This window comes from Astatotilapia calliptera, chromosome 17, assembly GCF_964374335.1.
Source record: "Astatotilapia calliptera chromosome 17, fAstCal68.1, whole genome shotgun sequence".
NCBI lineage: Eukaryota > Metazoa > Chordata > Actinopteri > Cichliformes > Cichlidae > Astatotilapia > Astatotilapia calliptera.
Genome location: NC_137438.1, coordinates 18,410,757 through 18,482,845, shown reverse-complemented (window position 1 = coordinate 18,482,845; position 72,089 = coordinate 18,410,757). Strand labels below are relative to the sequence as shown.

General features: G+C 41.2%; 3 long non-coding RNA genes across 3 annotated transcripts; 2 read left to right on the top strand and 1 right to left on the bottom strand.

The window, feature by feature from the left end:
• The first annotated feature begins 27,260 nt into the window (after positions 1–27,260).
• On the top strand, positions 27,261–28,439 carry LOC145421480 (uncharacterized). Its single transcript, XR_013902849.1, has 2 exons — positions 27,261–27,398; positions 27,959–28,439. It is a non-coding gene; the product is annotated as an uncharacterized LOC145421480 (long non-coding RNA).
• Positions 28,440–36,370: 7,931 nt separating this feature from the next.
• Positions 36,371–39,069, top strand: LOC113008840 (uncharacterized). Its single transcript, XR_003270068.2, has 4 exons — positions 36,371–37,306; positions 37,796–37,932; positions 38,349–38,421; positions 38,715–39,069. It is a non-coding gene; the product is annotated as an uncharacterized LOC113008840 (long non-coding RNA).
• Positions 39,070–46,559: 7,490 nt separating this feature from the next.
• Positions 46,560–47,267, bottom strand: LOC145421566 (uncharacterized). The gene is made up of 2 exons (XR_013902952.1): positions 47,137–47,267; positions 46,560–46,921 (listed from the first exon to the last, which is right to left on the bottom strand). It is a non-coding gene; the product is annotated as an uncharacterized LOC145421566 (long non-coding RNA).
• Between the last annotated feature and the right edge of the window lie 24,822 nt (positions 47,268–72,089).

Here is a 72,089-nt window from a genome sequence, read left to right as displayed (position 1 = left end):
ATGCCCGCCCGAATAGTCTGAGGCTGTGTGCAAATAGCAAGATCTAAGTCAACATCAGCCATGGGAACCACAGGAGCCACGGCAACAGGTTCAGAGCCTTGACGGAGAGCAGCATCACTGATCACGGGAGCAGGCAAGGGGAATTCACTAATGGAGTTTTCAAACACTTCAGCATTAACTTCAGGGGGTGGGTCCTCCGCTGCGATAGAGCCACTGCTGGGGTCCACAACGCAGAGAGAATGGTGTCCCACGTCGAGGGAACCTTCAACTTCCACCGGCTCATTAGCGAGACCCTGTATCTCTGGCGTTTTCAGCAGCCAGTCCAGTGTCCTGTCATGATGATCCATCTGTGTTGACCTCACAGACCCTTGGTCATCTCCACTGTTCGGGTTCCCTCCGTCCAAGTCAGCACGGGAGGCCAGACTCCCTTCCACACCTAAGCCCAGGAAGTTAACAGGGAGAAGGAGGTTCCTGTGTACAACTCTTTCCTTGCCTGTGTGGCTCTCTCTTATCCTGTACACATTGATCCCAGACCTAACTGACACAACATCATAAGGCGTGGGATCCCACTTGTCGGCTAACTTTCTTTTTCCCCTTTCACCACGATTGGCCAACAACACTCTATCACCTACAGCCAGAGGTGAGCCTTTGACTTTGCGGTTGTAGAGTCTGGCATGGCGCGCTTGCTCGTGAAAAGCGTGGTTCTGGGCAATCTGTGAGGCATCAAACAGGTCTTTCCGCAACCGTGAGACAAACTCATGGTGGCTGATCACATCATCATTTTGCAGCACATGTTGGAACATCATGTCAACAGGGAGGCGTGGGACTCGCCCAAACATGACATAAAAGGGGGCCAAACCAGTCGTCTCATGCACTGTGCAATTGTAGCAGAACGTGAGAGTGCGTAACATCTGAGGCCACCTAGCCTTGGCTGTAGAAGGGAGAGTCCTCAGCATATTCCCAAGTGTCCTGTTGAACCGTTCAGTGACCCCATTGCCCATAGGATGATATGGCGTAGTATGCGATTTCTGCACACCTGCCATCTCTAAGAGGTCCTTCAACAGTCTGCTCTCAAAGTTTGATCCCTGATCCGAATGAATCCTCTTGGGAAAGCCATAAACACAAAAGAAATCATCCCACAACCTGCGTGCGACATGTTTTGCAGACTGGTTTCGGCAGGGGAAGGCATGTGCCATCTTGGAGAAATGATCGGTTACGACCAGGACATCCACTTTCTTATTATCGCTGAGCTCAGCAGTCCAAAAGTCTATGCACACTAGCTCCATCGGCTCTGACGTCTGGATGTTCTCTAGTGGTGCACAGGCATGAGGTTCAGGTGTTTTTCCAACCACACATCTCTCACACTGTCGAACATGGTTGGTTATGTCTCTCTCCATCCCGACCCAGAAAAACCTCTCACGGGCGAGGGAAAGTGTTCGTGCCTGGCCCTGATGGCCTGCATTATCATGAAGGCTGAGGAGGACTTGAACCTTCAGGCTATCAGGAACAACAAACTGAAAAATCTTTCTACTCAAGCGGTGATGCCTTATCACCCTGTACAGGATGCCATTCTGTACTCTAAGCTTCTTCCACTGCCTGAGAAGTCCACCAACACCACCTGGTTCTGAAGCTGCTTCTCGCCTCGTAGCCTTCCTTTTTCTTCGCACATAGAAAAGGACTCTGTTTATTGCCTGATCTTGTTGCTGAAGGCTCGAGAGCTGGCTTTGGGGAAGAGGAACGACCGGGTCCACCTCAGGGAGCTGTGATAAAGGTGGGTTGACATTGGTCAAACCATGGTCACACTGCGCACTCAGCACAGCTGACACCTCATCAGCATCGATCGAACCCCTCTCGCTCTGAAGGTCGCATTCAGAAACCGAGTCTGGTGAGTCTGGCTCTGTGTCTTGAACAATGTGGCAGTTGTTAGTCAGCCGAAAAGCATCCTGCACAGTACCTCTCACAACCCCGTTGACCTCATCTAGCAGGGCAACATAAGGTTCTTTCAGCAAACGATGACCAATACATGACTCGACAAATGGTTCACGGCTCAAAGCATCAGCAACTGTATTTCTAACCCCTGGCACATACTTTAGATCAAAATCATATGCCGCGAGCTTCGCCACCCATCTCTGCTCACAAGCATCTAAACGTGGCTTTGTCAAGATGTAGGACAAGGGGTTATTGTCTGTCCAAGCAGTGAAGTGCCTTCCTTTCAGCCAGTGGCTGAACTTGTCACACACGGCCCATTTAAGCGCCAAGAACTCTAGTCTGTGCGCTGGGTAGTTCATCTGAGACCGTGACAATGTCTTGCTGGCAAAGGCAACAGGTCGAGCCACTGTCTCGCCAGGAGAAACCTGTGAGAGTACTGCCCCGATGCCATCAAAGGAGGCATCAACCGCCAGGATGAAAGGCTCACTAAAGTTGGGATGAGCCAGGGTGACAACATTAACTAGTTCCATCTTGAGCGTTTGAAATGATGTGCGACATGCTGATGTCCAGTCACTTGGTGTCAGAGATGGTTTGGCAGAGGGTTGCTTCCTGAGCTTCTTTCCTTTCCTCCCATGGGGAATTGCCTGTCGTCCCGAAAGTAACCTAAACAAGGGCTTGGCCTTCGCAGAACAATCAGGGATGAAATGTTGGTAATAGAGGATCATTCCTAAGAAGGACCGGATCTTCTTCTGGGAGGGAGTCACACCATCGCTCTCCATAAGCTGTTCTTCCCTGATGTTGGTAATGGTGTTAACCTTGTCCGGATCAGTTCTCACACCATCCGCACAAATGACATGTCCAAGAAATCTAACTGACCTCTTAAGAAGATGGCATTTCTTAGGGGCCAGCTTAAGGTTGTGACTCCTCAACCGAGAGAAGACCATCTCAAGACGCTGAAGGGCAGTTGCCTCGTCAGGCGCAAACACCATCAAGTCGTCCAAGTAACAAAGCAAGCTGCTGAAATTCTCGTCACCAAAGATCGACATCATCATTCTCATGAATGTCGCCGGACTGTTCGACAGGCCCTGAGGCATCCGGTTGTACTCATGGAGACCAAAGGGCGAGGAGAATGCTGTGTATTTCTTGTGAGGCTCGTAGAGAGGCACATTGTAAAATCCAGAGGTCAAATCCATTGTTGAAAAGAGAACATTTCCACTGAGAGCAGCCAGGGCGTCGGCTTGGTGTGGCAGCGGGTGCGCGTCTTTAACAGTCTTTGCATTGAGCCATCTGAAATCAGTGCAAATGCGCAGGCTGCCATCCTTCTTCCACACCAAGACCAGCGGCGATGCATACTCACTGTTCGACTTCCGGATTATGTCCCTTTCTTCCATCTCATTCAGAGCAGTTCTTAGCTTCTCATACTGACTCGGCGGTACTCTGCGATAAGGCAAACGAAAAGGCTTCTCATCCACAAGGTGTATTTTGTGGACAAAATCGGTAGCTTCTCCACAGTCCATTTTATCCTTAGAAAAGATAGACTCATACTTTTCCACAAGCTGCAGAAGCTGATCTTTCCATCTGTCAGACACCTCACAACTGTCTAAGTCCAAGTCTTGTAGTCCTAGTCTGTGCAAGAGTTCCTTCCTTTGTTCAACAGACCTTATGGGAACAGAACCCTGTTCAAAAGAGTGGCTGTTAGACATGATCTTTTCAGGGGGAGACAGCTCTTCAACTGCGACACAGGGGTAGACATCAGCGATTTTACAGTTCTTCCTCAGAATCACACGCTTGTTGCTGGGGTTAATCACCTTGAGAGGAACCCATTTGTCACCCCACAATGATGAGACGGAGCGGCCACCAGGATGTCTCTGGGTCTACACCGTGACTGTGTAGGCTCAACAATAACAGTGCAGCCTGCTGATAGAGGTGAAGAGGGAGGTAATTTACCCCACACAAGGTGTTCCTGAAGGGGTTCCAGCGTAACACGCTGTCTCATCTTCACTGTGCCAATCTTATCAGGCACCGCCCCTCCTCGCCAACGCTCAACATTGGAAAGCATGGATAAAAACTGTCTACAGTCATCATTGGTGACATCACCTGAAATAGATACAAGCCTCCAATACTCATCCGTATTCTTCATTACATGAATCAACGACTTAATAGCGTTACTGCCAATAATCATGTCGTCACTTTGGCCTGGAATAACCAGCGTGGGGATGAGCAGCTTGAAACCATAAAGAGTCACTTCCAAATCACAAACTGCTTTAGGTTGGAACTGGTGGCCCCCAGCACCAACAACAACAATGTCATTAGCTGGTTCGAGCTTCAGATCAGGGCAGGACTGTAAAAGCCGCGTAGCAGTAGCCTCACTAATAGAGCACGACATAGAGCCACTGTCGATCATGGCTCTCAGTGAAACTCCGCCCACAGTCCCCACAGTCGTATAAAACAAACTGTCAGATTTCTTAATTCTTTGCGTCATTTGGAAGACAACTGTCGTACCAGGTGGCGAAGTGGAGCACAGAGATTCATACATGGATCCCAGGTCATCGCTGTCGCAAGTGGGAGAGTCACTCAGATGATCCACACTTTCCTCCCTCAAATGTGGATCAACTAGTTTTCCGACCGTCGAGGGGCAGAAGACGACGAGGATCCAGGACAGGCACGCCTGGTGTGGTCAGGTGAGTGGCACAGAAAACAGAGTTTGTGATCTCGGCAGTGCATGAAAGCTGTGTGCGACATATCATGACAGACGGAGCAGGGCTTATCATGTAGGCCCTCAATCCTGGAACGTCTGGAGTTAGGCCGTGTGGTCAAACCAGGCTGAAAGGATCTTTGCAGAAGAACCTTCTCAAGCATGCCTATGAGCCGCTCCAAAGCAGCTGAATCTGTCGACTGTGGCTGAATGTGCTTCTCTGTTGGCTGGACAGGCAACGTTGTTGATATCTGCTGCGTATTCACTGCAACTCTCTCGGCCGTCGTGCTGCTTGAGTTCAACGTTCCTCCAGAGTGGGACTCACACAGGATTTCCTGGACCTCATTGGCTGTCCATTTATCAATTGTCTTTGATCTAAAGATCATGGCAAGCTCAGGGGAGGGACAGTTTTTGATGAACATTCGGGTGACCTCAGTGCTGGGGCTACCCAATGCCTGTCCTCGTTCCTTCAGGCGCTCAACAGCAAGATCAACAGCACGGTGCAGCCTAAGCCAGTAATCGAATGCACTTTCGCCTTTCTCTGGGAGAGTGGTGTAGAAGTCTGCCAGTGGAAGAGGTGAGCACTGAGCAGAGTCAAAGTGTCTCCTCAGGATTCCAAAAATAGCCTCAGGATCACGTGTGACATCTACGACACTGTTTCTAATGCCAACCTGGACCACATCCTTAGCCTTGCCTCTCAAATGAACAAGAATCTCCTCAGCCTGTTCTTCGGGTCTCAGACTCCCCAGCTTTATGAAGGCTCTCATCAGATCCTCCCACTCTCTCACAGAAATGAGATCAGAACCATCCCCTCTGAAGCATGGTGGGTCCTTAAGCTTCCTGTGGGACACAAATTGCACCGGCGCAGCATCAACAGCAGATGTAGATGACACAGCATGGAAAGGTGTGGCCGTAGGTGCAGGTAAGGGGGTACTAGCAGACGGGCTGAGCTGGGTTAAGATACTCTGCGCTACTCTCTGACCAACCAGTTGGATCACATCCCCCATCTGACTCACAATCTCCGTGGCAATAGTATCTGGGTTAGGAGAAGGTGAACTGTTGTTCTGAGACGTGTGTGACACATGGCTAGGGGGAGGGACAACAACCCCTTCACTGGACTGGGGCCCTGGGATCCCCTGACTATCCCCCCTAACAAAACCACGCCCACTAACAGGAGTGTCATAACGCAAACGCAAAGGGGAACATAACAACCCCCTACCCCTACCAACAACATTAGGAGTACTCGATCCCTCCTCTGTGATGTCCATCACAACAACTAGAATAAAACAAAAATGCTATATATGCTTCTTTTTAAAAAAAAATTGTGTCAGAAAGAACAACAATGAATCACAAACGTGCAGCGCTGAAACTGGCCCACGTTGCTGAGAGGAGTCCACCGTCCAAACACTCGATTGACGGCTCACGGCACCAATGTAACCCCTGGTCAGCTTCTCTTTCCAGCGCTGTGTGAATAAAACTCTCTGGACTCGAAGTGGGTAGAGCTCAGGCGCGATTTATTCCCCTGCAATAACATGGGACATGAATAACCATGGGTTTCAGCAACAGGATTCCGCCCAAACACAGCGAAAGCTTCATTGCTACTAACTATAGGCTTAGGGGGTAGCCCGTTTACCAGTAGCAGACTTCCGCTGCGGATTTTCAAAATAAAAGTTCCAAAATAAACCCATGGTTGCGATCCCAAGTTTAACAGGAATTTAACAACAACAAAACCATATCCATTCTTTTACATCGTTACACTTGGAAGGTTAGTGGTTCGAGCCCTGTATGTCAAGAGTATGAATGTAGTTAGGAAGCACTCAGTTTAGAGAAAGTGTGCGATTGGGTGAATGTGGCGTGTTGAATAGAGCACTTTGAGTAACCCAGGAGAGTAGAAAAAGGCTATGTAAGAATCAGTCCATTCACTGTCTGAACAGAGTTTTGTCATGTTACTTTTGCACTATTATGTTCTGCCACATGTTGTTATTACATGGTTTGATTAAGGTACACATTAGGCTGACATCTGGGGCCAGAGCTAAAACTGTTTTGGGCCAGCACAGGGCCACCAGTGTGTCTGCAACTGGCCTTGTGCTGACCTATGTGTGGGCCACCAAGGGGCCGTTATTCTTTGCGCTATGTGGGCCATGTGTAAGCACATTGTGTGGGCCAGATCCGGGCCATACCAATTTTGCTATGTGGGGTCTTGTCGCTCTTAAATTGATTTTCACCTGTTTACAAGTAAACACGTTACAAGTAACGTCACTGTTCTTCTCTGGTCATGAGATACGAAAAGTTCTGAGTGCAGAAGCTCCAGAGTCAGAACCAACCAGTCCTGAGTCGAAATATAAAAAACATTCATGCCACCCGCTCTGTCATGTTACTGCTTTTCTGTGAACGCTGCCATTAACTCCATCCTAATGTTCACATGCATGTCTGGGCATGACCGTGTGCTCTGGCGAGCCCCTGTTTAAGCAGCATTAGTGTTTTGCGGTGATGTTTCTGTCTGTCAGCTCGCAGTTTGAAAGCTCTGCTGACTCTCCTCTCCTCTTCATTAAAAACTGGGCCACTCTGCAGAGCACATTTAGAAACTCCACCGCAGACCAGGCGACTGTGTGACTGTGGTTAGGCACCTTAGAGAAGAGGATGATAAATTGCTTTTTAATTGCTTATAAATGTGTAACGGGGCTTGGCCACCTGCCCCGGGTCCTGATTGCTCTGCAGAGCTGAAGCTGAGACAGGACATCAGGTTATGAAGTGAGAGGACTCGTGTGCAGCTTTGCTCTGAGGAGAGGCCTGCATGGATACCGCTCGGACCGCCTGTTTGTGGCGGTATTATGGCAACTTAATGTGTTGCATTTCCACAACTCCCCTCCTCCTAATTACATTTTTCTGTGCCAAACATTTTACATTATTTCATAACGCGACATGACTGCACATGAAAATCATGTTTTCTGAAACATAAACTCCACCCGAAACATAGAAATGCCCCCAAAAATGCCAAAAGCAATAATATTCAGCACAGTTGGACTTTCAGTGGGACCTTTAGTCATCTGGAGAGTTAGCAAAGCATCCGATTGGCTCACTTTAAAGCCCTGTATTCAGTTCAGTGCAAAGTTATTGATCCCAGGAGCCCTCATGTATAACATTAAATATAATAATGGTAGGGTTAGTAGAAGGAAACCTGCAGGCCTACACCACAGGAAGCAGTCACTTTCCATATCTTTGTGGAAACATTTTCTTTGTTATTGTTCTGTCTTGAAATGAAAGTAACAAATGGTTGTACTGAATTTGAGTTTGATGCCACCAACCTGTTTCATTAAAGCTCAGACAAGGGCAACAATGAAAGGCAGGCAACGGCTCCAGCCTGTTCACAAAGATAGGTTGGATAAGCAGTTAAGAAGATGGATGGATAGACGGACAGACGGACGGGAGCAACAGAAGACTGGAATTTCTGTGCAATGCAAAAATTCTAAAAATCTGATGATTGGGTATAGAATGAGCACCTTAAAGAGGCTGCTTGTTTCACAAGTAAAGATGTTGAGGGGTCGCCCCTCTGAAAGAGTGAGTGAGCAAAAAGTTTGAGCACAAAAAAGAAAATGGAAAAAATTATGACCAAAAAAATGACCTTTCATTACATGGAAAAACTTACCTACCATGAAAAGAACAGAGAGGAACAAGAGCCAGAAACTCCGCTGCCTGACACAACACCCTAATGACCCATGTCTTCATACACACTATGGCTCGTATGACCCCACTGACTCACATGATGGGGGGGGGGGGGGGTAAAGTAGGACCCCCTCCAAGGTAAAGGGGTTTAAACCTGGGACTCCCCTTCTGCTTTTAGGCCTGAAGTTAAACGCCTTCATGAATCCAAATGAAGTCTTAGAGTTGTCTTTACTTAAAAGCTTAAGACTCTGTAGTCCGTTAGTGTCTCTGTCTAGTCGTTTTTGTAGCTGTTTGTGTCGTGCTTTTAGTGTCCCGTTGCTTTTTAGTCATTGTCTGTCATTTACTGTGTTGCTTTCTCGTCCATCCTGTACTTTGTAGTCATTTTATATCTCTTTGTTTTTTTATGTCTGTAGTTAATTTGTTTCTCATGTTTCTTTGACCTGTTTGCAGTTATTTTGTATCTCGCTGGACTCATTTTATATTTTACATCTCTGGTTTTATGTCTTTTGTTGTTGTTTGTCTTGACGTTTTGTAGTAACTTAGTTGCGCTTCAGTGTGTTGCTCTGTGGTCATTTCATTTGTCTTTGTTGTCCTACGTGTCTTTTTGCATTTCTTTGTGCCTCAGTGGCTCTTTGGGTGTTTCAACATATATTTGCAGTGTGATGTAACACAGCCCAACATATGAAACATATCTGGTGGTTCTGTGCATATACTCATGCATAACGTGTATAAAGAAATAATGAAAAAGCTCCTCCAGGCTTGGGCCTGAGGGCCCCCCCCCCTCCCCTCTGGTACTGGACCTCTCTGGTATGTAAACAGTGCGTTAGTCAGTGGCGCAGTGATCCAAAGTTTCCAGAGCTCACTAGGGACAGCCTTGCCACCAGGGGCGTCTGAGCAGATGACTAATAAAGGTGTCATTAAGCCTGTTGATTTTCACAGGCAGCACCTACACGGGCCCAGGTAGACCTTGGCAGGTTGTTGTTTATAGTCTGGTGTGAGGGGGGTCACATCCTCGATGTCTCAAGAGGGCAGGCAGTGTCCGACCCTGAATCAAGGTTTCATTTAGTGTGTTGATTTTCAATGCAGCCGGTAGGTAGAGCCTGGCATGTGTCGGCCTCTCAACCTTTCAATAATTATGTTAGCTTTTGGGGGGAAAAAGTGACCGGCTGTTCCTGGACATGGAGCGCAACATCTCCCTGAAGGGTGGACCCACTGAGGCTCGCATCCCCTGTTGGCTGCTGGCCACCAAGATGAGATGATTCAGCTCCAGGCTCCTCTCACTTGCCCTGCTGATTAACTGACTTTTTTTTTTACAATTACTGGGGTAACTAGTGAGTGCTGGGTGCGGACGGCCTGTTAGGACTGGTGATGTTTAGATGACATGACTGATCAGCTGGGCGAGAGCCTTGATTGGGGGAGTTAAGCAAAGCAGGGCCAGCAGACGAGCTGACCGCAGCTGTCAGCAGCAGCTTATTTTGAGGTCCTGAATAAATTAAAACAAAACAAGCAGTAAAGTCAGTCATTGTTACAAGAGGAATTTGGTCATTTAATGGACTCTCCACAAATAAGTCATTTGTTATGTTTGGTAACTGTTATTGGGCTGGATGGTTTTTAGATTTAAGAGGCCTGAAAGTGTAAAAGCCCCAACAGCAATTCCTAAAGGCATGGACAAGTTACTGAGTGGGTTTAAAAGGCTCTGAGCCAGGGGCCCAATAAGCAGAACATAAGTGAAACATCTAAAAATAGATCACAAAACAGGTTTCATCCTTTGAGGAGCATGAAAGCAATAAAGTCCAACTGATCTAGCATCTTTTGTGGAAGTCTCTTTCTCTGTTTCTTCTGTTTCCCTGAGTATACCTTTATGAAACAGGATCAGCAGTTTTGCACCCGCTGAACAAATATCAGAAAGACAAAGCAAAAAAGAAAAAAGATGCAAAGAAATCTGCTTATAAATGACAGAAAAAAGAGAAATCAGAACTAAGGTTTCTTCTAGTATCAAGGTGTCCCCGTGATAGATACAGATACATCCATAACACACTGCAAACCTAAGCTACTTTTAATCCCACAAATACAACATCAACCCCATCTGGATTATTCTAACATGAACAGATTAAAAATTTTACACATTTTGTTCAGACAGTCTGGACTCAGAGATCTGAATACATCAAAGCATCAGAGCAGTCAAAGTAATAAACCACTCTGAGCTCTATGAAGCAGACTTTAGTGACTTAAGTGAGTCCCTGACGTTCAGGAAGGTGGTGCAGAGCTCTGAGAGCAGGCCTGGAGAGGACTGGTTCCTTGCTGTTGTTTCTCTGGGAGTCTGTTTGAAGTCTCCTAAAGATTACACTGATTTCACCACCTTAGGGCTGCTGAGATCCCCCGCACACAAACCCAATGGTTACAACCTGTGACACTTTTACACTCGGAGATGCCAAAAAGCAGCAAGGGGAGAGCTCGAGAGGCAAAGTGAAAGTCCAGCACATTTTTCTTGTGTGGACCCGGCTCGTGTGTGGACGTTTATTTGACGTGTCACGTCATCGCAGTCCATGCCAAGCAGCCCGGCCACCCTGCAGCAGCAGCAGCAGACTCCAGGGCCATGTTTGAACTCCGTGCCACAGCTACACTGCTCTCATTCATTTGTGCAATAATTGCTCTGACCTTTGAGAGTTTTCCTTGCAGTGCTTCAAAATATAGGCAGAAAATTTGGACGATCACAGGTACTAATTAAGTCGGGTATCATGGCTCTTTCCCTTCACCGCACTTCATATTTTAGCTAATTTGTCTGCACTTCTGTTCAGGCCCATTTGTGAGTTTGTGTTGAGAACGTGTGATGTAATGGCTGAATAAAGTAGGACTGATTCACCTGGATTTGTGAGTTTAAGCCATTCGTGTTTTCTTAGCTGCAGGTTCCAGTAGTCGTAAATAGTGTTTGGAGAATGACTAACATTCAGCATTGGAGCGGTCAGTCGGCTCATTGATGAAATGCCGAGCGGCTCCAGATACTGAATCAGGATAAATGATGGAAAGTATGCAAGTCAACATTTGCGCTGCAGGTGGAAGCCAGACGGACGTTCAACCCAGCTCAGATGGCTGGTGGTGGTCAGATGATCTAACTGTGCTGTACTCATCATCGCAGCCAACAAACTTTTACTTCCTATGGAATTTATGCAGGTTATTCTAATGGTCTTTAACATGCAGGACTTATTGAGGATGTTTAATGCTGCATAGAACGGATTTTTATGTTTGGTTGAATTAATATGACTGAAGACAATACAGAAATAATTAATGATTTATTCACATTTCCATTAACTTTTTCTCATAACTTCCCAGCTGTAAGTCACATTAATCCATAGCAATAAAGTTAATCTGCTTGTCTCTTTGGAAAGTCTTAAAAGACAACGTGATGCAAATCGACTATAAAGAGACAAAACAAGAACATGGATGGAAAATAACAACAAACAGACATTAAACAACAAGGAAGATGAAAAAACAACTGCGATTATACAAAATGGCAACAAAGACACTTTAAACTGTTTTTAAAAGACAGGGAACAGTACAAAGAGACACAAAATAACCACAAATACAGGGAGTGCAGAATTATTAGGCAAGTTGTATTTTTGAGGAATAATTTTATTATTGAACAACAACCATGTTCTCAATGAACCCAAAAAACTCATTAATATCAAAGCTGAATGTTTTTGGAAGTAGTCTTTAGTTTGTTTTTAGTTTTAGCTATTTTAGGGGGATATCTGTGTGTGCAGGTGACTATTACTGTGCATAATTATTAGGCAACTTAACAAAAATATATATATACCCATTTCAATTATTTATTTTTACCAGTGACACCAATATAGCATCTCCACATTCACAAATATACATTTCTGACATTCAAAAATCATTCAAAAGCTCATCTTTGATGATACCAGCCCAAACCAGTACTCCACCTCCACCTTGCTGGCGTCTGAGTCGGACTGGAGCTCTCTGCCCTTTACCAATCCAGCCTCGGGCCCATCCATCTGGCCCATCAAGACTCATTTCTCATTTCATCAGTCCATAAAACCTTAGAAAAATCAGTCTTGAGATATCTCTTGGCCCAGTCTTGACGTTTCAGCTTGTTGTGTGTGTCTTGTTCAGTGGTGGTCGTCTTTCAGCCTTTCTTACCTTGGCCATGTGTCTGAGTATTGCACACCTTGTGCTTTTGGGCACTCCAGTGATGTTGCAGCTCTGAAATATGGCCAAACTGGTGGCAAGTGGCATCTTGGCAGCTGCACGCTTGACTTTTCTCAGTTCATGAGCAGTTATTTTACGCCTTGGTTTTTCCACACGCTTCTTGCGACCCTGTTGACTTTTTACCAGTGAAACCAATATAACATCTCCAGATTCACAAATATACATTTCTGACATTCAAAAACAAAACAAAAACCAATCAGCGACCAATATAGCCACCTTTCTTTGCAAGGACACTCAAAAGCCTGCCATCCATGGATTCTGTCAGTGTTTTGATCTGTTCACCATCAACATTGCATGCAGCAGCAACCACAGCCTCCCAGACACTGTTCAGAGAGGTGTACTGTTTTCCCTCCTTGTAAATCTCACATTTGATGATGGACCACAGGTTCTCAATGGGGTTCAGATCAGGTGAACAAGGAGGCCATGTCATTAGTTTTTCTTCTTTTATACCCTTTCTTGCCAGCCACGCTGTGGAGTACTTGGACGCGTGTGATGGAGCATTGTCCTGCATGAAAATCATGTTTTTCTTGAAGGATGCAGACTTCTTCCTGTACCACTGCTTGAAGAAGGTGTCTTCCAGAAACTGGCAGTAGGACTGGGAGTTGAGCTTGACTCCATCCTCAACCCGAAAAGGCCCCACAAGCTCATCTTTGATGATACCAGCCCAAACCAGTACTCCACCTCCACCTTGCTGGCGTCTGAGTCGGACTGGAGCTCTCTGCCCTTTACCAATCCAGCCACGGGCCCATCCATCTGGCCCATCAAGACTCACTCTCATTTCATCAGTCCAAAAAACCTTAGAAAAACCAGTCTTGAGATATTTCTTGGCCCAGTCTTGACGTTTCAGCTTGTTGTGTGTGTCTTGTTCAGTGGTGGTCGTCTTTCCGCCTTTCTTACCTTGGCCATGTGTCTGAGTATTGCACACCTTGTGCTTTTGGGCACTCCAGTGATGTTGCAGCTCTGAAATATGGCCAAACTGGTGGCAAGTGGCATCTTGGCAGCTGCACGCTTGACTTTTCTCAGTTCATGGGCAGTTATTTTGCGCCTTGGTTTTTCCACACGCTTCTTGCGACCCTGTTGACTATTTTGAATGAAACGCTTGATTGTTCGATGATCACGCTTCAGAAGCTTTGCAATTTTGAGACTGCTGCATCCCTCTGCAGGATATCTCACTATTTTTGACTTTTCTGAGCCTGTCAAGTCCTTCTTTTGACCCATTTTGCCAAAGGAAAGGACGTTGCCTAATAATTATGCACACCTGATATAGGGTGTTGATGTCATTAGACCACACCCCTTCTCATTACAGAGATGCACATCACCTAATATGCTTAATTGGTAGTAGGCTTTCGAGCCTATACAGCTTGGAGTAAGACAACATGCATGAAGAGGATGATGTGGACAAAATACTCATTTGCCTAATAATTCTGCACTCCCTGTAGACCTCAAATAACTACAAAAGATTCAAAAGCCCCATTTCTGCTGATTGTCCAACTTCTGGAAGCCTACTGATGGGCAGAATCCATTGCTCGTGTGTATTAGATGACAATGTATAATTTAAATACATTTGAAAAACCAGCGATGAAATGCAGCCCTGCCTTAAATCCTCACCTGCTCCCTGCTTCTATTTTATCTCTCTATTTTTAACTTTTTATTCAGACCAGCTGAGCAGAAGACTTGTTTGTTCATAGATTTCTACATATTCAGACCCCCTGCTGGACATTTAAACATCAAGTTTTTGGACCCTTCCAAACTTGTTTCTCACAGGCACTTAAAGGACTTCTGAACTCCAAAGACATAAAATCAGAAACTGAAAAACAATAGTTGAAAAAACATGCTTTTTTAAAAAGAATTCCAGGTTGTCTTTAACCCTTTACAGCCGATTGGAGCGGGCACGCTCTGTTTTGCGTAACTATTTTTAAATCCCAGTAGCACTGCAACCACGTAAGCTAGCGCAAAAATTTTTTTTGCATATGAAACCGGAGGAGTTGTACTTACATCTTATGCCATCAGCTTGTCCTAGGTCACGGTTTCCTTCCACATAAAGCTTTGCAAAAACTGCATAAAAAGCACTTGCAGGAACAAAAACATAATATTCCAGAAACACGCTTTACCGATCCGATCAGCTGTTCATAACACTTCCTACGTTGGAATAGACGTCAGCGCGAACTTTTGCATTTCCGCCATTACCTGCCCGAAACCGGAAGTGACGTCATTTTCGCGGAAATGTAGTCTTTTTTTACTATCAGGGCCTCAGGGCCTATACTCGTCTTTTTAAAAGTTATCTTTGACTTTATGACTTTCTGTGTCGTTTCTGGGATGCTTAGGACTCATATTGCACTGCTGGAAAGAGTTTATTTTGATGCATATGCTGCTTTTTGCAAATTTGCACTATAATATTTATTTTCGTTTTTCCTGCAGTGTATAAAAATTGGTGCATTTCAAAAATAAAACTATGAAGACACTCAAAATAAATTTCCTGTGGTGGGAAACTATTTTGTGGAACTTTTTTGTATTTACAGTTTTGAGGGATAAGCCTCTTAAATTTCTCTAACTAGAAATATATGTTAAAAAAACAAAAACGATTTTCAATTTTTTTGTAGTTTATTGCACTTTTTTTGCAATTTATGTAATTACTATGCACTTAATGAATACATATTATTAAAATCTGGGCTATAGTGGTTGTATTGATGTATAGCAACTTGAAATGCTCCCAAAAATGGCTCCACAGCATGTAAAAATATAATATAAGCTCTGGCGGACTTGGTTCTATGGTAGGTCTTAAAGGGTTAAAGTTCAGGCTCAAAACATTCATTCTTTTACTTTTTCATTTAGATGATCTTGAGGATATCTTGAAATGGGCATCATCACTAAATGGGTGTGCTGAACCTGTAGAAGAAAAGAAATCTGGGGCTAAATATGATTCAGAAAGAGCATGTTTTGTTGATTTTATTTCAGAATAATCAAATCACCCTCCATCTTGAATTTTCCAAAGGCTAATGGGCTTTATCAACAACATAAACGTTCTAGTTTTGGTGCATATATTATTCCGTTTTGAATGATTTACTGGTCGATAAACAGAAAAAAAAATGAAATAATGAGAATGCCTGGGCCTTTTTTAAAACACTGACGTAACTTCGGCTATGACAGGTGAAGCCAACATTCAGTTTCCTTAAACCTGCATTATTTCCAATGGCGAGTGGTCAGTGATTAATGACCCATCAGTTACACGATGTCAGCCAATGGCTGTGAAGTTTCAAAACATCAAAGTGGCAACACAGAAAACTTGAGGGTTATAACAGGGCTTCATTAATCAGTGGGTGACATCACAGTGTATTATCTGTATTATTGTAGGGTTTTTGCCTTACAATATAAAGTGCCTTGAGGGGACTGTTGTTGTGATTTGGAACTATGTAAAAAAAAAATTAACTGAGTGTTTATGGCTTGACAAACTCATCTGACACTGTAAGATAAGATGGTTTTAAAATGCTGCTCAACTCCTGGATAAATGGACCAGTCCTCATGGAACTATAACAACGTCAAGGATTTCAAAGAAGACAAACTCCTTCCTTTCTTCAGTGCGTCTGACCGCCTCAGAGATCTTTCCAGTGCCAGTCCTCTCATCACAGTTTGGCTACTGAGGTGTCCAAGCAGCCAATCTCTCAAATGGAGACCTTCACACATTCCAAAATCATGATTATGGAAAATACACTCAAACCATTCTTTTAACCTTGTCCCTTTAGAAACACTTCAATTTTTCTCTCCTTTATTCCAAACATGGCAGCAGGCCTGCATGCTCTCGCCGCTCGCTGTTTGTTGGGCCTTGGAGCTCAGCGGTATCCTGCGGTTGCCTCAGTTGTGAGCTCACTTTTTATTTACCTACTCCACCCCCACCACCCTCCAACCCTCAATCCTTTCTAACGGGGCGTCTGGATGCGAAGGCCAGGTGAGGAGGTGAGCTGAAAACCTGAGGTGGTGCGTCAGAGGCACTATGAGTCGCAGACAGACCCGAGCAGGCTTTGGGGAAGGCAACTGAAAGTGCGAGAGATTAACACTCCTACTGCAGCATGTTAATGGTCTGCAGTCGGGGATCATAGAGTTGCCACCAGCCATTACTGTAGTTATGGAGAATTCAGTTGGGATCTAATGAGAGGCATTTGTTTGAGTCTAAAAGGAACAGTCTATTAAAAACAGAGCTCGTAAATACTCCCATGTCCACACCTCCTGAAAAACATGGGCCGAGTTTGACAGAAGATAATAAGCAGTAGTGGAGTCGGTTTTAATAACGTGACCTCCCTCGCCTCCATTTTTTTCCACTCACAGCCACAGAAACCTGCTGCTGCTGCTGCAGATCCAGGCTAACGGCTTCAGGTTGTAAAAGTCAGACAGCTCTTAAAAATGTGGAGGAGGAATGTTTGATGGTTCCAGAAGCGATTAAAGAAGAAGCCCTCATCGTCTCGACTGACCTCATATCGCCATAGGAAAATGTGTAAATGTGGAGCATTAGACAGAATGTAAAAAAGTACATTTACCTTGCTGCTGTACTTCACATTTTACTGTATTTCAGTTGTTTTGTGTAGTGTCCCACTACAAGGACACTTAAGAAGATCCTTCAGATAAACTTCAATCATATTTTGAAGGAAATTTTGCCCATTCTTCCAATTTTATCCAAATATTAGAATTTCCATATGGGCATAAAAGATGTTCTCCAATCTCTATTATGGACATTTAGAGAACACTCGATAAACTTAGTCAATATTTTGCAGTATTTTTCACATATATCACATGAACTTTATCTTATAACATTTACATACATTTGTCACAGAAGCTGTCATTCTAATGACTTCCATTAGAATGAGAAGTTTCAGTCCAACTTTTTGCTTATACTTATTCTTTATTCTTATAGCACTGCAGATGAGATGTTTGTTCAATTCGTGTGGAATGTGTAAATTTCCATTTCCCCTCTTGTTCATTTATTTATGGAGCTTTATTTAAAACTTTGAGACAACGGCATCTCACATTCTATTTAAGGAGCTATTCCTGGGCTCTCAGTTACATCACAGGAACATTGTCACTGACTACATATCCACTTATTTCTTTGTTTTTAGGATTTTGCATAAGTGCTGCAGATAAACTGTTAGTCTCTTCTCTAGTGTATAAAACTGTGTCATCTGCATATAGTGACACTGTTCCTCTTATTATTTCTATATTTTGCTTCCACTTGTCTTTGTTCTGTAACAAGAGTCTAATAGAGTTGTTATAAAGGGTCAAATTATCTGCCAAAACATTTTGTGTATGAGCTGTCAACATGTTAATTTCTGCTGTAAAGTTTTAACATAGGAGTCTATGGAGACTCACTGCTGGAGCCTCTGCTGGACGTTAGAGGAACTGCAGGTTCATTTTTGGTTATTTGAAGTTAATTAGAATTTCACGGCACCATTACTGTTAAGAACAGCAGAGCATTGGATCAGTGGAGGGATCATTATGCTAATCTCATTTAAAAGACTTCTCATCTGTATTTTTACTGTAGTTTATTCCTGGAACTGGAAAGTTAAAGTCAAATATACAATTTCTTCAGCTTTTCCTGGAAACTTTTCATCCAGGAAAAATTTGACATAACCCTTTAAAGATTAGGTTCAAGACTTTCATGTTAAATTGTTTTCTTTCATTCATTTTTTGTATCATTTTTAAACTTTAATTTAGCTTTGATGAATGAAAACTATAAAAACAAGAAGTTGAGTAATTTATCCTAATGTAATTCTGCTGAAATAATAAATAATGAAACTGTCTGTCTCTCGTGTCTTGATGCATGCTCACTGCATCAAGACATGAGAATGAGCAATGGGCTGTGAGGTCAGTTCCTTGATCATTAATATGCAAACTGTTGCAACAACCGCTGATCAAAGCCCACTGATCAAAGCCCATTGTTCGTTCAGTGGGCTTCAGTTTCAGTCATTGTGCAAATGTACTGTTTATAATGTTGGGGAAACCTGCAGTCAGCTGAGACTGAAGAAGTCATTTGGACAAGTGACGAAACGTTTCTCCCACTGAAAACGCTACATCCAGATGAACAGAATCAACTTTTTTGGTTCTGTCTCTCATCTTTCTTTTCCTTTTTCTTCATCAGGTCTGAAAGTACGAGATTAAAAAAAAAAAATCTAACATCAGCCTCTCAAACTGCTCTTTTTCTCCACCCAAATTATTTTTGGTTACTTGAGGTCATTTTTTCTGATGAATCTACTTCACCTTTGATCATTGATCAACATTTTTCATGTACCTGAGTGTTTGACCTGTGCTTTAATGCTGCTGATGAGAAGCCTGGAGCACTTTTACATGTCTGAGTGTGAAAAGCTGACTGCCTGCTGAGCTGAAAACTCTGGTGTCTTCATGTTCAGTAGCTGCTTTCTTGTTTATGGCTGCTTTTTTACTGGCTTGTAAGCCTGTGAGTTTATAATAAAATTCAAATTATGGTAAGGAAAATGTTTACAGAACATAGCTGGGACTTCACAGCTCCTGACAGAGTCTATATTTATCCAGACTTCACCAGACATCTGGATCTGGTGCTGCAGCACTGAGGCTGTAAGCTTACAGTAGGTGCTACTGTACAGCCTCCACTTATTACCTCTTGTCTTGTCCCTGAGGTTTGGATCGAATGACTCGACCGCACAGTAAAAAGAAAAGGAGCAGTCGTGTTGAGCGTCTGAAAATCCCCTGGCAGACGGCGGTCTGGTGGAGGACAGATTCGTCTGAGAAACAACAAAAACATGCCAAAAACGAGCCACAATCAGACACACTCAGTAATAAGGATAGAAACCCAACCTCAACCCACAAGACAGAAGGGCTGTGAAATAGTTTGTGCACCGTGGAAGACCTTAGTCACTTCAGACGTGATGCACACGAATTTCCTCAGGTTGAATCACTTTCACCAAGATAACACCAACCTCCTGGGTCAGAAACATCAGCTTCAAACAACCAAACAGACACAAAACAACTGTAGATGTGCGCAAACCAACAAAAAAAGCCAAAAAAACTAACAAAGGTGCAAAATAAGTGCAAAAACACAACAGATAGAAAACAGGCAGAAACAGATGTAACATCATTACAACAAGATGCAAAATGACCACAAGAGAATCATTACAAAAAGATGCAAACATCTGTCAAACGGACTCAAAATCATGTAAAAGGTGTGCAAGCATGAAATTAAAATCGAGAATTACAAAAATTTAAATGCAAAATTACAAAATTGAGTGTGGTGGAATTACAGGGACACAAGGAGACTAAGAAGATTCCCAAAGTGACCATAAAACAGTTGGAAAATCTTTTCAAACACACATTAAAAACAACACAAGAGGATCAGAAAGCTGCAGGATCCCTGCTGAAGGAGCTGTTTCAGTCACGTCTATCTGAGCGAAGGTCCAGGACATGCCGGGGAGATTACATCTCTCGGCTCTCCTGCACCTCCTCCTCCGAGAAACCAAGGAGGCGGTTGCTGGGGCGAAGGACCAGAGGTGTGGACTCGAGTCACATGACTTGGACTCGAGTCAGACTCGAGTCATTAATTTTATGACTTTAGACTTGACTTGAAAAAATGTTCTAAGACTTGTGACTTGACTTGGACTTTTACACCAATGACTTGGGACTTGAATTGGACTTGAACCGGTTTACTTGAAAAGACTTGATATTTTACCCCAAATATAAAATTTAACATGCATATTATATAGAGATTGAAAATGTGACGTCATTCACGGGTAGAACCGCAAAGGATTCTGGGAACTCGTGGCAAGCGGTACTAGCGCACGCAGGCTTTCAATTAAAATCAGTCACACAGCGATAAAAAGAAACACAAAAATGTCAAGAAGCTGTTGTATTATTAACTGCAATAGCCGGTCGCATGACAGCCACGGGAAGCCGACGGGTAAAGAGATCGGTTGTTATCGGATTATGTCGTTGAAGAGAAATTGTTCGAGCCATGTTTCCGAAGTAACAAAGAGGCGACTGGATTGCAGCCATTCAAAGATCAAATATAACGTCCCAGAACACTCCAGCTCACAGGTTAGTCTGCTCCAAGCATTTACACAAAGGTCAGTCTGCTGTTGTAGTTAATACGTCATTTTCATAACATAATTGGTGATATAGGTTACAAGCAAGTCTGGCGCTGAACAGAAATTGTCGCGCTATGCTCCTTTATTTATTGTGCATAAATAGTAAATTATCCTGACACAATATTGCGTTTCGCTTCTGTTATTATGGTACATTGACAAAAACACATACTTTTATTCACAGGATAAAACAGGTTTTTTGTATCACTAATTGCCCAGTACGATTACAGCATACAATATTATTGTCACTGCTACATTTCTGTGATGGGTACCAGAAATTATTTCCACTACTAATTAATTACCGTTGAGCTCAAAGGTTATATTAATAAACGGTTAACGAATGTGTATTTATGACAACAATTTGTGAGACTGGTAAACTTATGATACGTACGATGGTCTTTCGTTCTACACGGTGCATTTCAAGGTCCTGTACCCATCCGTCGGTAAACTGTACCTGGGCTTGTTGCAGTGACCTGAAGTTACTAAACTTCATGAGTGTGTGCACTCACTCCAAGAACCGTATAATTATAAATATACATATAAATATGCTAAGATGAGATAGCTGACTTCATCTAACTAGCAAATGTTTTCCAGGCTACGTTGGTGATACAGTTTTTTTTAATGTGTATGATATTTTTGTCATGCGATTTTAAAGCTGGTCCTACAACCGCACCCAAGAATAACATGCAGCTTATCTCAGAACTGTCGGTGAAAATTATTCTTGGAGCTAGGTTTAATTGAGCTGCATTTTAAAGAGGTGCAATTTCACAATTTGTGTATATTTTCTAAGTTCACTATTTTGTATGTGTTGAGAAAAACACAGATTTTAAAATTACATGGTCTAATATTTACATTTAGCATAACTGCAACATTCTTTTTTCGTTTGTTTTTTTTAAAGACTCGAAAGGACTTGAAATTCAAAGTTTCAGACTTGTGACTTGACTCGGACTTTTACACCAGTGACTTGAGACTCGACTCTGACTTGCCTGACATTACTTGAGACTTGACTTGAGACTTGAGGATAAAGACTTGAGACTTACTTGAGACTTGCAAAACAATGACTTGGTCCCACCTCTGCGAAGGACGTTTTGGCCTCTCTGCTCTGAGACTGCTGCCCCCACGACCTGAACTCAATAGTGTGAGTAAATGTTGAAAAGTAAAAAAAACCTGGATTGTTGCATTTCTCAGATTTGAGGGTTTTCTGGTTTTCTTGCAGCAGATCAATCATCATTTGGTGGTTTGGGACTGCTGGTGAAATTACAGCTGTGGGTATTCTTCATTGTTTTACTGTTTAATCAATAATGAAACTAAGTCCATCCAACCTGATGTACAAACAAACGGTGGCACAGAAAAGACCTTCTGAGAAGAAAAACAAGCTATTCTATGGAATTCAGAGTTGATTCTTTCAAATGTGATAATTACTTTGAATAATTGAGTAAACTCTGCGATAACCTGCCAAGCACAAACAGACTTCCTTGGAAGAGTTCATTAGAAAAACTTCAACATGGAGAAGCTGAGTCGTTCGGGAAGAAATGTTGTAAATCTGAGCTCATTTATTCAGAGTTTCTGAAGTGGCTGACTCGATTGCTTCTGGCTTCTATTTAAACGCAACCATCTATAAACTTTCTAACGTGACTATGAAAAGTGGGAAATGAGAAGTCTGTGTGGCCTCAATCTGTCGCTTCGACTTTACAGTCTTTGAATGTCTCTGCAGCAGAAGCTTCAGCTCCGGGCTGAGGGGGGGAAAAGAGGCAGGATGAAAGCGGGTGGAGAGCACAGAGGGTCTGGGTTTATTTGGGAGGTGGGGGTTAAGGTTCAAGGGGGTGCGATGTAATTAAAGCCGATGCTTTCTAACAGCATCTAACAGCAACACATTCAGAGACAGAACTCTTAAAACAAACCAGGGCTGGTTCACTGGTGAGTTTCTTATAGAGTGCTGCTACTCTCACACTTCATTAGGCACTTTCTTCCGAGTGGACCTGCCCACTGTGGTGCTCCCCCAATTTCAGATCCTTAAGATCTGAAGTTCTGAAGGGGGAGCAGCATGAACTCCAGCCCCTGACCCTCATATGTTCCTCCAGGTTTCTTTACCAAGAGTCTTATACTGAAAATGATTCTTTACCTTGACAGTTAAAATAAAGGGAAATGAAAGTTGCACCACCGTTCACCCCGTTGCCCAAATATGGCAACTTCTGGCTCCAAAACGCGATGTAATTAAAACCAATGCTTTCTAACAGAACGTTGAGAGACAGAACTCTAAAAACAAACCTGGGCTGGTTCACTGGTGCGTTTCTTATAGAGTACAACATAAGATATCACATTCACCTTTAGGTGCACACCAAAAGAACCGCACCAACAGCCTCTTTAAAATGTCACGTTTTTGTATGTAAATAGATAAAAATGTCACTCATGTCACTGTTATGTGAATTTATGAGACCTCCTCGCTCAGGGTTTGATTCTCGATGTGATTAAAATGATGGCACTAAAATCTGTGCAGGAGCGATTTATATTTCCACTTGTTGATTTTTATTATTATTATTTTTATTTTTTTAGGGCACTTTTCCTCAGAGAAGGCCTGACTCTGTCAGCCAGCGTCAAATCCCCGCTGGGCTCCATCTCTAACTCCCCGTGGCATGTTTAAAGTATCAGCTCCTCTAAGCTAACTCCCTTGTTCATACCAATTGACTGGAGAAAAGAAGAAAATGCAATTTGGCCTCGAACTTTTTCTTATTTCTGGTATTTGGGCGTCTCTATGGAAACTGGGATTTGTTGACGGGACGCGTTGACAGGCGGCCTCGGCAGCCAAACACACAGAAATCCCCTCAACTCCTCATGAGGGCAATGCATGCAGGGAAAATCCTGTAAAAAGGCTCTCAGAGGGGGAGAGGAAGAGTACAAGCTTCGTCCTCTTCTGAGACCTGCAGCCGTTCGGCTTCACGCTCAGCTTCCTTCTTAAAAGACTCCAGGACAGACTCACTGTTTCTGGTTTCTCTGAAATAATACCTCTGCAAGAGAATGAATGATCACTGTTTAAATTTGGGTCAAAACAGCTCTGAAACAACGCTTTCAGCTCTTTATATGTTGATTTAAATTAGGTGCACTGGACAGAAACTTTTCCTCTATTTAAAGATTAATAACTTGTCACGTAAACATTGCAGCACCTCCATTTAAAGGCTTAAACTTTACCAAGAGCGCTTCGTCTTACGAATAAATTAATCAGCTACAGATTCTTTACACTCTGCCTAAAATCTGAATTATTAAAAGCTTTAAATCATGTCCACATGTGCACCAGATTATAGTTTAAATGCAGCGGGCCTACACATAAAGAAAACGTAACATTTTAGAGTTAACTGAACTGAAAAACATCATTCCTGTTAGCGAATTACTGGATCATGCTGGGTTAAATTTGTCACAACGAAGATGCCTTCATCACTACCATAGTACAAAACCCCCCAAAAAGCAGGAATGGTGTCTGTTTCTGCTTTAGAATAAAAGATAATTAAGATACTTTATTATTTATTTAGCAGCTTTAAAAAAGACACAAAAGTGCTAACAATGAAAAGAACTAGAAAAACAACATGAATACATACAGACATTGTCCTGTTGTTTTGGTGCAGACATCCGTTTGTGTACCCTTTTTTGAAGCTCCTGCTTAGCGACTGGTTGGCGAAAGGCTGCAGACCAGTTTTGGTCTTCCTTGCAAACTACAGGCAGTCACAGAAATCTGCTAGTTAGCCAATCAACCACAAGGAGGATTTTGGTGCAGCACGCTCTTTATGACCAATTTTCTCCCATCTGACAAACTTAGAAGGAAACATTGCTACTGCACGACTTGGTTTGAAAAAAAGCATCTTGTTTAGCATGTGGCTAAAATGCAACTTAATGTTAACCTAACCTTTACACAAAAGTTTAACATTTAGACTTTTTAATACACAACAGAGTGTAAAATATAAACTTAATATTAGTTAAGAGTCTGTCACAAATATGAAGCATAAATTCAGGGGCTCCGGGGATCCATGGGCAGGTAGGGGGAAAAAGGTGCTCCACACTTGCTCGCCAAACCATGCTCCGTTCGCTCCACTCTAAGCGCACTTGCGCACTTCACTCTGTGATCGGATTCACTTCGCAATAACACACCACGCCACACTGCCAGACACTCAGATATCCAGGAAGGAGGGTTACAGGACAGGTCCAGGACATCTATATACAAACAGACATGGAAATATCAAAACCAGGAAAACACAAGAGAAGACGGCAACAAGAAACTCTGAACTACTGTCTTAAGTAGTGGCCAGGGAAAACAGGATGTTAAGCCACAGGTGTATGATTACTTGCAGGTGCATGGGCTAAAGGCAGGAGGCCACTGTGAGCCCTAACCAAGCAGAGCGAAGACAAGAGAGAGAGAGAGAGAGAGAAAAGGAGGGCAAAACACAAACAAAACCATATGTAGCCTCGCTAGGCCGACTAGGCAGACACATGGACCATGACAGGACCAGGTGAACTCAATAAAGGAAGGCAGTGAAAACAGAAACACCCATCTTCAATCTTCAAAATACAACAGGAAGTAAAGTGACACTGGGACCGAACTGAAGATATTTTAATGCATTTTAAATATTTCAAATGTGAGGTCCATGTGACAGCCTCAGCTGCAAAGATGCGTCCTCCACCAAAGTTAAAGAACATGCAGCAACATTTAACAGATCCTCTCTTTGCGGTTTAAACTCGTTTCATAATGAAGTTCAGTTTGATGTTATCTGTGCAGCCTCGGTTTTCACCTTCACCGAGAAATGACAGCAGGCGTGAGCATTAATAAACTCTTGGTTTCATGTATTTCTGGGTCATTAGTTGCTCATCAGCTTCCTTCCTCTGTTGTTTTAGTTTCGCTCATTTCAAATATTTTTCTTTCGTTTCTTCCTGGCATTGCGTCCTTCTCTTCTTCCTCTTCTTGCCTCCTTGTTACCTCTCCTTTCTTCACTCGTTTTTGTTGATGACCTCTCGCCGACACGCCTCGTTGCTGTCTCTGAATCAGACCTGTAATTCGCTGCAGACCTGGCTTTGGGATGCAGGATGTTCTGGTTTCCTGCGGTGCTCAGAGAGGAGATGAGTGGGCAGAAATGGACACCAGCACCCGCTCCCACCACCACGCACACACACATACACACACACACACACACACACACACACATGCACAGGGGGTCTACCTGCAATGGGTGGATGGCAGGCGGTGTGGGTCAGCTCAGGTGGGTGTTTTCCCTGAGCTTTGAGCCCCGTGGAGAAAAGTTTGAATCCCACTCAGGAAATAATTGGTCTCACTTCCTTCTTCGCTGGCAGCTCCATCTGCCAGCATCGTAATGGAAGCTCTGTGTCAGATTTTCTCCAGAAGTGGATGCCTCGAAGAAAGGAGCTTAGTGAGGATTTACTGATGCACCGTCCTCCTTTTTCCCTCCTCACTCCGTCAGCCAGGAGATCGGCCGGATAACAAACCCGATTATTGACGATCGCTGGCCTGCAGCCTCCACGAGGCAGATCGGAGACTCGCTCATAGCTGGAAGCTGAGTGTGTCAGTGCTGGGAAACATCAGTAGCCTCCTTAAAGGATATTTAATGTTTAACTGGAAAATTCAATCACAAATACATTAAAACGTAAACTCTTCGCCCACTCCAACGATCATCAGTAAACCACTAAAATCTTTATTTTCTGGAATCTGCTTAACTCGCATTAAGATAATTTTTTATATAAATATATATTTTAGGGGGGCTTTTTAGCCTTTACTGGGAAAGGACAGTAAAGAGAAGTGAGGAGAGCTGGGAGAAGGAGCAGCATACGCAATAAAAAGCCAGAGAGGATTCAAACCCAGGCTTCTGCATTAAAATCACTCTTAGACATTTAGTTCTTCTGTGTTTGCACCACTGTCCTTTTATATTCTACGCTGTCATTCTAAAGCAGGGGTGGGCAACTCCAGGCCTCAAGGCCTGGTGTCCTGCAGGTTTTAGATGTGTCCTTGAACCAACAGCTCATTTGAATGGCTAAATGACCTCCTCAACATGTCTTAAAGTTCTCCAGAGGCCTGGTAATGAACTAATCATGTGATTCAGGTGTGTTGACCCATATCTAAATATAATATGATATGATATCTAAAACCTGCGGGTCACCAGCCCTCGAGGCCTGGAGTTGCCCATCTCTGTTTTAAAGTAAAGACATTAGACAACATTATCGATCTTATGTTGGAAAGTTCTGAATGTGGAAGTGACAAACTTTTTGATGAAAACCAACTGAAAAACAATTACACGGAGCTCATGGTGAAGTATGGGCAGAAATCTGTGCCATCAGAAACTGAATTTGAATAAGTTCAATTTGAATTTGAATTGCTCAGATTGAATCTGAATTGTAACTTGAATAAATGCTTTTGAAAACTGAATTTGAATTAGTCTAATTTGAAATTGAATTTATGGTTTGAAAATGATCATCACTAAATTGAAATTGAATTTTATATTTTGAAAATGAATTGATTTGCTTTGAAACTGCATTTTATCCTTTAAAAATTCAGCTCTTGAATAATTTCAGTTTCACTTCTCACCATTCAGTTTCAGTTCTACAATTCAATTTCAGTTCCAAAATTCAGTTTTTTGGAACTTACATCCGGTTCCGGTTCAAGCGCAGATTAATAGAACTACGTTTTACTAGCGGACCGAAAGTGTTACTGACGGGAATCTACAGCGTCTTGAGCTGAATTAAGACTTCAGAAGTCATTCGTCATGTCGAATGACCAGCGGATAAACTCTCAGGTTGGTAATAAATGTATTACATGTATAAGAACAAGCGTCATGTTAACAAATGACAGCCGTAAGGTAACTTTTATGCTTATTGCAGCTGCTAGCTAAAAACGCTAATTTAGCGTAGTTTGCCCTGAATTCAGCTTTGACAACAAAAATGATCGACTGTTTCTAGTAGAATTCCAAAGTTGTCATGTTGGACCCTCTCAGAGTACCCCCTCTGTATGCTTGCAGAGACCCCTACAGTAGGGAAACATGCAAAACGGTGCCCAAACCTTTGTATTTTAGCTTTATGTCTTACACAGCATCCCAACTCTTTAGCTAACTTAATAACTTTAGCTAAAGTGAATAGTTAGTCTAATTCATTAGTGCAGCATTACTGGATCACCTCTGTTTGAAGTGATATAATGTGATATACAACTATCACTGTGTTTAACTACCATAATAATTCTTCTACTGAGTGCATGCTTAATTAGATTTTTTTTTTTTTTTTTTTAAAGCATACTGCTCCATTACTATGTTTGACAGGCTGAAGTTGTCGGGTCACCTCCTAAATCGACCATCTGTTACAGGTGTTTTGTGCCAGAAATGGAGTGTCCACTGAAGACTGAAGATACTGAATCTCTACGCCTTGCCATTGATCCCTCTTGTGCCTTCATCTAGACAAGAGACATTAACTTAACCACTCTCATATGCTCTGAACCTACATCACCTTCCCTGACAGTCGTAGCTTGGCTCATCTGAGGGTGAAATTATAAGAATGTGTTATTTTGCAAAGTGCTCTCTAGGGTTCCTAAATAAAATATGGCATTGAGGTCATTTCTTTTGAATTAATCCCTTCTTCTGAAATATAAGAACCTCTCCTGGTTTTAATGGCACTTTGGATTTCTTTACTTTCTGTTCCACTTCCAAACCCAAATAGATGCTGACAAGCTGACACAGTAACATGGAAGAGGGAAAGACGTTGGAAAGGACTACTACAAATAAACCTAATGCCTAACAATGAAAAGTGTAAAATAAGAACAATAATAATAAAGATAAAAGATGAAGTAACACGTTTTTAGTATTTTATTTATTCCAAATGATCATCCAGATGTCTGTGACATGTGATGACAAACACCATAATGGAAGGCCTTAGTCATCACATGCTTAAACTCATCATATATTTTTGCATATGCTGAACAGGCAGTCAGACATGCTGTAACTGTGGGGTAGAAAACAGCATGAACACCATACGGCAGGGGTCTCAAACTCCAGTCCTCGAAGGCATGGAAAAGTTGCATGACACTTTGACCGTTGAGGACTGGAGTTTGAGACCCCTGTCATACGGAATATGACAGGTGTGGTTGAACTGCATGAAGACTCTGAAGCTTCTCTTCTCTTCTGGCAGGACAAGAATGTGGCCTTGTCCTGTGAGCCACAGTAAGGATGTACTTAGAGTAGAACTGGACTGTCACCGGCCTCAGGCTCTTCACCCTTTTTAAAGACAAAGTAGTCATTTAGATAAAATATTAGATATTGTTTACCTGTAAATCCACAAAGTAAATTTAGAAATGTAATTATTGTCAAGAGTGAACAAGCACTGATAGTGTAATCTACAGCTGTGGCCAAACGTTTAGAGAATGAGAAGTGTTGTTTGCTTATTTACAAAGTTTGCTGTTTCAGTGATAGCTGTATATCATATTATATCACTTCAAACAGAGATGATCCAGTAATGCTGCACTAATGAATTAGACTAACTATTCACTTTAGCTAAAGTTATTAAGTTAGCTACAGAGTTGGGATGCTGTGTAAGACATAAAGCTAAAATACAAAGGTTTGGACACCGTTTTGCATGTTTCCCTACTGTAGGGGTCTCTGTAAGCATACAGAGGGGGTACTCTGAGAGGGTACAAGATGACAACTTTGGAATTCTACTAGAAACAGTCGATCATATTTGTTGTCAAAGCTGAATTCAGGGCAAACTACGCTAAATTAGCGTTTTTAGCTAGCAGCTACAATAAGCATAAAAGTTACCTTACGGCTATCATTTGTTAACATGACGCTTGTTCTTATACATGTAGTACATTTATTACCAACCTGAGAGTTTATCCGCTGGTCATTCGACATGACGAATGACTTCTGAAGTCTTAATTCAGCTCAAGACGCTGTAGATTCCCGTCGGTAACACTTTCGGTCCGCTAGTAAAACGTAGTTCTATTAATCTGCGCTTGAACCGGAACCGGATGTAAGTTCCAAAAAACTGAATTTTGGAACTGAAATTGAATTGTAGAACTGAAACTGAATGGTGAGAAGTGAAACTGAAATTATTCGAGAGCTGAATTTTTAAAGGATAAAATGCAGTTTCAAAGCAAATCAATTCATTTTCAAAATATAAAATTCAATTTCAATTTAGTGATGATCATTTTCAAACCATAAATTCAATTTCAAATTAGACTAATTCAAATTCAGTTTTCAAAAGCATTTATTCAAGTTACAATTCAGATTCAATCTGAGCAATTCAAATTCAAATTGAACTTATTCAAATTCAGTTTCTGATGGCACAGATTTCTGCCCATAGTGAAGACTTTCCAGAAACATCCATGAAAAATGGACATTTGAACATTTACAGCAGCGGTCCCCAACCTTTTTTGCACCATGGTCCGGTTTAATGTCAGACAACATTTTGTCCGTCACGGATAAATACAACAAAATAAAATGACACGACCAAGACAAAAACTGTGGTATTTTGTAAATATAATAATAAACGTGAACTTACTGTGTAATTGTGTAATCTTTTTTGCGGCGTCCTCCTGAAATGCACCAACAACATTGAGAATAACATTCTCCTCTCTGCCCCTTAATGCTCTTTGGTTGCTATGGTAATGTGCAAATATTTCTTTCAAAATCAGACAGACAACTACAATATGGGAAAAGACCCAGTTAACCCTTTAAGACCTACCATAGAACCAAGTCCGCCAGAGCTTATATTATATTTTTACATACTGTGGAGCCATTTTTGGGAGCATTTCAAGTTGCTATACATCAATACAACCATTATAGCCCAGATTTTAATAATATGTATTCATTAAGTGCATAGTAATTACATAAATTGCAAAAAAGTGCAATAAACTACAAAAAAATTGAAAATCGTTTTTGCTTTTTTAACATATATTTGTAGTTAGAGAAATTTAAGAGGCTTATCCCTCAAAACTGTAAATACAAAAAAGTTCCACAAAATAGTTTCCCACCACAGGAAATTTATTTTGAGTGCCTTCATAGTTTTATTTTTGAAATACACCAATTTTTATACACTGCAGGAAAAACGAAAATAAATATTATACTGCAAATTTGCAAAAAAGCAGCATATGCATCAAAATAAACTATTTCCAGCAGTGCAATATGAGTCCTAAGCATCCCAGAAACGACACAGAAAGTCATAAAGTCAAAGATAAGTTTTAAAAAGACGAGTATAGGCCCTGAGGCCCTGATAGTAAAAAAGACTACATTTCCGCGAAAATGACGTCACTTCCGGTTTCGGGCAGGTAATGGCGGAAATGCAAAAGTTCGCGCTGACGTCTATTCCAACGTAGGAAGTGTTATGACCAGCTGATTGGATCGGTAAAGCGTGTTTCTGGAATATTATGTTTTTGTTCCTGCAAGCGCTTTTTATGCAGTTTTTGCAAAGCTTTATGTGGAAGGAAACCGTGACCTAGGACAAGCTGATGGCATAAGATGTAAGTACAACTCCTCCGGTTTCATATGCAAAAAAAATTTTTGCGCTAGCTTACGTGGTTGCAGTGCTACCGGGATTTAAAAATAGTTACGCAAAACAGAGCGTGCCCGCTCCGATCGGCTGTAAAGGGTTAATGATAAAAACCCTGAAAACCATGAATTCCAAACCCGAGCCTAAACTGGTACCGGTACCAAACGACTACCGGTCCATGGCCCAGGGGTTTGGGACGGCTGATTTACAACCCTTTCTGCTTAGTGCAGTTTGTCTAGCGTCCAGCAGAGGCTCTAGCAGCGAGTCAGTGCCTTCACAGCAAGAGAGTGGATCTCTTAAGATTTAAACTTTGCATTAATAGGGAGCATGGCCTGTTTGACTGTAGCTGGAAGCTGTCTTAGAGTCCCTGAGCTGGACCTCTGGACTGTGTTTGTGCTGTTGTCATTTTTAATGACATCATCTGGCCAAAAATATGGCTGCTGTGAGATTACTGTACTAACAGACCCTCCAAGAAGGCTGAGCTCCAGTTTTGGTGAAATTTAAGGATTTCATTTGGATGTTAAGTAGCAGGTATCTGTGTCCTTGTGAGGTACCCGTATAGCTTGCTAACTATGCTAGCTAGCATTAAAAGATAATTTAGCAGTCCCCTCTTGTCCAAATATCGTCATTTCTCCAAAAAAACAACATTCCATTTTCCAAAAAGCTGATGCTGATGCTTTAACCCTTTAAGACCTACCATAGAACCAAGTCCGCCAGAGCTTATATTATATGTTTACATGCTGTAGTGCCATTTTTAGGAGCATTTCAAGTTGATATACATCAATACAACCAACCAGCCGTGCCCACTCCATTTTGCATAACTATTTTTAAATCCTGCAACCACATAAGCTAGCGCAATAATTTTTTTTTGCATATGAAACCGGAGGAGTTGTACTTACATCTTATGCCATCAGCTTATCCTAGGTCACAGTTTCCTTCCATATAGCTTTGCAAAAAATGCATAAAAAGCAATTGCAGCAACAAAAACATAATATTCCAGAAACACGCTTTGCCGATCCAATCAGCTGTTTGTAACACTTCCTACGTCCATCAGCGCGAACTATCGCATGTCCGCCATGTCCTGCCCGAAACCGGAAGTGACGTCATTTTGCAGAAATGTAGGGGTGTTTGTTTGTTTTTTACCATCAGGGCCTTATGAGCTTATACTGGTGTTTTTAAAAGTTATGTTTGACTTTATGACTTTCTGAATAGTTTCTGGGATGCTTAGGACTCATATTGCACTGCTGGAAAGAGTTTATTTTGATGCATATGCTGTTATTTTTGCAAATTTGCATTATAATATTTATTTTCGTTTTTCCTGCACTATATATAAATTGGTGCATTTCAAAAATAAAAATATGAAGCCACTCAAAATAAATTTCCTGTGGTGGGAAACTATTTTGTGGAACTTTTTTGTATTTACAGTTTTGAGGGATAAGCCTCTTAAATTTCTCTAACTAGAAATATATGTTAAAAAAACAAAAACGATTTTCAATTTTTTTGTAGTTTATTGCACTTTTTTGCAATTTATGTAATTACTGTGCACTTAATGCATACATATTATTAAAATTTGGGCTATAATGGTTGTATTGATGTATATCAACTTGAAATGCTCCCAAAAATGGCACTACAACATGTAAAAATATAATATAAGCTCTGGCGGACTTGGTTCTATGGTAGGTCTTAAAGGATTAAAGGGTTAAAAGATATCCATCTTGTATATATTTAGCACATGTGTATATATTTAGCACATCTGTATATTTGTTCACAGTAGATCTGTATATCTGCCCATCTGTATAGCAATATAGAACATCTGTATGCTAAACAGATCATCTGTATATCTGTACGTATGTATACAACAGTACATCTGTACATTCGTCTGTTGTTCATCTGTAAATTACCATCAGATGTTTTGTTGTCTTGTAAAAATATCTCGTGCACTTCTTTGAGATGTGCTGTTGACTTAAAACATGCAGGCTTCTAACTCTGTGAATGTGCTGCACTTTTGATTAGTCTGAGTATTTAGCTCTACTGATCATGTGTGTAGAACATCTGACTATTGTTGAATAATAGAGTACTGCCCATGCACAGGACTCAGTTCCCATCCCAGGGGTCAAGCTGCTTGCTTGTAATGTCTCCTCAAGTAACATACAGTAAAAGCTTACAAGGAAACACAAATCCAGCGTCTTTACTTAACTCAAAAGCAAAGCAATTGAAATGTGCCAAATATTCAAGCAAACTGATCAACAAACAAAAGCTCTAGCAGCTCCAAAACAAACAACAGCAAAGATGGATCATTTGCATCACAAAATGAAGAAAAGACAACTAAAGAAATTCAAGACAAAGTCAGGCAATGGACAGTGTGCAACACAATCAGAACAGAGTCCTGCACATGCAATAACTAATTGCAACAACAGTGGCGGCAGCCATGAGGCAAAAAGAGATAAATGCCCAGCATATGTTAAGCAATGGCATAAATGCTAAAAATGAAATCACTTCCAGAAATGCGGTGAGTCATCACAAACAAGGGGATTTAAAAAGAGATTCTTAAACCCACTGAGATGCAAGCGCCCAGCAGCGATGAGGAAGTGTTCTTTGTGATTGTGGTTAGTCTGGACACTGTAAATCCCTGTTTTCTGCATAGGAATTACATATTCACTACTGTGCATGTCAATGGAAAACCAATTGTGCTCAAAGTGGATACCGGCACTAAATGTAATGTCACGCCAGCTGACCTTTTTGCACAACTGAAACAAGATGGAAAACTCCTGCTATCACAGAAAACCAAACTGGTGACATATGGAGGTGAGAAAAGTCAAACAGCTGGCACAGCTACAGTACATTCTTGGGCCAGTCTGCAGGCAAGAAATACCTCCTACAATTCTTTGTAGTGAAACGAGACATACAACCTCTACTCAGCCTACCAGACTGTCTCCGCTTAGACTTAATCCTATTGAACAAAGAAATCCACCATGTAGCCATAGATGAGGAAAATAACTTTTTAGAACAGATCTTCTCAAGTATTCTGATCTCTTCGAAGATAAACTTGGTACACAGCAAATTCAAAAGTGTTAAATGTTTTGGTGTTAATAGTCTTCTTGCAAAAGTAGAGTTAATTTTACTCTAAGCAGAGTCACATTCTTTTAATGTAACTCTGAGGTGTAAAATGATAGTAGTTAAAATCGAGTGTTAAAAATGAGTGTTTCTCTGTCAAATCTGGAGGTGTTACAATGGAAACATTAACTCTTGACCTCTTAACTCTGAACTCCTACAGGGGCTATGACACCAATAGAGTAAATTCACAGACTCCGCCCCCAGCACGGCTCCAATCGAAGCTGAAGTGAAGCCGTTTCAGAACATTTTGCTCTACATATTTGAGTTTTTGCCATGCTTGGTAAGTCATTTTTTCAAAGATTGTTTCAATTATTATTATGAGCTTTTACTTCTGTGGCTCTTTGGAGTTGAGACAAAGCTGTGTGAAAGGCATTAGCCATGTTGCTCACTGATAGCATAATATTCTGTTTTAGCTAGCTGAAAGGTATTATTTGCAGGCAAATACCACAGCCTTGAAAAAAAGCTTGCATGTGAATTTTCAGTCAAACTTTTGGTCAAATACACCTAAAACAATGTCTAGAATGTGAAATGTTGGTATAATGGTGCTACTTGAAGCCTGAAAACGATCGCCCATAAAAAAAACGAGCAAACAGCAGTAGCAGACGTCCTGACTGGATTCTACGTTAGCATAGATCCCTCCAGAGTTTTGTGCACACGGTTTAGGTAAAAATGAAAAAGGTTGAGGTTTTACATTTAGTTCAGTATTACCTGTTGCCTGTGTCTTTGTCTTTTGGGAAAATACTTTACACAAGTAATGGCTCAAAGAGGATTTCTTTTTTTTTTTACTGTGCTGCAATTGTTTACTGGATTATTTGTGCCATTAATTAGTGTCAACTAATTTTTATTCAATCTCCGCACAGGATATGCTTGTGAAGATGGAATATGGGGGAGAGCAGAAGTGCGTTGAAGTTCCACAAAGTGATGAATGAAGGACATGCATATTGTATTGAAGAAATAAGTGATGAGAATGCTGTTATTTGCATTTACCATGTCAGACCTTTTGATAAACAAAATTCTAATGAAAGTGAGAACATGTATACTGTTACATCTTTCAGAAAATGTTTTGAAATTGTGGTGCACAGTTCAGAATAAATGTTTTTCAAAAACCATTGCATCTTTTTAGTAAATGTTTATTTCCAAAAGAAATTTCTAGAAGTTCAGAACAGTAAAATTCCCGCTTTTTAGAATGAATTAGAAGATAACTCTTACGTAGTTAAACTAAAATACTCTTTGTGTCATGGTCCTGGGTCATGCGACCCAGTGTTTTGTGTTTAACCTATTTTGATGATTATCATTTATTGTTTGTTTAGGTTCACTAGGTAGTCCAGCCAGTTGTATATGTTACCCTCGTATCAAGCCTCCCTTGCTCTTCGTGTGTTTATGTCTGTGTGTCTTGTATTGTCAAGTTCATGCTGTCGCGTCTGTCACCCCCCCCTGTACTACGCCTCCCCGGTTCATGTGTCATGTCTAATCTCCATGTTTCCTGTTTTACTTTGAAGGCCTGCATTCACTGTCAGTGTATTCAGTCTCACTCCTCCTGTCCTGTCGTTAAGTTCATGTGTGTCAGCTGTGTTCCCATGTGTGGCCACTTCCCCTGATCATCCCTCATGTGTATTTAGTCTCTGTGTTTCTTACAGTCTGTGTCGCGTCGTCTGTGTTCCCACCCTCCGTGTTTCCATGCCCGGTCTGTTGTCTTCCAAGCCATAGCCTCACCATAGTTTGTTCCCAGTTTAGGTTTCTGTTTAGCCACGCTATCCCTGCTGTGTTTGTACACCTTGTTTTCAGCCATATTAAAGGCTCGCCTTCTGTTAAGCTCACTCCCGTCTGCTCACTTGTGTACGCACCTGGGTCCATTACACACACCACCGCACGGCCTGTCTCTGCAGACCGTGACACTTTGAGAGTTAATATATAAACTCTTAACACCAAGTGTTAAATTATCAACTCCAGACAGATTTGGTGTTTAACACTAAATCAGAGTTAACGTACCAACTCTCCAAAAAGAGTTAAATTAACACTCTCTGGTGTGGACCCATATAGACACTTTAATAGTGTTGAAATCAAATCTGACAGTGTTAATTTGGACATGCTGGATTTGCTGTGTAAGCTTCCGGTCACCTATTCCATGAACAGTGTTGGGGAGTAACGGAATACATGTATCGCCGTTACGTATTTAAAATACAAAATATGAGTAACTGTATTCCGTTACAGTTACCGTTTAAAAAGGTGGTATTTAGAATACAGTTACTTTGTTGAAATAAATGGAATACACAGCAGTATTTTCCTGTTTCATATTGTGGCGGGTCAGGACTGTTTGGGTTTTGTTTGACAGCTGTGATGTTCTGTTGTTCCAGGAGGCAGCGTTACGGTTGCCATGGTTACAGGGTGACGCTTGCCCTCTCTGCGACTGTGTGTTTCCTGGGTGAGAGAGAGGCCTTTTTGTTGTTGTTGTTGTTGTTGTGCTAAGCTAATAGGCAGAATGCTACAGGCATAGCCCTAAAGAATGTGGGCAGTGTAGTCCGTGCTGCTGGGAGAATGGACTGCCATACCCGTTATGTGTCTGTGAGCGCGAGGAGGGAGAAAAAGGGGAGTGGAAAGGTACGAGTTGTCATTGAGCAGAAACGGGAGCTGGAAGCATGTAAATATAATAATAACCACTGCAGCCAAAAAGAGTGCCTGACGAGCCCAGTTGTAAGTAAGCTATTAAGACTCAACTGTACACCGTGTTTGTGTTTTCCTCCAAAACAATAAGTTCCGTTGGAGCAGCCTTTCAACGCCTCTCTCTGTCCGCAAAATACCAGTACCAATGCAAGACAAGGTGTTACTAGTCTGCAGGCCGCATGTTTTCTTTCCCTCTCCCTTTGCCAGGTACACAGACTGCAGTCAATTTGGGATCAATTAGAGAAAGGAGGCTTTGATTGGACAAACCAGGAGTGCACGCCCCGATAAGGAAACTCACCTGTGGCTGGGTGTATCTCTCTCTACCTTGGAATTGTTTGGCACACATGTAGAGCGCCACTGGTGCATTTTGTTTGTTTGAAGGTTGTGGTAGGAGGACTAGGTGAGTCTGGGGACCTCATACACTTACTCACGTAGAATCTATTCTGTTAGAAACATTAGGTAAGTGGGTTGGTGCCACCCATTGTAATTTTTGAGCTTGTTTTGAGTTAAGGATTAGGGCTTTTTTTCCCTTCTTGTTTTTCTAGGGTAAGAGCTCAGCTAAGTTTTGGTTTGGTCTTTTTTTTTGTGTTTTGTTGGGATTTTTTTTGGAACAACCTAACTGTCCCTTTCTCGCCCACATTTTTTTGTATGAATTTGTGTAATTGTTTTTGTGAGAAAGCTGCTATTAAACTTGTCTCAGCATATAACACTTGTACTGAGTTTCTGGAGTTGTTGTAACCCATATTGAAGTATAGCTTGGATAATATGTACCAAAACATTAAAAATATATATATTAATCTTAGCATTTATACTAAGTTTATAGTGAATAAGCCATAGGTTCAGCAGTGAAAGAGTTAACTGTTCTGAAGTAAACGTGGGTTGCTCTTAGCCAATGAGCTGCTGCAATGTGGTGCAGTGCCCCGCCTTTCATCTCCATCTGAGAGCGCACAGGCTTTTCCTCCTCTCTCGTGAATCCCCCATGAGCACGCTAGCGAGGAAAAGGAGATGGAGATTCACTGAAACGAGGTACATTTAAAAAAAAAAGTGATATAAACATAAGAGTTAGCCCATATGGAAAAGATATATATAAATCTTATAAAGTTTGTATCTGTCTTGTGTGAAACTTGTATGAAAAGCATATAAGAGTGAAAACACATATAAGATCCCTTGAAAAATTATATAATGAAACTTGTATGTTTTGGATACTTACTAAAACAATATATGAAAGTAATGAGAAAGTGGCCACTTTCATGAGTAAATCATGTAAGCCTTATATGATTTACTCATGAAAGTGGCCACTTTCATGAGTAATCACATATAAGTTTTTACTATTTCTTTTCCATATGGGAGTACTCGCTGCTTATGAAAAATTGTTTTATTGCATGTGTACTGCTAAGACGAGTAACTAGTTTAGTTTCTTTTACATTGTTTGGTCGAGGAAGGTCAGGAATTGGAGACGGCGCCATTTCATTGTTCCTGCGCCATCTCGCGCTCCTGCGCTATTCTTTTTTTGAGGTGAGCCAAGTGTTTTAATTGTTAATCGCTTATCTGCACTTTTCATGAGTTCATTGTAAGCAAAATGTTCTGGTATTTATTGGGAAATTGTTTACAGTGTTTTGTGGAAAACTTTATATTATTTACTGGAAAAAAAAAAGCATTTAAAACTGATGCACAGATTATTATCTGTTTTACTGTTTATTTTCAATTTGTAACATGGGTAACGTTACAAATAGTACATCTTAGGTGATAGCGAATTGTGAACTGTGATTATATGGGAATTTAATGTCCTATAACACTGTCGTTGACAGGTCAGGTTTTTTTCCTTAATGTTCTTCCTTTCAATGCATTGCAACGGATCCTGTAATCGATGGCGAGCCAATCCTGTTGACCAATTGACTTTTTCCTGTGCTGCATGGCAGAGTGTGGTAGGCCAGCTGCAACAAAAAAAAAACCACCACTTTGAACCTACTATTCCCCTTCTTCACACACATCCCCCTGGACTTACGGACGGTGATTACTGTGATTGTACCACATGGTTCTCATTGAGGAAAAACTGGTACCAAAAAGGGATACTTTCATTTGAAATGTTTTTGTATGTTTGTCATTAATTTTCTTTTTTTTCTGAATGAGTAAAAATACACAAGCTGGCATTTTCAAAACTCACAGTTGCCTTGAGTCTCATTCAGTTTGCCTTTCCTGTACACAGCCGAACCTACTAGTCCAATGCCGTGAGCCCTTTTGCATCAAATTTGGGTGAGGTACATTTTGATCTTAGCGTTTGGAGACACATTAGTGTTACACTGTGTTACCTCCTCCTGCCCTCGAGGGGGGCGTAATGCAAGGTTAAAGCAGAATTAATCTAGATGATCAATCTCCGCGTGATCGGTCCTGTCACTGGCCAACAGAAAGGGTGTTATCTGTCACGATCCTGGGTCTTAGGACCCAGTGTTTTGAGTTCTAGTTCATTTTGATGTTTATAGTATGTTTAGCTCATTAGGCCTCCTATGTTCATTTGCTTATTAGTTCCCCCTTGTGTTTCAACCCATGTTAAGTCTCCCCTGCCCTTCATGTCTCTCTGTGCCCCCTCTGTTCTGTTTATTGTGTGTCTTTGCATGTTTGAGTTTCTTGTTTTGTCACCCTGCATTGTGCATTATGTTCTCATGGTTGGTCTTTTGTTACTCCCTCTAGTCTAGTCTCTTGTGTTCAAAGCTGAGTATTTCCCTCTGTGTATTTTGGTTCTTAGACCTCTGCCTTATGGTTTGTCTCTGTTTCTTAGTTGCTGTCTCCACTGTGTCTAGTTCGTGTCTCTGTGTGATACTTCCTGTTTTACTTTGAAGGTCCATGCCTCATGTGAGTGTTTCTAGTTTTGCGTCTCTGTCTCGTCCAGCCTGATTACTCCCAGCTGTGCTCTCCTTCTGTGTCTCATTCCCTCGTTATCCCTCTGTGTATTTAAGCTCTGTGTTTCTCTTTGTCAGTGTCGTAGTCTCCCTCATAGCTGTGTGATTTTTCCCTGTGGCTCCTCGTGCTTTAGTCTCCCCAGTTTAAGTTTAGTACTGTTTTTTGTGTTTCACTTTATGCCAGCATTAAAGCTGTGTTTTTGAGTTTACATTTCGTCTCCGTGAGTTTGCGTTTGGGTCCTTCTCCTGCCTGCCACACAGCCGAACCATGACAGTTATCTATGGTGGCAACCCACAAGAAAACTTCTGCATAGATCCAAGTGATCTAAATAAAGCTCTGAAATGCCCGCAACAACCTATATGTACCATGGAGGAGGTAGCTGCACAAATGCCTAACTCCACAGTCTTTTCTGTCCTGGATGTGAAATGCTCCTTTTGGCAGATAACACTTGACCACATGTTATCCATGCACACAACTTTCAGCTCTCCATTTGGCAGAATGGCATATGAAATCAACTCAGCCAGCGAGGTGTTCCAGCGTGCAATGGAGCAGGTCTTTGCAGGATACCCCTATGCTGTTATCATCGATGACATAATCATTGGTGGAAGAGATATGAAAGAGCATGAACATAATCTCAGAAAGGTACTTGACCGTGTGAGGGAAGTCAAACTGAGACTTAACCCCCTAAAGTGCAAATTCCACCTCAAAGAAGTCTGTTATGTTGGACATTTATTCACAAGAAAGGGCTTAAAGCCCGATTCCGCTAAGACCAAAGCAATTAATGAGATACCCACACCAGAAAACGTCACAGCCCCCCAACGCTTCTTATGGATGATTAATTATTTGGGAAAGTTCATTCCCAATTTCAGTGAGCCCTCAATCCCACTTTGTGAGCTAACATGAAAATACATACAGTGGCACTGGCTAAAGCAGCTTCAAGATGCATTTGCTTTAAAAAAACCCAAAAAAAACCAGCCTAACCAGTCCATCCACTCTCAGCTCCAAGTCCGTACTGTGACGTCCAGAAACCCATCACATGCAAGTGATGGGACTTGGAGCTGCATGCCTTCAGGAAGGTGTCCCAATCGCCTACTCCTCTCGTACTCTGGCACAGACTGAGATGCGCTATGCGCAGATCAAGGAAGAGCTTCTTGGTGTTGTCTTCACATGTTCCGAATTCATCAAAATTGATCATCAGCCATTAGTCACAATCCTAAACAAATGTATACACGCAGCTCCAGCCAGATTGCAGCGCATGATGCTGAGACTGCAAAAGTGCAACTTCCAGATAGTATACAAAGAAGGCTCACAGATGCTGACATGCTGACATTTTGTCCCATAGTCCCACAACTTGGGCAGAGCGGCACAGTAATGAAAGGGCAGACTACGAGATCATGTCAGTCCAATATATCTCTTTCTCTAGGCTGACCGAACTGAGGGAACAAACTGCCTCTGATCCAGATCTACAGAAACTACAGGGAGTGCAGAATTATTAGGCAAATGAGTATTTTGTCCACATCATCCTCTTCATGCATGTTGTCTTACTCCAAGCTGTATAGGCTCGAAAGCCTACTACCAATTAAGCATATTAGGTGATGTGCAACTCTGTAATGAGAAGGGGTGTGGTCTAATGACATCAACACCCTATATCAGATGTGCATAATTATTAGGCAACGTTTCCTTTGGCAAAACGGGTCAAAAGAAGGACTTGACAGGCTCAGAAAAGTCAAAAATAGTGAGATATCCTGCAGAGGGATGCAGCAGTCTCAAAATTGCAAAGCTTCTGAAGCGTGATCATCGACCAATCAAGCATTTCATTCAAAATAGTCAACAGGGTCGCAAGAAGCGTGTGGAAAAACCAAGGCGCAAAATAACTGCCCATGAACTGAGAAAAGTCAAGCGTGCAGCTGCCAAGATGCCACTTGCCACCAGTTTGGCCATATTTCAGAGCTGCAACATCACTGGAGTGCCCAAAAGCACAAGGTGTGCAATACTCAGAGACATGGCCAAGGTAAGAAAGGCGGAAAGACGACCACCACTAAACAAGACACACAAGCTGAAACGTCAAGACTGGGCCAAGAAATATCTCAAGACTGATTTTTCTAAGGTTTTATGGACTGATGAAATGAGAGTGAGTCTTGATGGGCCCGTGGCTGGATTGGTAAAGGGCAGAGAGCTCCAGTCCGACTCAGACGCCAGCAAGGTGGAGGTGGAGTACTGGTTTGGGCTGGTATCATCAAAGATGAGCTTGTGGGGCCTTTTCGGGTTGAGGATGGAGTCAAGCTCAACTCCCAGTCCTACTGCCAGTTTCTGGAAGACACCCTCTTCAAGCAGTGGTACAGGAAGAAGTCTGCATCCTTCAAGAAAAACATGATTTTCATGCAGGACAATGCTCCATCACACGCGTCCAAGTACTCCACAGCGTGGCTGGCAAGAAAGGGTATAAAAGAAGAAAAACTAATGACATGGCCTCCTTGTTCACCTGATCTGAACCCCATTGAGAACCTGTGGTCCATCATCAAATGTGAGATTTACAAGGAGGGAAAACAGTACACCTCTCTGAACAGTGTCTGGGAGGCTGTGGTTGCTGCTGCACGCAATGTTGATGGTGAACAGATCAAAACACTGACAGAATCCATGGATGGCAGGCTTTTGAGTGTCCTTGCAAAGAAAGGTGGCTATATTGGTCGCTGATTGGTTTTTGTTTTGTTTTTGAATGTCAGAAATGTATATTTGTGAATGTGGAGATGTTATATTGGTGTCACTGGTAAAAGTAAATAATTGAAATGGGTATATATTTGTTTTTTGTTAAGTTGCCTAATAATAGTCACCTGCACACACAGATATCCCCCTAAAATAGCTAAAACTAAAAACAAACTAAAAACTACTTCCAAAAACATTCAGCTTTGATATTACTGAGTTTTTTGGGTTCATTGAGAACATGGTTGTTGTTCAATAATAAAATTACTCCTCAAACATACAACTTGCCTAATAATTCTGCACTCCCTGTAAGCTCTGTCATCATGAAGGGCTGGCCTTACAGACAAACTCAGCTGTCCACAGAGATTCGTCAATACTACCCGTATCGAGATGAACTCACCAATTAAAGATGGCATTGTCATGAAAGGCCTGAAGACAGTGATCCCAGTCTTTACAAAAGGATTATATTGCTATCCTCCACAGAGGGCACCCAGGCACAGGATCTACTAAATGCAGGGCCCGTGGTAGCATGTTCTGGCCCACAATAATTGAAGATATAGAGCAGGAAACAACTGCATATCCAGTGGAATGATGGAATGGCCAACATCACCTGGTTGTAGTTGATTCCTACTCAGGTTGGTTTGAGGTACACTTGCTTCGTGACTTAACACCATCATTACAAAGCTCAAAAGACACTTTTCAGTCCATGGCTACCCGCACAAAGTAATATCAGACATTGCCACCCAGTTCACTAGCCAACCCTTCACAGACTTTGCTCTGGCCTAGGACTTGGTTCATGTGACAAGTAGCCCAGAATACCCACAGGCCAATGGACTAGCTCAGTGGTTCCCAAACTTTTTTTGCTAGGCCCCCCTTTATATTTACAAGAAAAATGTTCCCTAACCCTCTCTGTGCAAAATGGGTCCAAAAACATAAACAACTGTGGGATACTGTTTGTCCGGGATTTAGACAGGGGGAACAAATCGTGGCAGGATTAGCCTGATATTATTTGTATCCCACTGTAACTTTACTGTATAAAGAGCTAACATCTCCAAAATGTCAGGAGTAGTTAGTCATTTCAACAAGTGTTTGTGAACTAAAAATCAAGAATGTGGGATACTGTTTGTCCGTGATTTGAAGAGCCCAACGCTGCTCCCGACGAACGGAAAACCAATTCTGCAGGGGAGACCTACCTTGGCACTTGTGCAGGTAAAGCCAAAGGGAAGATATGCGTCACCATATTTTCATATTTTCTAGTCTTTGGCTTAGAATGAAGTTGGTTTGGAAACTTATTCAGCTATGCTTCATCTCCTGCTTTGCATCTGTGTGGGCGCCCCGTGCTAGCAGTGTCCAAGCTTTTTTTTTTTTATTCCCCTTTTCATACCCCCCCCCCCTCCCCCCAATGGCTAAACATGCTGTTTATAGTGTAAAGCAGTTGATGAAAAGGTCAAAGAGAGAGACACCAGATGTCTTCCTCAGCCTAATCAATCTCCGCAATGTGCCATGAGATTAAGCTGAGAGGCTGATGTCAAGGTAGACATGCACTATCCTACCTGTGTGTAAACATCTGTTAGTTCCCAGACCCAAAAGCAATACTGTTGTTAAGACAAGCCTATATTTTTTTTCTTGGTTTGTTTTTGCTATTCTTGTAAACTACATGTAACTTGATGTTGAAAAGGTGAAAAGGTGAAATGTTGAGTATGTTCTTACCAGTGAAACAGTTCCAGGTTTGAAGTGAATATAATGGTAGAATGTTATGGATAAGAATCTATTGTTAATGCATTATGCTGAAGATGATGTTAGTTGTTTATACAGCCATAAGTTAAAGAAAGGGGATGTAGAGCATCTGACTAGTGTTGTTGAATAATGGGGGTTTCCCATACCTGTTTGAAGCAAATAGTGCACTGCCCATACATGCAGTAAAATGCCTAACACAGGACTGGGTTCCCACCAACGGAGTCAAGCTGTTTGCATGTTATGTCTCCTCAGTTATACACAGTAAATCATGAATCATGAATCCAGGGTCTTTACTAAACGTCAAACGCTGTGGATGAGAAAATTTTATTTTCCCTGAAGTTCCAGGACAGTGAATTAGTGCAATCTCGGAGATTTATTCTGAGCTCTGCGATTTGTTCTATCGGGGAGGGCGGCAAGAAAACTCCTCCCATTTCTTCCTAATTGGATTTTGAGCAGAATATTCCAGAATATTCTCCACGTTTGCAGAAGAGAGAGTGGATTCTTCTTCAGATTCGGTGTCGGTTATCTCAGCCTTATTTGGAGGAGCTGTTCATTCCATCCTGCTTTTACATCTTTATGGACCTGTAGTGTTTGCTGGTTTTCTTCACGTGGGTTAGCACTGTTTGCAGGAAGTGTGGTGAAGGTTGTGTCAGGGCCACTCTGGTCCTAATGGTAATACCATAATGTGTGCACTGTTATAGATATGTGAGTGCAGTTATGTACTTTGTTGTTGTGACTCTGTGGTTGTAAATTGTTTTAAAATGTCTTGCGGATGGTCGGTGAAAGCACTGAAGGACGTCTCATGGAGGAAAGAAGAGGAAGGAAGCTTGTTCAGTGATTCTCCATATGTCCCCCAGACACTAGAGAAGCCAAACACTGAGGTTGGAAGTCATTAGGCAAAGGCTGGAGGGCACTGATGGTTCAAACAGCCCAGCAGCTTCAACACCCGGGGGTTTAAAAAAAATTCACAGCGGTTTCAAATTATTCCAGTGAAATCACAGTTCACCGTAAAATGTGCAGAAATATTTGCACACTGCGCCCATATTCAATTTAGGAATCACTATTAAACCGACATCCAGTTACATAAATTAAAACCACTGACAGCTACCAGTTCCAGAGTTCAGTCGACCGAATAAAACTTCCTCAGTTCCCCTGAGGTCCAGCAGAGGCTCCAGCAGTGAGTCAGCCCCCATAGACTCCCATGTTAAAACTTTACAGCAGAAATAAACATGTTTACAGCTTGATACACAAACTGTTTGGTCTCTATGGATCGTTTCCGTCATTCTTAACAACTGTTGGGGGGGAGGGAGATTTTAAATTAATTATGAATTATACCTCAATATTATTATTAATCAGTTATTATTGATCAGTATGAGGGGAAAGAGGATTTGGGGCCACAAACCCTGTTTGTTGAACTACTCTGGCTGATCTGTCATCACCAGCAGGTGAGGGTCACCACAAAACACAAACAGAATACTTCACAATGGAGGTTTCAGAACTGGAAAATAATACAATCAAAGCTGGTAAAAAAAACAAAAAACTTCCAAACATATATTTGTGAATACTAAAATAGCTGCAAAGCTGCAGGAGAAGTAGATTCATGGTAGGAAACATATTTAAGGTTTGTGGTGCTTTATGGAGATGTGAATGGTCACATGAAAGCAAAAGAAATCACCTGTGGTGCTTTGAACAGATGACTGGTGTCTTACAAAGACACTAGCAAAGTTGACCCAGACAACAAAGTAAAGCTAGTTTTCAGCTACGAGCCCGACACGAACCCGACGTATTAGCCAGAGGTCCCTTTACTACGGTTTGGAGCAGCTGACCTGTTTTATATACGCGCGGAATAGTTTTCTATTCGAGATTGCTGCAAAGATGAGCTTTTGAATGATTTTTGAATGTCAGAAATGTATATTTGTGAATGTGGAGATGCTATATTGGTGTCACTGGTAAAAATAAATAATTGAAATGGGTATATATTTGTTTTTTGTTAAGTTGCCTAATAATTATGCACAGTAATAGTCACCTGCATACACAGATATCCCCCTAAAATAGCTAAAACTAAAAACAAACTAAAAACTACTTCCAAAAACATTCAGCTTTGATATTACTGAGTTTTTTGGGTTCATTGAGAACATGGTTGTTGTTCAATAATAAAATTATTCCTCAAAAATACAACTTGCCTAATAATTCTGCACTCCCTGTATGTTGTGCTCTCCGGTTACTCTGGTATGAATGACTCTGAATTACTTTATGATAAATAACACACTATTGTCAAAAAGATCACAAGTTTTTAGTTCAAAATACAAGTGACGACCTTTGACTTTAATCAGGTTTTATTTAATTGTGTCAGAGAAAACATCATGTGCTCTTCATGTAGCTGAGTACATTCAGTGTTTAAAACAGAAGTTGTGCAGGTCTGAGATCAGCAGTTTTCTGAAACACAAAACTGAGGTACTGTTAATGCTGATGTATAGTGACACAGTTACAGGGGTGATTAATCCTTTTGACTTTTTGTCTTTAAATTTATCAATAAAACAGCTGCAGCTTTCACTGACAACACATGCGGTACTTTAACCTTTTCTTCAGTTCATTTTGGAGTTACTACAAAGATTGAAGATATAAGATGATCTGTCTGCTGTCACTGGGTGGTGCCTAGGTCTGAATCTGAGGACGGCTCCTGTAATCACAAACAGAACAGAATCATCACAAACTGAAATATAAAGTTTATCTCTCAAATCTGAAATAGAGCAGATCCTTCTCTGTCCTCACACACTCGGGATCTGAAGTTGTTCAGTCCTACAGTTCTGCTGACAGCTGACATATGAGCTGTTTATTTATTTTTATTTTTTTAAAGGCATTATATACTAACACATTTTCTAATATCATGTTTACCTTTGAGTTGTTGATGCTTTATAAATGGACATCTGCAAAGATGAGATGATGGGGCAGGTTTCAGTCAAGGTTCAGTCTGCTGCTGCATCCTGGTCACAACATACGGAGGTGTTATCAGCAGCAGTGTTGGTCAAGTTACTTGAAAAAAGTAATCAGTAACTAATTACTGATTACTTCCCCAAAAAAGTAATCCCGTTACTTTACTGATTACTTATTTTCAAAGGTAATTAATTATTTAGTTACTTAGTTACTTTTTAAAAACACGATTTACAACCTGAAGAGGTGATAAAGCGATAGATTTTTCAGCCCAGTTCTACTTTTTCTGCACAATTCATCGTACAAAATGTAATCAAATGGAAAAGTATCTTTTTTTTTAACTTGTTTTATCAGTTTTAATCTTTTAACTTTATGCATCAAGCAAAAATAAAATTATATGCACCATTCTCTGACTTGAATAAATTAGTTTAACATTTAAACCTATTTTCTGCACATTCCAGCACATAAAATAAAATATTTTTTGTGTTTACACTCACTCTTTCAAATAGATGCAAGTAAAACACAGCAGAAAATAAAGTCAAAGACTAGCGGTCCTGTTGCTCTATTTTCACCTGTGAGTGACGTAAATAGTAGCGTAGGCGGAGGTTTATCCTGGTGCAGGTGTGCGGCAGCGGTCAGTTGAAGAATCCGCGAGTTTCTCTGTGAATTTCCCATTACGTCGTTGCGCACTCGGTGCTTGTTTAGGGGGGGTTTTTTCGCTGTAAAAAGAAGTTTTCTTCCCACACACAACGGACACTAATGTTTTTGTCACTTTTTATGGAATCAAACTTAAAGTAAGGTCAGTACTTCCACGCTTTAAACGCTGCACGCTCATACTCTCTGCAGCACTCGATATATTATCCATTGTTGATCTGCACACAGCTGTTGCCACGAATGTCGCACTCGCTTACGTCACTGTCATGAGACATTCTCGCAAAAAAAATCACGGTTTTAGTAACGCAGTAACGCAGCGTTCCTACGGGAAAGTAACGGTAATCTAATTACCGTTTTTGCAATAGTAATCCCTTACTTTACTAGTTACTTGAAAAAAGTAATCAGATTACAGTAACGTTACAAGTAACGCGTTACTGCCCATCTCTGATCAGCAGTGGTATTGAACAAGAAATATTAATGCTTCAAATTATTTGTCCTAAAGGATGCAAGCTGTACAGCATGCACATGTGACTTTGTGAACATAACTCATTAAAAATAATTCAGACAGTTTTTTAACCTGAATATTTGTAACAAACTCAGTAAAATAAAAATGCTAAAAAAAATAATCAGAGGAAAAATTTAACATTTAACTTAAGCTGCCAAGCGGAAGTAGTTGGTTTCAGTACATAAGTATCGGGCTTTGCTATTTAATCCGTAGCTATTGACTGATGAGGGGTTACTGAAGTGGCAGATTTTTAAAAGTTGGCGTTAATGTCCTTCCACATGTGGAAAGCGACAGAAAACATGCTGCTGTTTGCACATATTTAATAATCAGCTCTGCACAGGAGCAGAAGCAGAGTCCAGCCTGTTGCTCTTACAATATAATACTCATAATAAAAGTACAGTAACCGTGGTTAGTCACTGAGCAGCCCGGTGCATTTCACTTGATTTCTTTAGTCAGGGTAAATTCATTCACCTGCCACGGGTTAGCTAAACGAACTTTACAAAACAAGTTTCCCCGACAGCCGAGTGCTCATCTTAGCTAGGTAGCTAGCTAAGGACCTAAATTACAGATTAGTTTACAAACACATTTAACTTACCAAAAATAATGCGGTGGGGCCTCAGGTCCTCCTGTCCGGTAGTCCAATTTACTGAAGAACACCTCAGGCTGTCACTTTGAAATAGTCGGTAATGTAAACGCTGGACCTCTCAGCATCTGCCATTCCCGAACAGACACATGCAAGTTTGTCGTGACCGCAGCCGCGTCGTCAGTGTGTTCTCCAGTCATTGGTCAGCATTATAATATATGCAAATACATGCGGGTTGGAATCCCCGCCCCCCAGCACGCCCCCGGACGCCAAAACAGTGCCAGCAGAGTGAAACTGAAAAATGGATTGAAACAGAAAAAAAAATTATAAGCGAAAACAAAAAAATTACAGTTTCAATTAATTGTTTTTCACTATCAATTTTTTTTCAGTTTCAATACAAGATTTTTCAGTACATTTATTTCAGTTACAATATTTCTTTTCGGTTTCAATATTTTTTTCGGTTTCATTCCAAGGTGGCATCGTTCTGATCCCATACAGCTTCAGCATTGATCACAGCCTCCATCTGTTGTGCGTTTTCTCAGCATTTTCCCTCCATTTTCTATTGTGAATTACTCCCTTTGTTGTGTGTTATTTTTCCCATCCATTCCCAGGCTATTTCCATGAGTCACTCAAAGTGTTCTCTGCTGCGATCCAGGCCCAAAGTATTATTACAGACAGACTCCTTGTTTATGGTTTTCTCATCAATAAATGGCCTATTGTCTCCGGACACCGTGGGATTTAGTGTGGTGTCGTATTTTAATTTTTACTTTTAAACAGGAACACTGCTATAAATATTACATTTGTCCTCTGAAATAGTGTTTTCACAGGCAATTTCAAAAGTCAAAGCTGGGTGGGTGCCATTTATTGTAGCTTAATCCTTTCCTGCAGCACAGAGACAGTACTGTACTTTTTACAATATTACATTTATTTGACAGCTGCTTTTATGAGTTATTTTAGAGATTAACCCATAAGTGCATGCAGCGCTTGGACGCTGTGCCGCACAAGTGTGTATGTGTCTGGTTACAAAGCAGAAAAAATGTACTTTGTGTATGTTTATATTAGACAAGCTAATTAGCTTGGTTATTGGTTATTAGATAAGTTTGGAATACATTGTGAAATCATCCTCTGAATTTGGTCAGTTCACTTTTATTTATATAGCACCAAATCACAGCAACAGTTGCCTGAAGCCGCTTTACCAGTTAAAGGTTAAAGACAGAGAAAGTAGAGAAAGCCCCAACAATAAAGACAGCATTTTTCTGTGTGAGACAGTCTTCCACCATATTAACAGACACACTAGTGTTCGCTAATATTAGCCAGATCTGATCTGATTGCTCCATGAATCAAAGTTATTAGGTTATTGTGTTATTAGGGCATCATTTATCATTATTCTGGAAGTGTCCTGAAAATTGGTGATTATGGATATTTATGCTGTCATTCCAGCTCATGTGTTAAACTACAGAAACACTTCTGAATTACCTTTGAGACTCATTCAAAATGAAGACTGTTTATATAAAAAATGAAAATACCTTCTGCATCTGGAAAGTGAGGCCATTGCTGAAGAGTTTTGCTTTCTCTCTAATGTTCAGCAGGGCACAACTCCACTGGTTGTAAAACAAAGTCTGACTGCGTGGAAGTCTATGAGACACTGATGCTATATCTCCCCTGATCTCTGCGCTTGGTAATAATCTCTGATGAGTTTAGTGTCTTATTGAATAAAGCACATTTGGCAGATTCTCATTTTCTTAAGTTATGGAACCATTAAAGTCATAGAGGATGATAAAGCAAAACCTTAGGGAGGGGATAGTCTACACTGCCCTGTGCTACTTCCATAACACAACTTAATGGTCTCTGGCAACATTTTTGGTCAAATTTAATAATTTAATCCCCTGAGAATATTTTGTTTTCTGACCTTTTAGTTTTTTGCACTACTGCATATATCAGCCGAAATATGGTGTAGAATGTGTGCTCCTTAGCAGTGATGTGTTGGTATATTAACCTAAGCAATCAGAATATTAACTTTTTGATTTTGGTAGTTGTTGTAAGTTTTGGCAACGAGCAGACAGCAAACTGCGTCATCGAAACTGACAAACACAAATAAATTTTCTTTTTTTTTTCTCCAAAGAGTTAAAGTTAGACCCGTGGTTAAACCTTAAATGGTTAAATCCGTAACACTCTGTAGAACTCATTACTGATACAAATAAAAAATACATATTAAAATATTTTTAATCTCTGTGGGCACCAGAACACATTAGATAGTTTGAGAAATGTCAGACAGCTTCAAACTTGATGAACCTCCTAACCAAATAAAACCCTACCCCATACTTAACCCTACATGGGTTATCAATGAACTGGTGGATTTTAAGGTCCATCTGTTTTATTTTGCTGTTATTTTCCTTACATTTATCTCCATTTAGGAAAATAGAAAATCTTCTAACAGAAAAAATGTATGATACTATTCATTAGTTAAGCTGAGGTTTGCAGTTCCTCAGAGATCCACTCTGGGTCCTCTTTGTTTTGTTTGTTTGTTTGTTTTTTGCTTTTTGTATAAATTGTTCATCACTACTGTAACCACTGTGTATGTATGATAATCTTTTGAAAACTTTTTTTCTTTTCAAATATTAGGATGTGAACAAAACAAAATACAACCCTAGCTACTCTGTAACTAGTGACATGTTGGATGATCAAACCTTGAAAATCAAAAGTGTATTTCAGTTTCAGGTCAGTGCGTATGTATGCTGTATATATTTTAGATATTAGCATTTTCAGCCCTTATGAGAATCGTAAAACTCCAGAGAAAATCTTTTTGACACATTTTAAAACCGATGACAAAGACACTGCGAATGGCCCACTGGGGACACATTTATGTGGGAAGTTTATTCGATGGCTGTCAGCTGTTTATCTTCTGGTGTCAGATGTTAAAGGCAGAAATATGTCGGTGCACACATTCTGTGGTCAAACACACATTCTCATTGACCACATGTTAGACTGACGCTGCTTTCACGGCACTGGATTGGGTCTGGGTGTCTGATGATGGTCCTGGGTGGAGGATTGGGGAATTTTTGTTTAGTGGTTGGTTGGCTGGTGGATCTGGGTCTAAGCTCGAAGCGCCGCCAGCTGATGAAAAAATTTCCCGTCTGCTTTAAGTTTTAGCGAGCATTTTTCTCCTAATTACATTGTCTCGCCATGTAGGGCTGTAGAGTTTGTAGGTTGGGGGTAAAACTGGGGAAGGTGGGTGGGCATCGTTGCAAGGTCCAATACTAAACTGGCATGAAAGAAATTGGATATTGTCCTGCTCAGTGCAGGATTTGGCTCCTCGGCTATAAAAGAGGACCTCTGGCAGTCCTTTAAAGGTTTCAGGCTGTCCAAATCCACTTTTTTTCTTTTTCAGCTGAGACATGCTAAAAATAAAAACGGGCCTTTTTAAAGAGTGTGGCTTTTAATGGCAGCATGTAAAAATCTGCTATGTGTTAACAGCTTCACTGAGGCAAACCAAAGACATGCCTTAGCGGCCTCAAAACAAATTGGGAGGGCAAATGACAAAGCAGAAGGTGGCTTTCTTTCTTTCTTTCTTTTCATTTGGCTCTTTGTGCTTGTGTTTGATCAACAGGGTGAATGAAAGCAGCGGTGACGCCCTGAGACTTTACAGAAAATACACCCACTAAAAAAGCCAAAGATAAAAGAGGAACACAAAGCTCCAGAGTACACAAGCTCATAAAAAAGATCAGGATGTCGTCAGACTTTACCAGTTTACCCTTCAGTGTGCTCGTGCTCTCCAACACATTCTCTTCTGTAATATTTACTTTATGTAATATTTCACAGTCATCGAGGGTGTGACTTTTTTCTCGCCCCCGTTATAATCACACTCACAATGAATGACTGATGATGGCAGTCAGTTCATTCTGACAGCAGGAACAAAATGCTTATTTTTTGAGTTTTATGTGTTTTCATTCCAGAAGTAAATGAGATTTTTTTAGAAAAAATAGCTAGAGCTCCAGATGACAATTGATGGTGACACTTTTTTTTTTTTTGTTATTTTTAAAATACTTGTCCAGTTCAGCTGCAAACACCTTTAGGGAAAGATCCAGGTTACAATAAAATGGTTGAAATTCATTTTAAAACATTGTGCTTTTTACATTTTAACCAGAAAAGAGTCAGCAGTCAGAGTTTTGTTGACCCATACCTACACCCCAATCTCCTTTGATTGTTTCTGTCATGAATTGGTGGGGAAAACGGACCCAAATGCTCGACTCTTCCAAGAAAAAAAAACAGTGAATTTATTTACAGTGAATAATATGAAGAATATATACAGTTCATTGACTACGGCCGACGATCGGCCAACCGTTTGTTCTGGTCTGCAGTCCCTAGGACCGCCGATCTAGTGGCTCACCAAGCTTGCTGACAGCGCCTCATGTGATGCTGGACGGACGGCACCACCAACTCACCTTCCATAATAGAGAGACGTGGGGGTTGGTAGCTCAGGGAAACCTTGAACGGTGAAACTCCGGTGGCTGTCGAGGTGCTGGAGTTGTGGGCGTACTCCACCCAGACCAGCTGGTCACTCCACATAGTCTGTTTCGAGGAGTCAGCTGCTTCCAGGTCTTGGTTGGTGCTCTCCACTTGTCCAGTGGTCTGGGAGTGAAAACCTGAGGACAGACTCACCTGGCCCCGGAGTTCGGAGCAGAACTCCCTCCACACTTGGGATGTGAACTGGGGCCCTCGCTCAGAAACGATGTCTTGAGGGATTCCATTTGGAATTTTACAATAATGATTTTGTAAGTTTGAATGTCACATTAAAGGTAAATTCGAACCAGGAACCAGCAGTTTAAAATCTTAATCCAAGTTTTTGCTGACCCATTCACCTACCACAATCTTTTCTCCAACGCCAGTCTTTTGGGGTTTGGATCAGGAGTTATTATTATCATACTAATGAGGCAGTTAAAGGTAAATTAAACAATGCTGACTGTCAGTTTGAACCAGGAGGGAAGCAACAGAAAAAAACTGTAGGATTTTATTGACCCAACCATGCACCCTGACCTCCTCCCAGTGCTGCTCATTCCCTGTACACCTACATCAGTCAGCTTTGATGTCCTTTGCAGGGTTTTCATTAGAAATAAAATCAATGTAGAAAACACTGGGCACAATTTTCAGGCTGCACATCTGTGCACTATCATGGCTTTATTATGCAAAAACTTCACAAGACACTGTAGCAATTACACAAGAATATCCAGTAATGTCCCTGCCTACAATTAAACACATTCACTTACCGAAAATCGGGGGCATCTGCTGTGGCAAATGGGTGCAAGATGCACTGCAAGTTACCCTGTTGTCATCTGTTCTCGTAAAGTATAACCAAACTTTTGAGCGTTTGAGCTGCCATGTTTCCTGCCAGGTAAATGACGCTCCACAACGTGGTGACGTCATTCAGGGTGACTGGAATCGATAAGGGAATCATTTGCAAAAATGGCAAACAATTCCAAGGAATTGAAACAGTGGGAACCGGTTCTCAACAAGAACCGGGTTTCGATACCCATCCCTACTCTTCACTGTATTTATTTTCAGATTTGTAAGTTATACCTATGATTTTCTCTTTTTACCTGCACAGCTAGATTCACTGAAACTTGTAAGAGGATGTGACCCCTGACCCTCTGTCATATGAAAGTCCCACTAAGTTACAAACCAAAAAGTAAAAATGCTCTTTATTCGGGATTTGTATTAGACACCTGCTGCAGTATCAGCAGCAGGCCTGTGAGGGATCAGACAAACAGAAAGTAAAAGGACGGATTCTGTTGGATGAATAAGATTCAGGCCGGCAGGTCGGAAAACACCTTGGCCAGCCTCTGAGACAACCAGGGAAGGTTTAGGCACATGAATCCGGATCAAAACGCAGCAATCTGGCACTTTAACAGGCATTCTGACATGTTTGGCAGCACCACAGTTGTCCAATTACACCCCTTCTCATTTTTCCCCGCTGTCTTTAATAGTTAAGTGTGGACCAGTTGACCAGATGACTCCATAACGAAAAACCTCATCATATTTAACTTAATTTGCATTTTGGCCTCCTGCTTGGTGAGTTTCCGAGCTGGATAATCAGGCTGAGCTGTTCAGGAGGTGTTTTTCTGTTATGTGCTGGGAGATTTGGAAGATTTTACCACCATGATTGGATTAGGCCCGCAGGTCTAGTCTGTTGTGGTTTGAGCCTCTTCAAAGCCTCGCTCTGTGCTCAGCTTGCAGGAATGCCCATTACCTTGCGGTCGCTTGTCTCTCACAGAACTCCTGCAGCCAGCAGGTATCCCATCAGCCACTGCAGGCTGCTGTCAGAGCTCTGTGGTGGGGGTGGTGTATTTGATGGGGATACAGAGGTGAACATCACAACACTTTCCTGTGTGGGCCTCTGGAGCTGCAGGGTTTCCTTTGCGACTGACGCAGTATTTTGGTGTTTTTGTGGAGAAAATAGGACTTCAGCTGAAGGCCACACATCTATTTTTAATGCTCCAGCTTTAAATATACAGTGCTCTTTCTTTCCTCCGGGCTGAAACAATGCGTAAGAAATGTAAAAATGTAAAAGCTTTGTTTGGTTTGTGGCCTGTGGAGCCCCATGTGGCGTGCACCGTGTTATTTCCGGAGCTGGAATGAGTCGGAGTAGATATTTTGGATGTGTCATGCAGTGGGCCACCGCCCACGCCTGCAGCGGAATGCAGGCAGCGTCTTGTTTGATGTTGCAGCCGTGATGCAACCGTCGCTGCAGAAGGGTGTGCCCTCTCCGGCCCACGGCCTGACGCATTTCGCTGGGAAACTCCTTCCAAATTCCCACAGCTCCCAGTGAGCTGGGCTGGATTTGGACGACCGCCACGGCCCTGTGGGTCCGGCCGCTGTGGTCAAATAGGATTACAAACCACAAATCTGTGTTTGTAGTCCTTCAGCTAAAGTTAAAATCTTACCACATTTGTGGCCTGTTAGTTGAACGTAAACACGAGAGATGTTCAAACAAATAAATGCTTATTTTAGTTTAAAGCAACTCCACAATGAAAAAAATACTATTACAATGCATTAGGTAAGCCCAGAGGCCCATTTTATGCCAGGACAATTAAATAAATTAAAATTTTAAAAAAGAATTAACTCCAACACATATTTTGACTTGCTGTCTTCAAACACCACTCTTCAAAACTAAACAACCTCATGTGTGTACATAAGTTTAAATATCTGTATGGAAGTCAATTAGTGCCAAATAAGTAAACTACATAGATTCTAACTGGAAGTCCTCATCTTTATTGACTGTGTTCAGACAAGACACAGTAAGATTACACATATATACAATTTGCAACTGTATGGGAAAAAATCTACTTAAAATTCAAATATTCAAATGATTGAAAAAGGTCAACATAAATAACAGTATAAAAGCACCTAAAAAACGCATAAATGAGGCATAAAAATTAATTGATTTTAGCTTTGTTCGTTTATTTGGAGCCAAAATACCAATAAAATCACCTCACTCAACTGGTCTTTGATTGTTTTTTGTTTTGTTTTTTTTGTTTTTTAAGAATTTTAGAAAGCTTAAATGGAACATTTACAGTGATAATAAATACCTTAAATATAGAAGGAAACAACGAAGCCCTGAAGATTAGACCCTTAAGTAAATGTTTTAAATGTTTAAATAGAAAAAAGTCCCATCCCAGTTTTATATTATCAACATAGCTGAGCTTCCACAGTAAAACAGGACTTGTGCAAAATATTTTAATTTGAACTAATGACACAGAAACAGCTCTTAAATGGTGATTAATTGATGTTTGTCATGTGAAATTTTATGCAACAGAAATATTTAACATCTCTGAGGCGCTCTGTGGTTTTGTAAGTCGATTCATCCTCCAGGTTGTCATGTCATCACATCTTTGTCTTTTAGTGCTAAAGGTAGACGAACAGCTCTCCTCATGGTCGTAAAAGGGGAGCCGAGACACAGCAACGCCTCTTATGAAAAAACTACAAGAGGCACAAACTGCTTCGAGGTGAAAACAGCCAATAAAAAACAGGAAGAAGCACCGACGAGAACATCAAAGCTATTTTAGCTGCACCCTGACCCAGTTTGTAGTTTATTTGCATTTAAAGCATTTTAACTTTTGTAAAAAGTCTGAAGTCAAAAGAATCCCAGAGCTTGAAACAGTCTTTACACCACAGCGCAGAGAGGTGGAAGACATTAAGAAGGGTTAAATTGGCTGTAGGTGTAAATCTGAGTGCCTTGGAAGGGTTCCTGGATAAATCACAGTGCTGGGTCACTGTGAACATCCAAACAGATGAAAACAACCTTAAACGCAATGCAGAGCTTATCCAGGCCATGAGCTCTTCTCTGCAGAAAGGATCCAGCGGACAGTTCTGTGAAGGAGGTTATCTAAGCACTGAAATAATGGAATGTGTAATTTCGGGATACATCCTAATCCTTCGCCTCTCTGTCGCTGCCAGAGGAGCGTATAAATCCCTTTCCTGGTATCAGAGCCACTGATTGATCCGTGGATCATCATTCATCATGATCACTGCGCTCTGTGTTCCTGCTCCATGTTCCAGCTCTGGCTCTGAGCCAAAAGGGGTTAAGGCTCTAAAGTATTCCAGACCCTGAAAGACTCAGTCCTTACAAGCATGAATATCATGGGAACATTTCAGCGTTTCTAAAAAGACCTCTGCATCTACTCTGTCTGACCTCACTGACCAAACACAGAGGACAGTTGTTAATGTTTATCTGTGAAGCACTCAGATCAGAGTTCCTTTAAAATATCACCACAAGCACCAGACCTCCCATTCCACTTCATTTATTTAGTGCAGTTTAATGTTACCTGTGTTCACTTTGTGCAGGTGAGCCAGGAACTGCTATATTCAGCTAAATGTGACAGAAATACAGGAGTGAATTAAACAGGATAATTTTTTCAATTATTTCAATTCCTTTTAGTTTTTTTAATATAGCGCCAAATCACAAAAACAGTTGCCTCAAGGTGCTTTATATTGTAAGATAAAGACCCTACAATATAAAAAGAAAACAATGAGATGACCTCCTATCAGCAAGCATTCCTATGGGGTCATCACAATTAAAAGGGAAAAGTTATAAAAAAGTTCATTATAATTATTCCGACTGGCCAGCTTTTAGAATCTTACTGAGAAATAACGAAGAAGCATCCTGCTTTGATATCCAAACCACCTTAAGTGGCTCCTTTCAGTGTGGAGTAGTCTCTACTCTAAAAATTAATTAATTAATTACATCCCTTTTTAAAACTATTTTGGAATAACTGAGTTTCCATATAACCATCAGGACTTGAATTAGTTCAGAAAAACTACAACAATAGTAATAGCCTTTAAACAATAAATACCTGATGCATGTGAGGGGTAATTTTTTTATTTTTGCATGATTCACAGTTCATAATGATCCTTCTTTATTCCACACTGGGCCTCCTCTTTCTGAAACAAGCTGCTTTAAATGACTCTGAAGTGTCACCATTTCACTGCTCTTGTCTTAATTTTGAACCCTCTCTGCTGTTACCACCTTCAGTCTGAGTTTGCTCACACTGAACTTGTATTACAGTTTTTTCTGATTGCTTAAGCACATTTTTTGTAACTATTGGCTAATTTTGCAAAACTCTTCACACAAATAAGAAAACCTGTCACCCAATAATCAAAACATTGTAGTTCTCTTGCAAACGCGAACACAGCTAGGTTAACTCTTCACACCTTCGTAAAAATGGTGTTTCCGTATCAAACAGTACACACAAGCCATCATCTACTAAGCACACAATGCGCCAACTGCACACTGATGGTATGAATACAAAACACATCTGGCTTTTGCTGTCTCTGTGCACAAGGTAGGCTATGTCAGTTTGAGCTCATACTTCTGTCATAGATCCATAAGCATGGAGGGATCCAAACTTCAAGTACTGGTGTTTATTCAAACACATCAAAACAAACACAAGTGTTTATTTCCAAGTATAGGATTATTTGCAATCGCCATAATGACTATATGGGTTACTTGGTCTGCAGTGAACATGCTTCCTCTGCCCCCAGCATCTGGTCATCTAGCAATTCTGTAAAGTAACAATTTCAGTAACTTTACATCAATGGTATTGGTGTGTTTCTCATTGGCATATGGCAGTGCTACAAATCTTTGTGCGAAGTGACTGTACTAACCGATTCTCATTTCAAGATGTCCTTATGGTACTTGCTACAGTGTAGCGGCTTGAGTTAGGCTGGACCCGTTGGCCAGCTACCCTCAGGGTCATTCCACGGTTGATTACATGGTCCACTATTGTAGCTCTGATGTCATCAGCAATTCTATTTCTTACTCTTCCTACCCTTCCTCTCCCCCCTCCTCATCTTCCTCTCCCCCCTCCTCGTTTTCCTCTTGCTCCTGCTTGTCCTTGTCGTCCTCTTCATCCTACTTCTTCACCTCCACGTCCTCTTCCTCGGCCTCCTCTTCTTCTCACTCTTTCTGCTCCCTCCATTGTACTCCGCACACACAGCTTACCTGTATTATAGTGCTTAGGCTGATTGCAAAGTGAACTAATTATCTAAAAAAGTTTTCACATGTGAAAGTGTGCCAGACAGTTGGCAAATTAGTGTTAATGATAGCCATACATGTGTATACTTTTGCTAGGAGTGTGTTGGAAATTTGGTAATTGAGTGTTGTGCAGTGAATTGTGCCTACAGTTTTGCAAAGTGTGTGTTACAAAATTGCAAACTGAGTGCAAAGCAGTTTTTGTGCTTTTAGTTTTGCAAACTCAGTGAGTGGTTTTGCTATAAGTCTGAATAGTTTTAGAGATTGTGCTACAGGAATCACAGTTAGGGTTTAAGCATTCAGAAAAAACTGTAATCCAGAGCCTGTTGAAATGAGGGTGGATCCAGATTTATGGCCTTCATGGAGCCTCATGTTTCCCTCAGAGGGTTCAGGTAGCAGCTAATGGGCTGTGCAGGAGCTCCATGCAGATCGGGGAATTCACCCTGACTCGTCTCATCAAGTGGAAACTCTTCAGCAGGGATGTTATCAGTGTTTTCTTTGGGCGTGTATCTCCAGTTTGAAGACTCAAGTCTATTTGTGTCATAACATTGAGCTGTTTTTAGACTCTGAAGTCAGGCTGAGGCGGGAGTTTCCAAACAATCACTCAGTGTCATCATTAGCTCTGCAGGATAGAAACACGATGCAGAGGAGCTGTGCCATAAAACCCACGTCAGACACCAGAGAAACACCACCTACTGCTCCTGCATGCTGCACACTGGACGGGAGGCAGGCAACAAAGCCCAAGAGCTCATTAACTTATGCTTGTTACAACACTTAAGCACACAGCAGCCGTATTATTGGTCACATAATGTCATTAAAAATACTCCAAAAGCCTCCAACAGCACAAACAAGAGGTCCAGTTCAGGGTCTCTGGACCATGTAGCTAGCAGCTACAGCTGCCTGTGTCACCATCCACATGGTGGAGTCAAAGAGGGCACACTCCTTATAATGCAAACAATTTCTGCTGCGTTGGACACAAACGCAGATGAAGCTCTCATTCTCTTAAGGTTTGCTTTTCAAACCTTCAAGGTTTATTTAGGACTCTGGAGTTCATCAAATTCTCACAATGAATGAAGGCCAGTGAAGCAGCAAAGCGATAAAAGAGCCTCAAAGCATCATGAGAATGATTCCGAAGCAAACTCTAACAGAGATGATTCACATTTAAAGCTAAGAAGAGTCTGAGTATAGTGTATATTCAATCCAATGTCCAGTTCTATAAGCGGGAGCGGGGAGAGAGAGAAAAGGAGTTAATACGGCATAAGCAATACGTGGCAGCCGGGGAGAACAGAGCCACACGGTTTTCCTAGCGTAGTAGGGTTTTTTTTGTTGAGGATAAGTTAAACCTGACTAGGGATGGGTATCGAAAACCGGTTCTTGTTGAGAACCGGTTCCCACTGTTTCAATTCCTTGGAATCGTTTGCCACTTTTAAAAACGATTCCCTTATCGATTCCAGTCGCCCCGAATGACGTCATCACGTTGAGTAGCGTCTTTTACCCAGTAGGAAACACAGCGCCTGAGCGGCACAAACGCTCAAAAGTTTGGTTACACTTTATGAGAAAGGATGACAACAGGGCAACGTGCAATACTTGCAAAGTAGAGATTTCATCAAAGGGAGGAAACACTACGAATATGCAAAAGCATTTGCTCAAAAAACACGCGATTGCTTTCAACGTATGTCGTGTTTTTGATCCGCTCCGGACTAGCGAAGCTCAACCCAGCAGCAGCGGTAGCGTTTCAACGTCCTCTCCCGTTAATACTGCAGGTAACTAATCAATTAGCATTGCATATTATGTTAGCGCGATTTACCTTATTACAAAACCTACTATTACTGTGCGTTGCATTTAGATAACCATGATGAGAGAGACAGAGTCTGGCTGGCTCAGATGCTGGCAGTTCTCGCTGCAGTCTACCGGTAGCGTCTCCTTTCAGGCCAGGATAGACTAATGTCACCCAGCAGTGTCTAAGTTTGTGGTCAAAGGCTTGCACCCATTTGCCACAGCAGATGCCCCCGATTTCACTTTGGTAAGTGAATGTGTTTAATTGTAGGCAGGGACATTACTGGATATTCTTGTGTAATTGCTACAGAATAATTTATGTTATACTTTGTTATTGCTACAGAAGAATATTTATTTTATTATTTTACATATACATTTTTTTTCCTGGGGACCCTGTGACACCCCATTGAAGAGCCGTAGGCTGGATCTCTTAAGATCTCACTGTTGGGTTTGTAAGGCCATGTTACTCCTAAATTTCTATCTTGTTCAAAGAGAAGATATAAAACACAGTTCTAAGCTAATCGACTTTAGTGTTCTCCTTTTAAAAAAAAAAGAATTGATAAGAGAATCGATAAGGAATCGAATCGTTAAACAGAATCGAAAATGGAATCGGAATCGTTAAAATCTTATCAATACCCATCCCTAAACCTGACTGCTCCTGTAAGATGACCAGCAAACTGTGGAATTATTTTTTTGTTACATCTTTTCACATCGGAGTCCCGTGGAGTTCTTTTTCCTCTTCAAACTAACGTACATGAGTGAAGCACGGGAAAACTGGTCTCACGGCTATCCGATTGTTCAGTCTGACGTCACTAGCCGTGTCTGGACCTAAACTCCGCTGCAGGTCCATATATCAAACGATCACTATGGCATTACTGAGAGTTGAAAAACTGTCTAAAGTCTTTCATCTTTAATAAAATGATCAGTGTTCTGCTCTACCAGGTGTAACAATTGAGTTTAACATCCAGGCATCCATGAAAACGGAATTTATGACATTTAACCGAGTTAGAAGTTAGCAGGAAGTTAGCTCGCTAGCTTCTATCTAAATACAATATAGCATGTGCTGACTGCGGGGTTTTGGAAACAAATTAAAACGTACAGCTCTGTTATCACCAGTGTTGGGACTAACGCGTTATTAAGTAACGCGTTACAGTAACTACGTTATTATTGTGGTAACGAGCAAAATCAGGAACGCGTTAGTCGTTACTGGGATTTAGATAGGGTCGTTACTCGTTACTTCGTGTGGTGGCTATCGCGGAGCTTCCACAGATTCAGTAACATTAGCAAGTGGTGGAGGCCAGCAGGTGGATGAAGGAAAGGGGACGCAGAAGGAAAAGAGACCCGAGGCGGCCACCGGTCCAAGTGTGAACTGAACTTCAGGTAAGAAGTTATGATCTGCAGTCTATCTGGGTCAGATATGAACCAAGTTTAGGTGGAGTTTATTTTCGTTATTCTGACTTTTTCCGTACTGCGTGCTAGCTAGCATGATGGAGTTTCTATACAGCTGGGTGGTGCTATGAAGTTAATGATGTTGAACTTTATTTTGTTCATAAGTTATTAGAGTTGCCAACCGTCCCGTCTGCTATTCAGAGAAAATATTACGCGTTTCTTATAGTATGGGCTCAAAATGTGGTCATAAATATTTTGTACTTGTAAAAAAGATTTGTATGTGTAAAAAAGATTTGTGTGTGCGTAAAAAAGATTTGTGTGTGCGTAAAAAAGATTTGTATGTGTAAAAAGAATTTGTGTGTGCGTAAAAAAGATTTGTATGTGTAAAAAAGATTTGTGTGTGCGTAAAAAAGATTTGTATGCGTAAAAAAGATTTGTGTGTGCGTAAAAAAGATTTGTATGCGTAAAAAAGATTTGTGTGTGCGTAAAAAAGATTTGTATGTGTAAGAAGAATTTGTGTGTGCGTAAAAAAAATTGTATGTGTAAAAAAGATTTGTGTGTGCGTAAAAAAGATTTGTGTGTGGACTTAGAAAAAAAAACCCTGCAAGTTACAAGTACGGATTTTGACCTTATTTTTCTTCCTTTCATCTGATTGGTCAATGTCATGTCAATCACAAATGTAACAATCCAATCAGAGTACAGATGGGTTTGGCTGTCGAGGGGCGCTTTTTTTGAACTGCAGGTCTTTGAAGGGAATAAATGCCCTTTTACATGCCAACCCAGCGTTTTCATTCATCACCACGAAGGAAAACAGTCTGTGGTCGTCCGAGTTTGGTGATTTTTGTGTCACAGGTCTACGTGTTTAATACAGGGACTTCCACAGCCTTTTCAACAGCGCTGCGGACCGCGGGGTGGGGGCGGGCAGTGTTTTGGAAATGACAGTCTTCATTACAAAGCTTTCTTCGTTATGAATTAGCATACATGTTTTTATTGAACATTTGAAGAACCAGCAAAAAAACAAACTCTTGTAGAGGACATAAAGTCAGAGATAGAAAAGACAAGGAGCAGGTGCATCTAGTACAGGTAGAGCTGCTGCAAAAACCCACAGAGCCCAGCAGCCAGCGTAACAAATTCTGGATCCTTTGCTTTTAGTTAGCAGTTAGCATTAGCAGCACATCCTGCGTCCGATGTGAAAGGACTTTTATGCTGCGCACTGTGACTCACAGCAATGGTCCCGGGTCAGCCCTGACGTTGTGTTAAACTAATCCTAAAGTAATAATGGTATTTCTAACCACTGATATACCACAACTTTTTCCTTTCAACAGCTACTGAAAGTTAGGGGACCGAGCTGCTATCGGATATTTATATAGCGATCCTCCAGCTTCAAACTGTATCACCCTTCAAGGACCTTTTTACACATACAAATTTTTTTTACACATACAAATCTTTTTTACAAGTACAAAATATTTATGACCACATTTTGAGCCCATATTATTGAGGTGAAAAGGAACAGTTTGTGCCGTAATTCAGCTACAATGAAAAAGGCACAAAGCTGGAGTTATTCTGTGTCTTTGCTGCACAGCTGCCTCTTCTTCTCTCATCCTCTCCCCCTCCCTCTCCCGTTTCTACTTCAATCATGAAAACTGATCAATGATCAGCTGATCGTCTCTCTTGTTTGTTTATCGCTCACTTTGCGCCGAAAGAGGAAACCAGCGGATGTCGCGGTAAACAACAGCAGCACGTTTAAGCTTGATCAGCTGTTGTTAGAATTTATTTAATATTAATTTCTAGTATCAGCTGGTGTTTGCTGGAGCCACAGCTGCAAAAAAGCTGCTGGTCATGATGTCGGTTTGGTTATCTGGTGAGAGGGAAACATGAAGATGAAACCAGGAGATGTCCTTACTGGATCATCAGAGTTGAACAGGTGATGGAGAAACAGGTTTACCTTTTAGGTGACATGAATGAGTTGAAGGGAAGTTATGAACTGTTTCTGAGAGACTAATAACACCAGGATCCTTTTCTAAGTAGCTGACAGCTGGTAACTGTGCAGGTGCGAATCTAGCAAAGTGTTGCCAGGGGGGCATGTAGGGCATTAACAGGGAATGGGGGGCACAAAGAAATACTTTTCTTTCTTATTCTCATTTAAAATGTCTAGCTTTTAAAAAAATAATTATCTGAATCTTACAACAAACGATTGATAGATTGATGCATATATACCATCAAAACAGTGTACATCACTGTCACAACAGCGTTTGTTTTCATTCAAAGGCTTTATGATTTTTCCTATAATGGTGGGCCAGTCTCTAGTCAAAATGCCCGGGCCAATTTTCTGTCCCAGTCCAGCCCTGTATGCAGCTCATCTGCAGTCTGGTGTTGCCTACATCTTCCTATTCAGAAGGCAGAATTTCTGAGTTCTGAGTACAATCGAAAGCACCACGACTGCAGTTGTTGTGTTGGATGTAAAAGGCGCACATGACTCTGTGACGTAGGCTAGAATCATGGCAGCAGTCAATGACGGTCCAGGCGTGGGATTTCTCTCGTGGAAATATGCACATTATCTTTTCCTTTCTATTGGTAGGTGGCACAGTGCACTTGTGGCAAGTAAGCAAGCTAGAAGACTGGCAAAGTAATGGAAGCAACACATTAACAAGAGAATTCTGAGTAAAACCAAAGTTACTTTCCCTAGTAACTAGTTACTTTGAAAGTAACGAGTAACTTGAAGTAACTGAGTTACTTTTGAGAGAAGTAACTAGTAATGCAACTAAGTTACTATTTTAAAGTAACTTACCCAACACTGGTTATCACTTCCAACATAAATGAAGACAGAAAACTAAACAGCAGTGACGTTTGTAGGGTTACTGAAGTTGGGCTAGCTGGTATATAATGATGTGCTACGTGACCGCTAGCGACACAGCTATGTTAGCATAATATAAACAAGCTAACTTTTTTTTTCACTCGATAAAAGTTAACGTGAGTGTTCTCGGTGGTCAGGAACAAATGTAATCGCATGGCAGGATGCTGTAAAAGAACCAAACTTCAGCCAGGAGAACAACTGAGATAATCCATCCACAATACGAGGTTAGTCATTCATATACTGCTGCATGGGATGGGCTGTAGCTACATCCTAAGGTTTTAAAAACTGAGCTTAAATAAATGATTAGCGGTAATAAAAGCCGAGGGAGGTCAACAGTGATCACTGACTGTTTTAGGAGCTTTTTGAGATCAAATAGAAGAAAATACATAACATTAAACATGTTAACAACACAAAAGTCATATTAAACGCAGACTACTTTAGGCCCGGAAGTAGGATTCGTCGCGTCATCACTGAACAACCGGATACACAACCAAAGAGGAGGAGGCCACACAGGCAGCGAACATAGTCCACACTGAGCAGTCTGAGCAGCAGTATTTGCTCAGGGATCATTGTTAATGAGTACATTATTGCAGTTTGATTGTATGTAGCTAGTTATAGAAGACTAGCTATATGTTTAACCTAGCACAAAAGCTACAAAAGTATATCCAATTACTGTTCAAGCTATATCTAGCTAGACATTATAGCAGTAAATATTTATTAGCTGTTGAATCTAGCCAACCCTGGGAGGTAATTATCACTGTAGTTATCCAGCTAGATGATGCCGATTGCAGTTTGCTACATATATAATTATATGTAGATGAAGTGAGTGTAGCTGTATGTAGCAAGCTATTATTAGCTATCTCTAGGTGTTGAAGCACAGCAAAGTGTTTATCAGGCAATTAGCTTTAGCACAGTGAATGTTATCAGTATTATTAAGTTAAACTATATGTGTTGATGTAAGATATCAAATGGGGTTTTTTAGCTGTAGGTAATATGCTAGACCAGCTTACTGTAGCAACAAAATAGCTAATGTCCATATTAATCAAAGTACTATAGATTATTTAGGCACAGGGTTGATTTTAGCCCATTTTTGGGGGTGCTTCAGCTTTCTTACTTTTTTTGACTGTCATGATTCGGCTGTGTGGCAGGCAGGAAGTGGACCCAAACGCAAGCTTACAGAGGCAGGAATGAACTCAAAACAGAGCTTTATTGCTGGAGGCAAACGGCGAAACAAACTGAAAAGAAACTACACTAGGAAGCCATACACTAGCACACAGAGAAACACACGGCCATGAATGAGGGAGAATGCGACACTGAGAGAGGGAGACGCAGACATAAATACACAGATTTAACGAGGGAGGTGGGAGCACACGGGGAACACAGCTGAAACAGATAATCGTAACTAGACAGGGCAGGAGCAACACAACATGACGCATACTGACGGGAGACTGTCAAAGTAAAACAGGAAGTACACAGTGGCGCAGACAGGAGGAGAGAGGGAGCACGGGGAGAGCACAGACATAACGGGCTGGGGAAAACATGGAATAAAACACAAGGGGAAACGAGGGCTCACAGATACACAGAGGGGCACACAGGGGGTAAAAGTCAGAAGGGGAAGTCAAATAAGGAACAAAATACAAAAATACCGGTACATGAAACTAAGAATGCTGGGCCATCATGGCCCAGGATCATGACATTGACAATATTTGCTGTCTGTGTGACACACTACTAAAAGTATAAAAAGCATACAGTACTTGATTAAGACGTAACATTTTAACAACAAAAGTATAGAATTCCCCCACCCCACCCCCCACACTCCCCCAAAATGGTTTGTTCCAGCTCGCCTCTCCCCTACTCTGGCTCTAGCTCCGTTGCTGCTAGAGCGATGGTGGCTGAGACGCAGCGGAGCGGCGGTGCCTGGCTTAAAACAGGACATATTAGCTGCATTTAACCTTCAGTTACTCTTTATATTGTTAGGTAGGAGTCAGACCATGTTTCTTTTTAGCTGAAAAACATTACACCCAGGTAATCTGCAGTGTTAAAAAAGTGTTTCCCGACTATGTTTGCTACCCTACAATCCGTCCTGCTCTGTAGTAAAATCAGCAACATTTGACCGTCCTGTTGCTCCCATTGAAATTTATATAGCCTATTTAAAATCTAAAACTTAAAATCGTCCGTAGCCTACTGTTGTTGTCCTGTTTAAAATGGAATGAGAGAAGCTGTTATTTTGTCATACGTGCATGTGCCGATATTGAATCCAAGGTACTAACTAGCTAACTGACTGGATGCCCATTAACCTCATAACCCTTGTGTGTGTGTGTGTGTGTGTGTGTGTGTGTGTGTGTGTGTGTGTGTGTGTGTGTGTGTGTGTGTGTGTGCAGAGAGACAGCCAGGTTCATAATAGATATGAGGAAGTTTTTTCAAAAAAAGGAGCCACATTCAGGTAAAAGTGTAAGAGCAAATGATCCATCAATAAAGGATGATGTTGGATCAGTGTATCAGTGGATCTTTTATTAGATGTTCATGTGGTTTGGTTATTTGCCTTTTGGTTGAAAGTACACTGAGAGAGGACTTTTTTTATTAGTGATCTTAATAATATTTTTTTTCATATTAATGTAAGTTTTTCATCTAATTGAATACAATCTATTTGTGTATGATTGTCAGTCCAAAGAGGGAGAGAGAAAGGGCAGGAGAAAGTACAAGGTCAGGAAGAAACAGGTAAGAAAACAGACAGGGAACAGCAGAAACTGTTAAACTGCTTGAGAGAGTTGACCACCAAAAGTGATTTGCCAAGGTGAGGCAACATAGGTTAAAATAAAAGAAAAAACTCTGCAGAGCCATAGTAGTATCTGCAGTAAAGGTCTTTTCATACATAGTATACATTGTAACATAGGCAAAGCTGCCTCCATTTTTATAATTTTTTTATCGATATTTCAAGGACTCTATTTTTGGAGTGTATTTTTATATATCTGTATTGTATTATACATACAAATTAAAAGTGAATTTCTGTCCAAAAAGTGCACTGAGTTTATTTCTTACTCACTATGATCATCATTCATCATTTTCCCCCAGTAATTAAGGTTAGGATATGTATTTTTTTTCTATTCAAATCCATTCTTTGTTTGCAGCATTTAAATAACCATTATCTGATTTGATGGTTTTGTTACAGACTTGAAAAAAATGTTTTGCTTTTCTTTCACAAATGTGGGGATTAAATTGTGTTAAAATGTACAAAACAGTGATTTCATGTTTTGAGATGAGGACCCAGGCACAGAGAGACGTGATGAATTTAAGAATCTTATGATTTAATAAAGAAATTTGCAGACTTGTACAGAGATGGTAAAATTATGATGACTGATAATGGAGATGAATACAACAGACGATGAGGACAGAGAGGAACAGGGGTTTAAATGCACCAAGGAGACAGTCATAGAGAACTCGGGACAACTGGAGACATTTAAGGATGCAGGGACTGACAGAGACAGGGAAGAAGTCTCATCGTGACACGTTTATCTTGCCTGGCTGGGCAGCTCTCTGGGTGCTCAGCACCCCTAAAGGTCTGATCCTAGAATCGCCCCTGTTTAAGCACATCAAATATTTATCTAGGTGTGTGCAGCATACTCATATGGTAGCTGCTTGTAACGTACATGTTTTATTTAGCTTATTCCAGTCTACCTGAAATTGCTAGCTAATGTAGCCATAAACATTTTCAGTGTTAACTTTTAAGTGCTAAAGTTGATGTTAGCATTTTAAGTTTTCTTTTAGCTATACATAATTTGTTCATAGAATGGAAATGACTGAATGACTGAGGGAAGGTTAGCGTAAGGACTGGTAAGTGACGGAAGTGACGGACAAGGTAAGCGACTCATGTTGTAACTGACGTCAGATGCCGGAGATTTTGGTGGAAAATTAAAGCAAATGGTAGTTTAGATTTGAACAAATTCATTTAAGCTTCAGTATTACCAAATACACTTATCAATTGTCTTATAACTAACAACATTTGCTTAATCATCTCCAACACCCTGGAGAACAACGGGGAGAGTTTAGAGGCTCTCCAAGATTACATTGACCAGTGCTTCCAGGATCTCGTGATGAAGAAGGCCCAGAGTGCAGCTTCCCCGGCCAAATCTGAGACGCCGTCGTCGAAAAGACAACGCCCGGCAGATTCCCCCGGCTCAACATCACCAGCTGGCAAAGATATTGTCGACATACTGGAGTCAATTGACAAACGATTGTCCAGTTTCGATGCAAGGCTGTCCTTGGTGGAGATTCTTCACCGGAAATTTAAATCCTTGCGAGAATCCCTGGAGTTCAGCCAGCAGCAGGTGGAAACGCTCGCTGCTGAAAATGCCACGCTAAGGGAGTCGGTGAAATCTCTCACAGACAATGTTACTCAGCTAAATAGAGAAAATAAAAAAATAAAAGAAACAGTTATTGATCTACAAGCTCATAGCATGCGTGATAATCTGGTATTTTCTGGTATTCCAGAAGCTGCTGGAGAGGACGCGGAGACTACAGTAAAAAGCTTCATCAAAACCCACCTGAAGCTGCCAGAGGACACGGTGAAGAACATCGTCTTTGATAGGGCACATCGCTTCGGCCCCATGCGGGCTGCGACCAGGAGACCACGTCCTATTGTGGCCAAATTCGGCCACTTCAAACAAAAGGAACATGTGAAAAGCCGCGGCAGGGAATTATAAGGAACGGACTTAAGCGTGAACGACCAGTTCCCCAAAGAGATCTTGGAACGACGCAGGGTCCTCTTCCCAATCCGACGCGGCTTCATCCAGAAGGGCTCCCGCGCTGTCATCGCTGTGGACCGGCTGTACGTGGACGGACAGCTCCACCGCAACCCCAACATCACTCCGTGGCTGTATTAACCTCACACCAGATAAGAATCAGCTACACCCTTTCACTATCCACTCACACTAACTTGCATTAACATCTGTTTAACTTATCGGTATCAAATCGCATCTTAAGTGTGATTTCCATACTACTCATGGTGTTAGAGACCATACTAACACCATGTTTTTGAAATTAAAAATATTGAAGTTTATGGATCTTATAAAATACAAAACGGCAAAAATTATGTATAAAGCTAGATATAATATGTTACCAGGAAATATACAGAGGATGTTCTATGACAGAGAAGGAGACTATGAACTAAGGGGTAAGTTAAATCTGAAGATCCTTAAAGCACGGTCAAATGTTAAAACTTTTTGTGTAACTATTTATGGAGTAAAACTGTGGAATAGCTTTACTGCAGAATTACAGCAATGCTCAGGAATTGGCAAGTTCATAAAGACACTTCGAAAATTACTTTTGGAAGGATATGATATTGAAAAAAACAATCACCCATTGTATGTATAAATATGTCAACTCGTATTGAAATTATAAATATCGTGCCAGCCTTGTTGATATAAGTTTCTTGTGTATTGTGTGGAATATGTGATGAGGAGAATTAGGTAAATATGTGGGATTAATAAGATGTTGAGCAGGGGTAGGAGTTAATAAGTATGTGTATACTTCTTCCTACTCCTTTTCAGACCAAACAATTGTTATTTCATGTTAGACGAATGTGTTTTATTTTATTATATTTCTTTTTTGCTTGTCTGTACAAATACGTGTGTGTGTGTATATCTACACATATATTCGTATCCGTAAACGAAAGTACATGTAGACGAGTATATATTGTTTTTTTTGTTTTTTGGTTGTTTGTTTTATTATGTCTGAAATAAATAAAGATACAATACAATACAATACATTTCATAGCAGAATTAACACCGCCATTCTCCGTCAGTGATTTAATTGGAATGTTTCCGGGTTTTTATTCTTCTCGTTTTTTTTTTTCTCTTTTTCCCCCTCTTGTTTTTATGCTGCTCACCCTTGTCCTTGGTTCCTTTCTTTATTTCTTTCACTGCTTCAATCACCTGCTTCCACACTCATCCACAAACAACATCCTTTATTTCGACACATACGCACCGCACAATCACGCACAGTCATGCGCTCAACGGCAGCACATTTACATCAGTCAGACAACGCACACAATCGTATAGGATACACACACTTAAGCCAAGCCTACTCATATTAGTAAGTATGCACACACATAGTCAGACTCAGGGAGCATCTCACCACACATTTTTTCTCTCTCTCCTTCTCTTTATTTATGAACAAGTGATGTATTCTCTCCACCTGTCTAAGGCATACACAGCATACATCCCTAGTTATACACAAACATCTATGGGTACACTGAGGTTCATTACATGGAATATAAATGGAGCTGGCTCCAGAGACAAGAGGTTAAAAATATTTAACCAACTCAAAAAACTACAGGCAGATGTTGTCCTTTTACAAGAGACCCACAGACCTCTTATGCTGGGCAGACACTGTGCGATTTTTTCAGTCGCGCGATTCAGCTCCTGCTCAAACTGTACGGTTGACTCGCAGGGGTTAGAAGTTCATAGGTCACGATGCAGGGTCTCACACTATACGGCCCAATGCTCTGATGCGACCTGAGTGCTCACACTGTGCGTACATAAAATGAAGGTTATAACAGAAATTCTGTCGCTCGCTCTCCCTCTCTGTCTTTCACTCACACAGACACGCACACCACCACCATCAACTTTGCTAA